Below are 72,089 nucleotides of genomic sequence, written 5' to 3'. Positions count from 1 at the left end.
GTTTTATTCGATTTTCGGCATTTGTTTCAACCGAATTGGCAGCAATTTGGTATTTTGGGTTCTGTTTTTATAGCACATTCCATATTTCCGAATTTCAGGGTAGCTCCCATATAAGGGTACAACCCCCCCAATATTCGGTACTTTGGGGATTATGGACACGTTTTCCAACTGAATTGGCACATGTTTCCGGATAGCCTCCATACAATGGGATTTCGGGATTTTATGCATGTCGATTGGCATATTTTAGAGTAAACATATGACTGCATGAGACTACCTTGTATAAATATATACCATATTAATATTGAACCAAGTTTGAATGCTGTCCTCATATATAACATCTCATCTGTACTAAAAATTATTAATTTCACCCAAGACGGTATATTAGGAATTTTAGACACGTTTTTCAACATAATTGACTTTAATTTGTATTCACATCGTCTGTCAAATTTAAATACCAAAAATGATCAATATTGATCACCATTTTTAAATAGCCACATAAAAACCTCTTTTATCGGTATATACAAGGTCCTACGATAACATGCGTTTTCACCTAGGAGCCCGCCATTAAATTTACATATTTTGAATGTCATCCTCATTGTCAGTTTGCTTTACTTGATGTCGCTGACAATTTGCATGTGATATTCATGTAATGCAATATTTTTTGCTATCCAAATGGTAATTTGGCATCAGACCAAATCACATGTTCACATTTTTTTACAAAATTTAAGACGTTCTTTAATATGTTTGCTTTATAGGGCTGATTAATTTTCTTAACTACTGCAACTAACATATTTATTTATCGACTTGGATGTTATTTTTGGTGTTTTAGTGTCTATATTCCTCATTAAACGTTCAATATGTCGAGTATCTGCGTCAGTTAACAACCTCAGGCGACCTGATGTGATAAATTTCGATAATTCCTTATTGTAATTGACTATTATTACATATTTATCTATTTGTCTGCATGACTGTCCGATATCAGTCAGAACTACTAAATTTCAAAATTGGTTTTTGAAATAGCTAGCTAAATGTTTTAGTAGGAAATTGACGTTTTAGTAGGAAATATATCAACATTCGTATACTTTTACAGTCCACTGTATGTAGATTATCTTGTGTGGTAATGATAATATTAAACCATATAAGACTGTGTATTAAATCTCTTATATCTGTCCTCAATACCTGAATAGATTTGACATCAGATGACAGGTCAGCCGTCCATCTTTCAACCACCCGCAAATTTTATTTCGGATGGGATTCCCTATTGACGGATTATCTTCAAATATATATTCTTTGTCCAGATCCCCCTCTCCAAGTAAAATTTCAAGGCGTTCAAATCATAATTGTGACCTGTTGAACGCTCAGTAAAACATACAAAAATAATGTGTTTGCCCAATTCATTACCTTCATTTAGGGGTAGTCTATGGTCAGAAGCGAACATACATGAAAAATTTCTTGACGATTGGTCCAAAACTGCGAAAAAACATGGCTAGATCGATGCAGCTAGTCTAAATATGTTCGGTAGAATAAAAGGTGAGTCACACAAACGTATAATACCCCCACAACATAGTTGTCGGATATAGGACTAAATAAATCATTATAATTGACATCACAAAGTACATAGTACAAAGTACATAAAAGTATAAATTTCATATTCTGAGGCCTTCAACAGACAATGTCATCTCGGATTCCATTTCAATTGCCTCGTTAACATTGTTTGATTCACATTTTAAGTTCTATATTAAAGGTTTGTGAAATCTTGGCGAATATTAGGTTTTCAGAATAATATTTCAAAGTGGTAAAACGCAATAATATGCACCATAAATGTAGGAAATTCCGTAAACTGGCCGATTCGATAATAACCGGTATTTTGTGATAGTAACAGTTTCTACTTCAAAAAGAGAAACAATAATCATACCACTGAAAGTGATTCCATTGTGTCCGAAAATGTCTTACCATCACTATATCCATTCTAGCCGTATTTGATATTCCAAAGAAATATTTCCGTTATTTTCTATAAATTGAAAACATATGTTCCGTCTATCAAATTGAATCTCTGCAAAACGGAACAGCAAATAAACATTTTATTTACAGACATTTTAAATGATATCACGTACGTTCAATAAGTTCTGGAACCGACACATACAGCCGCAGACGGTATCCTTAAAAAAAGAATAAAACACACACACACAATAACACAAAGAAGACGGAAGAAAATTCGAATACGGCAACAACAACATGAAATAGTAGTTTTTCTCACGACCAACACGGAAGACTTTGTCTTGCCACATCATTGCACACATCGCTCACAGCAAGCGAAAGTCCCAAGAGATAGTTCATCATCCTTATTGTTATAGTCCATCATCATCATCATCGTCGTAGTCGTCGTCATCCTCATCCTCATGCTCACTCTCATTCAGGTTCATTTCTCTTGTACTGCTGCTTCCTTGTTGTCATCGTTACGAACATTATGAGCATAGTCATCATTACAAACATTTTCTTGAATGCCGAAACGACGTTTACATGGAAAAGACAATTTCCGCAAGTTTCCACCTTTGTGATTCTGTTTTGTAAACATTTTCGTGTGAATGTTGGTGCGTGTGTATGTATGTAGTTGTTGGTTATATCCCGAAGGATGGTACTAAAAGTATCCTCACCAAATCACAACCACAAACATTTCGTTTATTTTACTGCATTCTGCCTAATAAAATATTTAGTTGCTTTTATTGACATGTACGTCGTAGTCCTCGCCTTTGTCGTTGTTGTTGTTTTTCAGTTGAACAGTAGTTGGACTTCATCGGAAAAATTGCGTTGGATGGCCTTCTTTGGGTGTTTGAGTTTGTGTGTGTGTGTGCGATGTATCCTTTTCAGCATTTACATTAACATGTTTGGAATTTATAGCTGAATAGAAATCCATCACAAGTCCACAGACAGGAAAAGCGGTAGAATAAATGATGTTGAAATACATGGAATTGCTATGACGTACAAAAGATAAATAAAAACTTGGCAATATGAGCACACGTTTTCTTCACGTCACTAAGTGTACAAGTGTGCGTGCCATTAGCCTCTACCGACTTGCGAGTGTTACATTAATAATTTATGATGATGGCGGAAGAGTTTACATTCATTTAGAAAATATTACTGGCAATATTGTGCAAATGATTGCTTGATGTCTATAGTAAAATTGAGTAACAATAAAACTGCGGAGAAAATCCGATGTTTGGGATGGATAGAGTACGATTTTCCATAAATATCATCTCCATAGCATTTGCATGTGTAACACTTTGCCAACATGAGCAAATCATATGTAAAGGTTCCAGTCTAGCATAAACTTACATATGTGAAAAAGATATATTCAAGCTGTGACCACTGCGGGAAATTCCGGTTTGCGCATCAAAACTAGAAAATAAATTCAAAAATCACTCAAAATCGAACTTCAAAATGTCAGCTGCATTTAAAGGTAGATACAGATAAATTTTCGAAAAATTGTATATGAGGGACGTAATTCTCATTTTGTAGGCTTCCACTATTACTTTGGCACAAAGACCGTGAATTCAGTGACTCAGTTATAAATCGAGAAAAATACATAAACAAATCTAGGTTGCCGCACACTGTTTTAGCCGTTTTTATACCCTCCACCATAGTATAGGGGTATATTAATTTTGTTTTTCCGTTTGTAACTCTTCGAAATAATCATTTCCGGCCCCATAAGGTATATATATTCTTCATCTGCGTAAAATTTAGCCATGTCCGTCGGTCTGTTGTAATCACTCTAGCCTCTAAAGGAATTGTGATAGATCACCAAAATTTTGCATAGAGTCCTTTTTTGTCTGCAGGCAGGTCAAGTTCGAAGATGGGCTATATCGGTCCACGTTTAGGTATAGCTACCATATAACGGTGCCCCCTAATTTTCGGTATTTCCATACCAAAAATTATAAATATATAATTTTTGGTATGGAAATACGATACCCGGAATTAAGTATTTTGGTGGTTTTGAGTTTTTTTTCGACTGAGTTCGCTGTAATTTAGTACGTTGAGCTCATATGGGACATCAAATCCCTCCACAAAAAAATATAAATATAGGTCTATTTTTCGGGTAGCCCCTATATAAGCGTACCCTCTAATTTTCGGTATTTTGAGGTTCTTGAGCCCGATTGAACCCCCTTTTTATATTGAAATAAGTAGCTGATTTGTTCTGTGTGTTGGGGCTTTCTCCATACAGGCGTATTCTATCATAGCATGGGGGATATTCGTTACTCGAAAATGTCAGTTATTACCCTACAAAGTATTGAATTTAAAGGCGGTTTAGCCATCTGTTGTAATCGTTTCGCCTTATAAGGATATCGTGATAAAAACTCGAACCTGACGATGATGAAATATATCAGCTAGCATTTAGGCATCTCACCCATACAATTATACCTCCTGAAGGAAAATATTGAGATACAAAACTAAAATATGGGGTTTGAAATGGAGCTATATTGGTCATTAATTAGGCATAGCCCCTAATATAATGACAACCCCCAAATGTTCACTAATTCCTAGCTATGTAATCAATATTAGTCCCTCTTTGCAGTAGTTTAAGGATTTTATAAACATGCTCCACTCGATAATGTCGGTCCACGTTTTGTGGTTTTCAGATTTTAGGAAAAAAATCCATTAAAAATTGTTGAAATTTGTATTTGGTGTACATCGACTCGTATATCGATCGATTTGTAGAATTGTCAGTGTAGGTTCACTTTACGGTTTGTTCCCTATATTTTCAATTCCAATGTTCGGCCCGGCCGAACTTAACTCTTTTTACTTGTTTTACATAAAGTAGACACATCTTCCATGCAAATACACATTGGAGGTCAATATCACAAAAAGTTTGCAACGACAGATCAATAAATTTTAGTTATAAAGACGTGAACCTCGGCTTCAGCTACCTTAAAGAATTGACAATACTGTCAATATGTGTATAATGTTTAAATGTTAGAATGCCCCGATTTCATAATTTTTGGGAGTAACTGCAATTTGACCGTTCGAGGGACCATCAAAATGAGCGGGTGTTCAAACACTTCCAAAACGGGGATGTTCAATATACACATGAATATCTTTAATCTGATAATATTATTGTTAATTATTGCAAGACAAATATTTTAAACATTCAATATGGATGTTCTATTGTTATACTATAATGACAAAAATGGTTCTCAATTTATGATATTTCTATAAGTCTATTATCTAATCATTTTTACTATAAATCATATTTTAAAAACTATAAATTTTTAAATAATTCATACATCAACATTTATTATTAACAGAAGCTTTTTGACAACAGATTAACACATAATCTTAGAAATTGGTTTCCTCAATATATGCTCGTTAGAACGAGAACAAGAAATTTGTGTATTAAATTACGTATGACATAAAATGATCTGATCAATTCAGATACATTACCATAACAATGACAATTCGCATCATAGAGTCGGCATCGAGCCTAACAAGTCTACAATCAAGGTGTATAACTTTTAGAATTTTGTTTACATAATTTTAAGAATTTGTGAACAGAAAAACTTGTTTTCAAATGTTGTGTTGAACCGAAGTTTAAATTCCGCGATTGGTAAACATAAGAATATTTTCAATGAGAAACTGAATATTTTATTGTGAATTGATAAATATATATATATGTAAATAATATTATATTATTGGGCGAAATTCGGTACTAAAAATGTTTGGAAATTCACTCCGAAAATCTGGAATGGCAAATTACAGCTCATTCACATGGCCTAAACTTTCAAAATGATTGTTTTACGCGGTCCATACAAAACCAGATGTATCCCATTTGCAATACAAGACATCCTAGAAGTAGTTAAATTTCAAATCTCAATAACTAGTATACATACAGATTTAGTGATTATACGTCCATCTGTTGTAAGCACGCTGCCTTCCAAAGGAATTGTGATGCAAACTCAAATTTTGGACTTTTTTTACAGGTAAATTCTAAAATGGGTTGTATGAGGCAACGTCCTCTTTTACTCATTTTGGATGGCTTAGCCTTATTTTTTCTCATTTCTCCCCTTTGTAGGAAATTCCCAAATAATTATAACAAGAGTTTTGCGAAGGACATTAAAAATCTGAATTATGTCAAAAGTAAAAACCCAGAAGGAAATTATTAAAGTTGGACGGGGCCGACTACACCACTTTGAGTATGCAACAGATGCATAATAAAAGATGTCGCATTTGACAATCTGACACTGACGAGGTATTTGGAGCGCCATTTACTTATAATCTGAACCAATTCCAACAAAACTTGACACACGCTAGACTACACAACCTGCCGTACATTGAGTCTTTGGTTCCCTATTTACTTAAAAACGGACGAATATACATATGGGAGCTATATCTAAACTGGAGCTATATCAAAATCTGTACCGATTTTTCACTATTTCAATAGGGTTCGGCCTTAGGCCAAATAAATGAGCTGTGCCAAATCGGATCATAAATGCGACCTATACTTTGTTTACAATTTAACATGGTCAGTAGTTCCACGGAACTCTAACTTTCTGAGGATGTTTATTCCAAGCCTCGACAATATTTCTTGAACGATTAGAGGTCAACGGCGCCTTTACACTGGCGTATTTTCCGAATACTACTAAAATTCAGTACAGCCCTTCTAATTACTTGTCGGCTCGAAAAAAACATTAAAAAAATTAAGATTTCGGTCCATTTCATCCCAAAATGTGTCCTTCAGGGGTAAATATATACGCCATAGAATACAATTTTTTTTTAATTTTTTCACGCAAAAGTCAGCGTCTATTTGATCCGCTAAATATTGACCAATCTTTACCATAAAATGCTTCTTCTTTATCCAGATTCCCTTCCTTGTGTAAAATTTCGTGGTGTTTGGATTGTACTTGTGGTCTCAGAGCGACCAGAAAAAAAGACAAAAAATTAAATTTTTGGTACATTTGATCTCATTAAATTTATCTGTACCAAATGAATAGGGGTCTTCATTAGCCAGAACCCATCCTACATGCAAAATTTCGTGACGATTGGTCCACAACTGTAGCCTGCATCGTGTTTACAAATTATAATGGACAGACGGACGGACGGACACAAATGTCTAGATCGACTCAGCTGGACGAGATATATTTAAAGGTGGGTCTTGGACCAATATTTCGCGGCGTTACAAACTCTTGGAGCTGCACAAAGCTATAATAACCTGACAACAAAGCTATAATAACCTGACAACATGTCTGCATGAGACAACCTTGCTAAGGTAGATGTGCCCTGATTACTACAATTGAATTTGAACTAGTAATCAAACAATAAATATGAAAAATATTAATTTGATGGAGACAATATATCAGACCAAACAATTGTAAAAATGTATTAAAATCGAAAATACTATAACAGCCAATTATGTGAAATTTTGGTTTCGCAGATTCCGTTTGCTTTCAAAAAATGCCAACTGTGAATGGACTAAATCAAATATACCATAAGTGATTAAACCAAATTTTAAGGCCTCCGACCTTTTAAAATATTGAGGAAATTATTGGGATGTCAAAGTAGTGGATAACTGAAGTTTAATTCAAAATCAATCACGTAGTACGAAATTTAATTTAATGAATCATGATTTTACGTACGTTAACATGTAAGACATAATGGGTCTCATGCATAAAAACGAGCAAAAGCGATGAGTTGAGTCAAGTAAGCAATTGCTCGTAAGTTGAGTTAGATCGAACAGCAACTGCTTTTGCTCAATTTCGTATGCATAAAAATGAGTTCAAACCAATTGCAAATACTTGAGCAGAGTGAGATCAAACATCTAATTGTTATTAAAATGCAAGCAAGTGGAAGTGCATTTTTAGTACAACAAAAATTAAAGAAAATAAATATTTACTTGGAAAAAGTCAGTTAACAAGTGTCAAAGAAATGAATCAAACATTTGGAATAGAAATAACGGATTATATTATTATTATTATTATTAGGGTTTATATTATTATAATCCGCACCATAGGGCGAAATGCATATACGCCACACATCGAAATATTTATCGAAGACCTCGTAAAGTATATGTATTTTCCTGATCAAAATCAATTATATCCATACCCGTCTGTTGAAATCCGAATATTTGCAAATACTTGGCTAATATTACTCATTTTTTTTCATTCCATTTATAAATTCTCGAGACCCCATAAAATATATACACTGGTGGTCAAAACTAAAGCAATTGAAATTGCAAACTGAATTAACGACCCGAAACTTTTTTTTGAAAATAAAGTTATATAGAAAGTTTTTTTTAGAATATACACGTGACGTTTATTTCGAAAAAAAAAATAAATTCTATTGAAAACTACATTGACCCAATTTTGATTTTTTCTTTTTTGTATAAATAAGCAAATTTAGCTAGTAATCGACAGCAAAACCGTTATTATTGATTACACTTACAAGACATTGAACCTATGCGATCCAAAATTTGATCCTTTGATGCACTATTCCTCACATCCTGAACCTTTGGGAAGAGGTTATGTTTGTTAGTGAATCCCTTTGAATTTTGCTATCGATGATGATCCAAAGATTTTTCTATAGGGTGAAAATCTGATGATTGTGTTGGCCATCATAAAATCCGGATTTTAGACTCCCGCAACCAATCGTTGACATGTTTTGGTTTATATTTGGGGGTTATTGCGAAGCTTCAACACAAAATGTTCACAATTACTGACAATTATTCCTTTTAGTGTACGCGAGTCAACTAAGAGGCATGCTCAACAAAAGTTAAGCAAGAGCTCAAAAAATTAAGCAAAAGCTTGTTTTTATGCATACGAAAATGAGAACAATCTCATCCAATATCAGTTTCTAAGTTCAAACTGAGCAAGAAGAGATCAAACGTGAGCAGTGAGTAAAAGGAAATACATCAAATTTTATTATGCATACGACAAGCACCTTTTACTCAAAAAATCGAGTCCGAGCTCAAGCTCACTTTTTATGCATGAGACCCAATATCATTCAGCATGTTCAATTCTAAACTAGAGTAACGAAATCGCTTATAAATACGGATATGGATATATAAGTATAAGCGATTTCGTCTATATTACTGCAAATTTACCTCTCTTTAACACTAGAAAGACGGGAATTTTGTATATACCTATATTGCGTAAAATCGGTCAAAATGACTTCATTCTGAAAAATTTTTTATTGTGTAAAGAAATTTTTTTAAACTATTTTTTTAATATTTGTTACATTATTTACAATCATACAAAACGTTGTTATTATTTGTTTTCGGTGGTAGGGCTCTCGGGTTTCCCCTTTTGAAAAATAAGAGCGCGGACAAAACGTTCGAAAAAAGAGGAAGGCTTTACTCTAAGAGTGAAATCGACTGGAAATATAAAATTAATTTTTCCCGATTTGTGTGTTCGTATGTGTTTCTAGAGTAGCAAACGGGTTTCGATGTTGTTGTACCGATCTGGTCATATAAGAAATTTACTTTATACAGTAATAAAAGTAGTTTGATTATTTAATATAAAAAGGTCAAAATGACCGCTTTTAGGCTATTTAGGTATAGCACATGTGAGTACGGGGAATGAAAGAGGGGAGGAAGCAGCTACTATGATTAATAAACGTAGTTCTATGTGGTAGAAAAAGTCACCAAATTTTAAAAAGCTGAGTCATAATATACACAATTGTTTTTGTACTTGAAATTTAAAAACCGTCAAAATGACTGCCCTCGGCAATCTAGTGTTAAATATAAAGTTCTGACAAACTCCACAATGGTTTGCTTTGCGGAATGTAATGTCCTTTGCTGTTATTAGTGTTTTTTGTTTAGAAGAATGTCTACCTAGAAAGTATTGAAGGCATTATCACTTAATACCTACCCAAACCACACCAAACTCCAGCTATACAGCGTGAACAAAATTATTTATTTACCATAACAGCCTATTGACTTGGTTAAACATTAATGCTAATTATTTACGTTAATTGCCCATTAACTTTATGAAATACAAAGAAGTGTGGAAAGTCTTGGTTTTAATGTATTATAAACGCATGAAAAATAATGCCGAATAAATTAGGTATTTTGTTAAACCTTTTAAACACAAGAACGTGGATATACGAAATGCATTTACTGATTGATTAAACATCATGAAGTGAGTTGCCAGCGTTATTGAAGAGTCACAGTAGTCTGGACATAACCACAAAAACCACATAAAATTACTGTATTTTATGTGTCATAAAATATGTCTTTTTTATTCTTAATTGTGAAGAAATGCCGAACAAATTCTATGTTATATTGAATCTAACGCCGGACCCAATTTTTGTTCCTGTATTTTAGATCACCGATATATCCCAACCTTTTTACACAAGCACAATGTTTATGAGTAAACGCCCTCCACAGATTTTTAATACGTCGTTGAATTCTTAGTCCAAATTTTTCCTGAAAATTTATATATTTTAGTAGTGTTGGCGGGTTATTTGGGATACCATTTGTATTTTGTTTTTGCAAAATAGTCAGGCTTAATCCCAGTATAAAAAAACAACTATTTATTAGTGGGGAATGTATGGCATATTTTGCAAAAACGAAAATTTATATATTTTTATATAGTAATTTTTATTAAAATAAAACTAATTTAAATTAGTATTAATATAATTCGTAAGATTCCGTTCGCGGTCTTTATAAAAAATCAATCACTTTGTATTTTCTTGGATAAAATGTATTTGCTTAAAAATACTTTGGATAACACCACTGTGCACAATTCAAAAAGTTTTTAAAGAAGTTTATTCAACCGTCATAAAATTAAAAGCTTTGAGGAAAAAACAGAACGGAAACATTCTATTCTTTATCAGACTTTACCCAGTTCAGTTGGCAATCATCATCTGCACACACACGCACACACTTTTACAACTATTGATTTAATGTCAAACACATTGGGTGACGGGGGATGTCCTTTAGACGGGTTTTAAGTTATTTGTTTTTAACTGTGGAGTAAAATAAATCAGATTTTTGAAATTTCATTTGAAAAAAAAATAGGTGTAACAAATGGTAGTATTTTAGAATATACTTCGGGTGTTCGGTATTATAATTGAGAAATAAGTTTTAAAATATATCTATCTAATTTTAATAGTTTAAAGTTTCCCTAGGCCCTACGATTCTGAACTTTACTTTGAGTTCCGACTTCTTCACTTCCAGCACTTTTCACTTTTAATTAAAATCTATATTCCATTTGTAACTACTGTCATGTCCCGCTGTGGACTTCTATGTGAGCAGAGCATGGGTACCGTTCCTTTCTGTTTTCGCTATTAAATCTCTTTTAGATTCCTGACTGTTTTTATGTACGGGAGAGTAAAGTAAATTTTATTTTATGTCCTTGTGTCGGCGGCTGCTCCTGCTGCTGTCTATTGTCGTAAAGAAGGGAAACGACGAATCTGTTTACAGTCGATGGCGGTAGTCATGCGATTTTTTGGGTGAATTTTTATGACATTTTAAGTAGTCGTAAAATGGAACACTTGATGGGACATTAATCGACGTTTATACACTGTTCAAACACATTCGAAAGTGATGAAAAAGGAATAGGAATAAGCGCCGGTATTTGGCAAGCAACGCTGCACATAAATCCATATGTGTGAAAGTGTTGAAAGTTTCGATTGGGGCACGGGTTACATTACTTTGCAACATATGGTACGGACTTGATTTTCAATCAGTTCTGTTTTCGGCAACTTGGCCAAAACCATAAAAACTTTTATATTTTTATTTTGTTTGTATTGATGGAAGACCTTTTCACCCTCCGACTTATTGGACAAAACAAAATAGTTCGTTAAAAGTTTTCGTTCCATATGTGATTTGGCCAATATGTTTCTTCGTCAATTACGGACTTAAATACATAATGGGAAGATCTAATAAGGATTTGGAATTTGGGCTACCAAATGTGACATAATCAATAGAGATTGTAATGTTTGGGGAAGCAAATCCTCCTATATGAAATAAAATATTTACTTAAAAACTTATGCTGACGGATTAACGATTTTTTTATTTTGTTACGAAAATATGTTTTATGATACGAGCATGTGGGAACAACATAATAATATATCAAATGGGAAATATGACCTTTTACCCTATGAGGATATTTAAATCTGTTTGTGAGAACTAATTTATCTTTCGGGCTTCTTGGATGTTGAAAATATCTTTGCAGAAAATTATCGTAATAAGTCAACATTTGTATACAGTCCTCATGTAAGGTTCCGCATATTTTTTGTATCTTGAAGGTATTAGTAACATTGTTTTACACCAAAGGCTGTAATTTGGCATCCGAGTTCATTGTGGATATACAACTTTCCATGCTTTGATATAGTCCTCATATAAATGTATACGTGTTTTTTCGTGTATTTTGACTGCATTTTCCGACTAAAGAGGCTGTCATTTTCCATTACGTGTTCTCGGAGGGTGAAAACATTTTTGATGAATAGAAAAACATTTCTTCAGAAAAATGTTTCAATGTCATATTTTTACATGACCCACAAGCAATGACTCCACTTGATTAAACATGTTGTCCAATATGAATCTTTTAACTTTAGCTTTTATTTTCTATCTACATATATAAACAAATCGGGACGACCGAACTTTTCGCACTTGAAATTGATAAATGGACAGTAAATAGAACTACTAACCTAATCACAAAAGGCTCGTACCACTTATTAAAACTTCAGTTTCACATCTCTCTAACCCCCGTACACTTATTAGGTGTGGCATTCCATATTTCACTAATTTTTCTCCAGTTAGTTGAGGTTCATATTTTAACAGCCTTTCCATTATAGTTCATGCACTTTCAGTTAGATTAGTTATTGGATTAATAAGGATACTATTTTACTGAGAGCACAAATATCTATCTTTTGGGTGACGTAGTGGATGAAAGATGTCAAGCAATGGCTCTGATTGGCTTTAACATGGCAAAGCCCAGGCTTATTTTGCTCCTCTTTCATCTCAATTGTGGACACAGACCTCCCCGCAGAAGGCATTCCTCCTGTGTTTTATACGTTGAATCGGACCACTGCCTTGTAGTAATCAAGTTTCGCACTCGTCTTAATGTAGCAACAAAGGTGCGATCTAACATAACACGGAAATTCGACGTTAAAACGTGCAAAAAACAGCAAGCAGAAGCCTACTACGCTCAACCTACTCACCCGTGTCCTGTGTGAAGCCAATGGTCAATGACATTATTGAACTATACCAATGCGGCTTTGGACCTGACAAACCGGCCCGCCACATCGACACATTCTACCTATAAAGCCGCATTCGACAGCCCTATCCGTTCAGACGTGTTTAAAACCATGTTTGCTCTCGACAAATACGGCTCTGCAGGATAACTTTCACTGGCACAAGGTCAGCAGTTAAAATCAGAACGGACTTCTCGGAGCCCTTAAAAACCAAACGAATGTTCAGACAAGGTGACAGTTTATCGTGCGACCTCTTTAACATCCTGCTGGAAAAGGTCATACGAGAGCCAATGGCACTCTGTACACCAAACAGCACATGTTACTCGCCATAATAGACATAATGGGTCGAACATTGCGAGCTGTAACAGCCACCTTGAAGAAATTGAGAACAAATTGTGAGAATGGATGAATATGTCCCAGCTAAAAAGGCAAATAAAAGAAGACATTTCGAAACATTTTCTTTCAAATTAGAAGAGCTGTACACAAGACAGGCGCGACTGGAAATTTTTTTGAAGCTTAGCTTATGGAACAATCCACAAGCCATAGGTTCTCAATCCAAATAAGATCTATATAAAGACCAATTTGTTTGTATAGACCCCAAATGGTATAGACCAATGCACTATAGGTAATTTAGTCAGTGTTTTAGGCAAAAAGAAATTTTTCCAATTTTGAAAAAAATATCCTTTTTGATGGCAATATAAAAGGAAAACATGTAAAAATTTATGATTCTGTACGTTTTTTGCGTAAAAGTGTCTTAAAATCGGCGAAAATCGTAGCCAAACTCTAAGTTTTGAAAATTAAAGAAATAAACAAATTTAAGAAATTAAGGCGTATTTTAAAACTTCTGAAACCGCTAAATACAAAGCATAAATTTAAACATGGAGAATACACCGAATTTTGATTACAAAATAAATAACATGTTATGATGTTTATTTGTTTTGCAATAAAAATAGGAATCTTGGAAATGCTATCACTATTTACCCGGCTTTCCAGAAGTTAGAGATGTAGATATTATAAAAATGTTTTAGATACATTTTCTTTCCAATTTCCACCTAATTTTCCAGTTGGATCCAGATGTATATTTTGAATGTACAGATTAAAAACAAATTCATTTTACCCGTCTGTTCTAAAATATACAGTGAATTTCAAACTGTAAATTCAACCATATGATAACCAATTTGTTTACAAACAAATCACCTTCCAAATAAACGTCAATAGAAATTACCATTTCCGCCCTAACTTCTGTAAAAGTAAAATTCTTTCTTTCTCATCTGGAACTCGTGGTGTAAAGACTTAATCAGTAGTATATACTACCTATATAAATATTTAACTAAGCCTTTAATAATAGTGCAGATTTTTAAAAATCTCCTAACAGAGTTGCTAAAAGAACAATCATTGTTAAGATATTATTTAATAAAAACGGCAACATTTGTACTCCAAACATAAAACAGGTAAGAAAAGTGAATTTCAAGACTAATATATATTTTCGTCAGATAGGTCGAGTCAAAGTGTAAATTATATATATATATATATATATATATTTTACTCTAATTAAAGTGGTGGATGATTTGGATGGTGCCCAGAGAATTAAATTTGGAATCTCTCCTACTAGAGTTGTCCTGCCCAACCACAGGCTGAGTAGGCGCAACCCATAACTGATTCACCATCCATCTATCCTATACAAATGTCTACATATAGGTTTCCTTAGTGGAAATTTAACATCAAAGCAGGAAAGATACACAATCCACTCACCTTAACACTCCAATATATGGGAATACGAAGATAAAGCAAACAATCAGTAATTCTTCCATTTCCATATTCCATTCTATATTCCAGATATACAGGACGCATTAAATTCCCGAGAAATAGTTGGTAAAACACCCAAAGTTTGTAGCACAAAGAGCACATAACACTTTATTAATACGCTTTAACAACAACAACACAATACCGAAACAATTCCGTTTGAAGACACGTCGCTTCAATCATAAAAAAACAAACTGCGAATGATCAGACTTTTTATGTAAAAAGAAGAAGAAGATCATCGATTGGCAAAGAATATAGTAATCAAATCAAACCGATATAATAATTAAGAATCACCAATAAGTTGACCTATATTTGAAAGAAGGAGAGTTGTAAGAGAATTATAAATAACTCGCATGCGATATTTTTTTGTCTTGTGTTACATACATACAATTTTGATTATTCACCTTTATAATGTATTTTTTACAACTTATATTAAGCATTAGTTTATAGTCAAAATGAATTACTAAATTTATAACAATCAAAGGAATATATGATTAAATGAACTGCCAAATGCCTAAATAATGATAATTTCTCGAGGGAGTAATCTGTTCCATGGAGTAAAGAGATTACCAAGGAAAGGTGGGGAACACTCCGGTGACATGACATCTCGTCACCCTTGGTAAGTATTTGGATCCCAGGAATTGCTTAAATGGAAAATTGAATCTTTCTCTATCAAGAATTATATGGTGACATAATGGCATGATGATTCTTTAGCTATGTATATGTGCTCCAGGTAATTTACACCAAAGAACCTCACCTATCCGACAAGAGCTAGTCGAAGAAAATCTAGCATGACACCCCAGGTGTAAAGTACATGGTGATTCCGAAAACGCACGTAACAAACATGACTCGTAAACCACAAATAGGTTGTTGGATTATGAGAAAAAATCTAAAAAGTGGGGAAGAGGAAATGGCGGGTTGGGTTCCCCTTAGAATATAAACCACCAAAAATTTACTTTTTTTTAGCATTTATTAAAAATAAAAAAGAATACATATGAAAAAAATTTTGTTCAGTATATCCAGTGTTTACTGTAATCGTGTCCGATGCTTTTATCACACTTTTAGATATTAATAACTTTAAGGAGTATAAATGGGTACTGAATTAATCATTATTAATGCATTATACAATAATATACAACATTGTAATAATTATTCCTTTAAAAATCTAATCGCGGGGTCGAAATTTTTGTTAACTTACTGCTCTAATCGTTTTCAATCGTTTGCTGTGTATAAGAGAACTAATGAAAATATCTGAGAAAGAATTAGCTTTGTTCGTTATATGTGTAGTTGCTTATAACCGTTGTCCGTTATATCCGCTTTCTACTGTGGAAATCTGCGTTTTCTCTTTCTTGTACATATAAATCATTTAAAAATTCAAAAAATTGTTAAACACTGCTGTTATTAATTTTTGCCTCAAAAACAGGACAAATTACCTATAGTGCAATGGTATGAAAGTTTATAGAGACCAAAGAAAGTTTATAGAACAAAAGGCGCGTATTAATAAATCCCTATTTTTATCTTTAAATACTTATTGGTCTTTATACAGACCTATGCTCTCGAAGCAGACCTTTAACATGTATTCTCTTCCAATCACCTTCTTTAAAGATTAATTCATCTTTATAATGGCCTGTGGTTTCTATACAGTTCAATTCGACAGTATACAACTAATATGTGTTGTCCAGACTTGCAAGGACCCAAAAACACTATAGGTGAATGAATTAATAAATAAATAATAAATCGATCAGATATAACCCTCAGATTTTACCACAGATGCAGGGCATGCACTTGCATGCTGCTACATTTCTACAAGATTCTTTTGCGAAGGTGACAACGGAATGAGTGGGCAAATAGTCCTCAGCTTCTTTTGACTTAATTTTCTAAAAAATATAACTGTATTAAGAATACTACGCGTTTTCTTATATATTTTCATTATTATTTTATTAAAATTCTGACCATTCTGGCCGATACCCTTCATTATCTAATTTAATCGAAGTTGAAGAATTTTTCGACGAAACAATTAATATGACAACTTCAGCAGAATACTCGTCCCAGAAGAAATAAAACAATAATTTTCACAGTATATAACATATTTTCATAGATTTATATTTTATTTTTTATTTGTGTATACATATAATCCTTAAAATTATATCGATTTATGTATATATTTAGACTTCTTACGATAAGAGAAACCGAATAGAATGAAACAAAATATTGGACATCTAGTAATAGAAATTACAACAAATATAATGAACTATAGAAGTAATACGATAATTTAAAATAGATTAACGGAACGAATAGTCAAACGTGGCCATAACGAACTTTGCGACCATACATATTTGCTTAATAAATTAAATTGTTTGATTTCACTAACAGTTGAAACATTGAAGTTTTGAATTTAATTCGTTATGACCAAACAAGCAAATTCGTAATGACTATAATATTGTTGTTGAAAATAGGATTTAATTAAATAAATTGATGTATTTAAGTCTATAAACAAATGTATTTTTTTTACTATTGTTTTAATGGCAAAAATCTTCTTTGATTAGAAAGTCTTAAACGTGAACACAGTATTTTTTATTTACTTTTTTAAAACGAGATTTTTTATTAAATAAATTATAAGCTTCGCACACAATTTGTTTTGTTAATAATAGTAAAAGGTGTGAATTTAGGCAAAATATCAAAAAGTTTATAATAGAAATGCTACAACTGAGACAATAGAATATTTTACGCATCTTCACTTTTACTTCGCTGACAAAGGAATTCGCATGTTCAAATTTCGATTAATCACCACTGGTGGAAGCGCAAATATGAAACCATTCAACGTTCGATGATCGTTAATATCTCATCATTTATATGCATGATGAGTGTGTGCGTGAGTCTCCGAGTCTAAGTTCACAATAGACCCTAGGGGAATATTTGTATTTTTGTTGAAGATATTTTCGATTGTGATTCTCAGCAAAAGTAAAATTTTTGCATAATAGAACTTTCGATTTTATTATCAAAAAAATTATTGTTACTTTCGTTGTAAACAGAATTGAATTTCTATAGATTTCATTTTTTGTGGAAGTTTTATGGGTTTCTTTTAGTTAATTTTAAATTCATTTATTGTATTTTTGTTGTTGTTGTTTGGTTGTTTTTAACAAAGAACTAATAAACTATTCTTTTGATATTGTTTTTCGTTGTATATATGTATGTATTTGTTTTTTTGTATTTAACTGCCTATTGTATTATGTGTCATAAGTCAGTGTCTCTGTGAATTCAACTCTACAAGGTTGTTGGTTCATCTATTTTTATGTTAAATGTTAATCTCTTATAAAAATAAAAACAAGAAACAAAAATGCCTATCATCAGTATAAATATTTCTTAGTACATATGTAAATATATATAGGTGTGTGTATATGATATTACATAGATATTTAAGATTTGTACAGTGTTTAATTTTATGTTTATAATTATATAATGATGTAAACTATAAAATACGATATGGAAGTTTTTTTCTTTGATATTAGTATGTGTTAATGTCTATATCACTTACAGTATTTACAATTCGAATATATAATGATGTCATATTTATTTTTATTTTATTTATTGTTTTCGAATGTGTTCGGTTTTTTATTGTAATAATTATTGTAAAATATTGGCAGGATTTATTTTAACATTTTATTAAGGAGTTTCCAGTTTACAAATTATTTTAAGTCAATATATAATATATCTAGTATATGCTAGTACAGACATATGTGTCTTGCCTGACTATGTTATTTTGGCCAGACTAAATTATATCATTTCAAAATGCTAACATGCTATATCGAAATAGACATGCTATATTTCATAAAGAGGTTTGGCATTTAGCACATACTTTGCTATGAACGGTCCAAAATTTGATATAATCCCACACAAACGTATCTCCTAATTTAAGGCATTTTAATGGAAATCTGATAGTTCTATACGCATTTTCTATCCGAACTAGCGGTAAGTCGATAAGTATGTTTGAAACATATATTAGTTTTTTTATTTCAATTCCCAAAAAAGATATTGTGTGTGCCACAGGCGACGAAAAGATAAAAAATGGAAACCATTTAAAACGATGTTATTTTTGGCCCTGTCGAAATTTTTATATCCTCCACCATGAGGATGGGCTATAACTAATCGGGAATCAATATTGATAATTTTGGGTAGTAAAATCCTTTTTGGTACATAGATGTAGGGGTACCGTTATATGGGGGCTACACTCAAATTTTGTTCAATATTCATAATTATACCCTTCACCACACTGTAGTGCAGGGTATTATGTTTTTGTGCATATGTTTGTAACAGGCAAAAATAAAAACGAGATAGGTCCATGGTTCCTTTTGAGAATATGCATAGATTCACTTTCTGAGTCAATTTATGTCCGTCCGTTTGTTGATGTCATTTGGACCATGAACAAACCCTATTGAAATTGATGGAAATCGGTTTAGATTTAGATATATCTCCCATATATATTTTCGTCCGATTTTATGTAAATGGTGCATCAAAGTCCCTATATATATTTCGATTTGCACGAAAATTGGCATAGCGTACTGAATTATGTCTAGAGTGATGTGTGCTAATTTTCGTGAAAATCATTTCAGATTTAAATATAGCTCTCATATATATTTTCGTCCGATTTGATGCAAATTGAGTAAGACAAGACCCAAGACCCTTAAGTTCGTTTAACTTTAAGATCACATATTTACGTTTGTTGAATGTCATGTCAAGGTTCCTTCGAAAAGGCCGAAACGTGGGTCAATATTAATAGTTTTAGGTACGGACATGTGCTATACAATTAGAACTCAAAATGCGAAATTACAGTTAATTCGATTGAAAAGCGGGTCCAAAATCCTAAAAATACCGAGTGTTGGGGGGTACCGTTATATGGGAACTCCAAAACCTGGACCGATATATACCATATGCAATACCAAACATCCTAGGAATACTAGAAAAATTTATTCTGATCAAGAATATATAAACTTTATAGGGTCTCCGGTGAATATTTCGAGTTGTTGCAAATGGAATGACAAATTTACTGGGAAAGCGTTAAGTTCGGACAGGTCGGCATTTTTCGATATGGGTGAAGGAAACTAATATAGGAACTGAGTTTTGTTGAAAAGCATGGATAAAATTTGTATTGTAAAAAAACTTTCGGCAATGTTTGTACGAGTTGAGCTAAACAATTGACCTGTACTAACCATTGGACCAATTATATTTTTACCCACAAGGGATCAAAAACTATGACAGGTTTATCAATAACATTTCCCTCCCAGTATGAATTATAAGTATTAAATACCAGAAACTCCGAAAATTATAAGAGGGCTATACCAAAAATTATATTTATACGGATACGGTAAACGGATGATTTGATTTTTTTTTTCAAAATTCTGAAATTTTTAATTTTAAAATATATTTAATCCGAAGACAGCTACATTTGATCACGTTAAATAGAATGCGCTTCCTCAAAAAAAAAAAAAAAAAAAAAAAAAATTAAAAAATCTACAGTTTCCCTTCAATTTATCCAGCAAACACACCTTAAATAAATTTCTTTTAAATAAAAATATTTTTTTGTGTATTCAATTGTTATCATATCTCAAGTGATCATTTATTTTTTTATCTTCGTCACAATTATTTCGTGTAAAACAACTTAACTTGAAATAATTTGTAAACTGACTCTTCTGATATGATATAATGCGAAATAACTTAACAATTAAATTATACAATATTCCAATAAAGTTAATCAGATATGGTCTATTTGGTATTGTAAATCTACTTCTATATACAAATTACATTCAACTTTCTAGTGATTTGATTGAATACAGGGTAAATATGTATAAATTGTGTACGAAAGTTACACGACTTTACAGTCTCATTATAGGTGTGTTACATTTATATTTAAATTTATTTCTATTCACTATCCACGCTCTATGTCTACGGAATGCAATTTAGACATTTTGTAAATGTTTCGATTGCTGCTTAGTTTTACTTGAACTCAGTATATTCCAAAAACGTCTAAAACAACCAGGTTTCTTTTCTATGGCCACAAATCTCTCCTCCTCCAGTATGGTGTCCAGGATGTAATAACTGCTGAGATTGAATGGTGGTGGTGGCAAAATCGGAGGTTGTCATGATATTATACAATTTTTGCCATCGCCATTGCCAGCAGTCGAATTGGTACTGCTGACAGCCATGGGTCCACCAGCACCGTTGGCCGTTGTTACACCACCAATGCTGTTGTATGTATTCGCCTGTTCCATGGCCTGCTTCTTCTTTTTCTCGTAGGCAATGGCATCGTTGGGTACATAGGAGACACGCACACCGCCATAGTGTTTGCGTGCCGGCAAACGGTAAACATAATCGTCCATATCACTGGAGGAACTGGACGAACATGTCGAGCAAATGCTGGCTGCATCACAATTATCCGAATTTCTTACAGCACTTGAACCAGCCTGTGTCTGTGCGTTGTGCAATCGCAAATTGGTCTGATTGATTTGCATTTCGGAGTTGCTACGTGATTGGTTGCGTTTACGTCGTCGCCGTCTAGCGTTCGAGTTGTCTGTGTAGCTCTTCGAACGCGACATGGTGTCTTGAATACTGTGGAAACGTACCTCTTTAGTTGGGTGGCGATTATTTTCTTCGTCCTCATCGTCGTCATCATCATCGTCATCGTCTTTTATGCGTTCGTAATTATCTTGAGGTGAGCTATTAAACCCATTGTCGTTTTCATTATCCAAATCCAGTTCATTGGTAATTTCCTGGGTGGATTGGGTCATATCTGAGGCAGTGGGTGAGTTCAACATGATTTTATCAATACTCTGATAACTGTGAGAATCTTCACCCTTCGATACTAACATATCGGGAAGGGAGGCGGTTATGTTGGGATCTCCAAATATAGTCTTGTCACCATCACAAATATTATCTAAACTAATACCCAACTCGGTCAGATCGATAGGTGGTGGATGGGCCGGTCTAGGTATACCGGGCACTCCAACTGCTTCCATGTTGCGTGCAAGCATTAATCGGCCTAAATCTTCCCGTCTCTGCCTCTCTTGTCGTTCCAACAGATCTCCTGCACTGCCCGAACTTTTGCCACCATGACGATCTTTGCTATGTGAACCCTTACCGGGTCGTGGAGATCTGGCTATTTGGCTGGTAGTGCTGGCACGATGAGTTGGTCGTAATTGTGGACCTGAACTGGTGTCAGATGGTGTTGGCGGTTCACCTTTACTGCAGGCAATCGAACAATAGATTGTTCCACGACGTGGCAAGAAAGGTCGTCCCAACAGCGAACATCGACAGGTGCAGCACGAGAAGCACTGATCGGTGGCATGCCAATGTTGGCCATCGTGTGACATTTGTCCCTGATCGACACCGATAACTTCGCCGCAATAATCACAGTATTCGGCGAACATGGTATCGAAACAGCTGAGGCAGTACGGTTTGCCATCGCGCATTATGTAACGTTGACCTCCTAGCTGGTGATCGCACTCGAAGCATGCAAAATGTTTCATATGCCATGTGCGACCTTCTGCCTCGGTGCATTCGTCAGAGAAGATAATCTGGAAATAGAGAATTGTAATTTCTTTTAGATTTGTATATATCATGGAAAAAGTGGCTTTTGTTTAAATATTCAACATAAGGAATTATATCAATAGGATAAATACGTTTTCTTTTCATTAATTTATTTCCCAATCTCGTCGAACCTCTTTTTTGCAAATATAGAAGATTTCCCAAGAGTTATTGGAGACACTTATACTTTAGGATTTCATTTGAAACCCGATGGTAAATTTGTCAGTTTATTTATCGTAGACCGTTTATACAAATTTCCGTTATTCTAATAGATAACGATGAAATTTTAGATAAAAATGCTCGCAGCTATGTAATAATTTGTTTTTTTTTTTTTGATTTTAATTTTTTTAATATCTCAAAAAATTGTGGAATTTACAATATCAATAAATGTGCCCACAACTATGTGATATTTTCTGCAATCCCAAGCCATTTTTAATATCCCAAAATATCAGCATTTACGGCCTAGTGGCGTCCACAATTAGACTTGCAGTCATTTATGTTTGCCCGACTATGTCAGCATTCTTAAACATGTTTCCTTGTTTATTTTTTCTTGATTTTACTTTAAATGGATTTTATGAATTAAATTGCTAACTACCTAAGCTTGACGTCAGTATGTTCGTCGGACATCCCATCGTCTTTTTCGGTTCTTATTATTGCCTTCACTTTAAAGCAATCAAATTAAAGCCAAATCCCCCATAATAATATTAAATATAATAATGCATCGTAAAAAACTACTTAGCACCAGAATCATCTCGGTTTGCTTTTGAGATATGGAATCATTTCGCCCAACGAAGGATTGGCATGACATTCAAAAAATGCTTTGCCAATGGACAGACAAATTACTGCTGTCACCGACGAACAAGCTGCTTCGGTAGATGTATGCCTTCACCTTCCAGGGTAAAAAGAATAGCAAAGAAAAACGAACACATATTCATATTGTTGTGTTTAGCTTACCTCATCACATGCCGAGCAACGTGGCTTTTGGGTTTCAGCATGATGTCGTCCGCAATAGAGGTTACCATCACGATGGAAATATATTAAATCCACCAGTAATTCCTTGCAGACACAGCACACAAAACAGGCAGGATGCCAGCAGACTTGTGCGCCCAGACGTTGGGCAAAGACCACAATGTCACCGGAGGAAAGTTGTTCGTTGCACTAAAAAAGAAAAGAGAAAAAAAACAAATAAAATAAATATCATTGTGTTTACACAAGCCAATGCAAGGCAGGAAAAAAGTGTTTTACATGTTTACAAATGGATTTGTATTTTGCAGATATAAGCAAATTAAGAAGATGTAGTCTCGCAGTTGAGTACAAAATAAGATTCACTTTTTGATACGGTGATACAGTGGTTTAAGGTTATTGGTTAACTTGGCAAGAGGGGTGGTGGGCGACAGATGTTGATATATATTTAACACTTAGTTTTATATATTATGCAATTTGTTAGTGACAGATTTCGAAGATATTTTGAAGGAGATATTTTTCCTAGAAAATTGTATTTTTATAAAAAAAATGTTTAATTTCGGGATAATATAAAATAGCGGGGGCATTCTGTGAGGGAAAACCATCTAGAAGAATATAGAAATATAGCCTGTTAAATCTGTCTATAGTCGAGCCCAAAATTTCAAACAATTAGGAAGAGGTATTTGAGCTAAATTAAAGCAAGCTATACACATACAAATCTGAAATCTATGAGCAATTGCATGTCAATCACAGAGTGGCTTGGGTTCTTTGGTGTGTATGTAAATCTGGACGGAGAAACACTTATTATTTGGTGCATATTTTGCATGAAATCAGACGGAAATATAGAGCGGTTATATCTACATATTCATACATTTTATAAAATCCAATACACGTTATTCTGGTACGATGAGCTAACATTCATCCCAATCGGCCAAATTTTAGTTATTTGGTACACAATTTAGATAAAATCGGATGAAAATATGAATGGAAGTCATATATAAACCTGAACCGACTTCCCTCCAATATGCAATGCAATATTTCATGTAAAGCGAACAAACATAGGATCCTCGGTAGACCATTTGCATAAAATCGGACAAAAATATATGTAGCAGCTATATCTAAATCTAAACCGATTTTAACGAAACCTTCCACAGTTTAGGTTAAACTAACTTCAGTAAGTTGTGCAAGACGGTGTCTCAATCGGATAAAACTTGACAGTTTGGTGCACCATTTACGTAAAATCGGACGGAACTATATATGAGAGCTATATATTATATAAATCTGAACCGACTTTCTCCAATCTCAATAGGGTTCCTCCTTGCGCCAAATAAGTAAACTGTGCCAAATTTCATCCAATACAGATCATAAATGCGACCTGTACATTCATTAAAATTTAACATGGACACACAGACGGACGGATATGCATAAATCGACTCAGAAAGTGATTCTGTGTATATACTCTAAAAGAATCTATGAATAAAAGAAAATATGCGCATCGGCCATTTTTAATAAAGATAGAAATTTTTTCAAAAATTCTTTTTAAAAATTACTAGTTATTAAAATATTTTATAAAATTTCTAGTAACAATTTTTATTTAACGACACATAACAAAATAACACCATCCATTGGGTAAATACAAACAGTTTAAAGATGTTTTTTTTTTTATATTTTCAACATCTTTCGTGGTTATTAAAATAGGATTTGTGCCTTGAGGACACATTATTATGTTTCCAAAACGACGTTTCACAGCGAAAGGGGTTTCATGGCACTTAACTTTAACCATAAATACCATCTATACATCTGAAATGTGGCAGAGGTTTTTATTTCCATTTAGTGAAAGTGTTCCCTAGAGGTAAACGGGTATAAAAGGAGCACGACGAGCATACTCGTGTGTGTGTTTGTTTTACTTTTAGTTGGTGTGGGTGTCTATATCAATAAAATAACTGAGGCTATTCATTAGGTTTTTAAGTTCAAGGCTGGAGTTGTTTCCTTTGATTGCCTGTAGGGGTTATATGTATTGAATGTTGCGGTTGTAGATTAACACCGAAAATATGCTTGAAGGTTATTGGGAAGATAGAAGATAATGTTTTGGTTACTTTTAATATTTAAAAGTATTTTTATAACAAAATATTAGAACTAAGGACTGAAAACATTAGACCTAAAGGGTTTTAGAGCAGCTGCATTGTACAAATCTGAAGAATATGCAGAAAATATGTATTCATTGAAGTGATTGAGTTCTGCTTTCAAAGTCAATTTTCTCCGCGGAAAAAATTATTTAAATGTCAAAGACTGGACCGATGTCAAAGTATATCTGAATGGACCGATTTGATGGTATTCTGCGCATATTTCGACTCATAGTATATTCCAAATCTTGGGCTTAACAACAAGATTGCAGTATTTCATTACAAACATAACTACATAATAAACAATAATAAAAACGACTACACATAATAGAATAAAATTCTACTTTGATTCTTTTGCTTTCAATACAAAGTTCCACTTCACATAAAATCCTTGAGTGCGCACATATGAGCAGGTCATAGAGATGTGTCTGAAAGGCTTTAAGGATGTTTTACGCTTTGTTGCTTCTTCGTTTTTTTTTATTTTAGAAACTTAACGTCTTCTCTTTGAAAAGTGAAGAAAAAACACAAAGCTTAATTGTCACCACAAGCCAACGGAGCAGAGCAATTCAAGTGTTATCCAACTTATAGGAAATTATGTCATTACAACAAAGAAGGCAAAGAAGTAAAGAAAATTAACGTGGAAATAGAAATGTTGTCGGCACAAACGCACACACACACTCGAACACTCACCACGAAACACACAAAACAATAAAAGCAAAATAAGAAACATTAGCGAAAACCAATGTTGGTTGCATGGTTTCAATTTATGTATTTTATGGTTTTTTAGTGCCCCCTTTTTACACTGCTTCCCCTCGACAACATTACTAACTTAACTGTCGCGTTTTAATTTCAAAGCAACCGACACTTAACATTGTTTCATTAAAGGTCTCTCACTCTCATTCCATCTTTTTATTTCGCTCTGGGGTAATTGAAAAACCAACTATGTAAAAGTTTTACCATCACCCTCAATATCCTACAGTCAGGCTCGGCCCAAACCATCACACCCACCACCTTCAATCCAATGAAACATTTACTGCCAATGACTGCAAATGACATTAATTAGTTGGATCCATGCTGTGTGTCTTGGGGTTTTTGCAACATTTAGTTCTTGTTCTTGTTGTACGTATAATGTACTTGGTCTCATTTCGATTCTAATAAATAGTCCGGGTTATAATTAAACCGGAAAAAAGTTAAGATTTTGTTTAAATGTTGCGGAAAAACGGAAGTAAAACATGAAAATTTGACGAAGTTGAATGAAAGGACGATGAAGAAAAAAAACAAAGAACAAATTGTAAATTTTATATTTGTGTAGTTCGTACTAATATGATATAGGGAAAAAGTTCGGGAAGAAAGAAATAGAAGGAAAAATAACTCATTAACAACAACAATGGTAATTACCAAAGGAGGCTGGCAGGCTGGTGAATAATGTGAACAGTTTAGCAAAAATTGTTCTAAATGTTCTGTAGGGAATTAAGCAAGTTTGTGTTATAACATTTAAAGTATGAATTTTTTATGTTTGTATTTTATAGTTTGTTTATTTATGAAATTTTGTATGCTCAATAAAAAGAATGTCATAGTTAAAAAAAAATTGGTTGAGCATTTATATCTTGACCTTACCTTACAAAACAGCTTAGTCTTTTCAATTTCCAAAACTAATTTATATACACATATCTTTCATATATAAACCAGTAAGAAAAGCAGTAAAGTCGGACGGGGTCGACTATAAGATACCTGTTTAATTTAGATTTGTAGAAAAATAATACTTTTTATTGACCCCTGTTGAGATCTTCAATTATTAGTTAAAATGTATGCGCTACGGTTTATTGCAACCTTGGGTTAGCGCTTTTGACGTTTAACTAATAATTATCTATCACTTGCTTTGCCGCCTCCTTTAAGCATCAAGGAGTACCATACTGTCAGTTGGACAGACATCCACGCAATATCGTTTGCGCACAGCCATATCGTTGCCAAAGGTAATATTGTTACCACTACTCAACCACCTATCAATAAACCATTGAATATTATTACAAAACCTCAAACGGCTCTATTCGTACACCCCCTCCCCTACGGTCCGCTGCTCGACGCATTCGGCGTACCGACTCCCAACGGCGGAGCCCCTCTGAGCTAAACATACCCTTCACCACTTTGGGTATATTCAACAGATGGAATCCTAACAGACGTCGCATTTTTAAAGGACCATTAACATGAAATTAAACATGTCATTCTGCAATCTATACTAATCTTTGGTCAGATATAGAGTTGCTTCTTACAATGGGACAAAATTATGTAAATAAATTTGAAGCAAAATATCGAAATCTAAATCGATTTCATCGAAACTTGTCACATGTTAGTTTACATTTATTTCAGTATGTTTTGTGCATTCGGCTACATTTTGAGTTCATTTACTTATAAATCCAAATTTCGTGTAAATTGAAGGTTATATAGGGACTTTGGTGCACCATTTACCTAAAATCGGGCGAAACTATATATGGGAGCTATATCTAAATCTGAACCGATTTTTACGAAATTTAACACACATTTTTCTAGACTTAGTTCAGTACGCTATGCCAAATTTCGTGCAAATCAAAGCATTTTTTAGGGACTTTGGTGCACTATTTACCTAAAATCGGACGAAAATATATATGGTAGAGTGCAGGATTTAGGTACAAATATTGTACAATTTATTTTTGGGTGAACTGATAGGGCAGGAATTCCTAAATTTGGGATAAAATACCTCATGTTTCAGCAATGACCTGCTTTCTGAACAATTTCGATATACATCCATTGTGACAAAGTGATCCATCCATTGAAATATAATTGTATCACCCAATTTGGAATATTTTTAAAGATTTTCAGAATTTTTCACGACCCGAAGAACTTTACAATGTTTATACCATACTGTTTAAATGGAAAAAAGCTCCATAGTTACTTTGAGAATATTCTCAATCTTTTTATGCGTCTCCGTCTGTCTGTGGATGTAACATTTTTAACAAAGTACAGGTCGCATTTATAATCTGAATGAGATGATATTTGGCTCAACTCATTTATATGCGCTGAAGTTGAGTCCTTTGTGAAAATCGGTGCAGATTTAAATATATCTCCCGTATATAATTTCGTCCGATTTCCTTTATAATTTTTTATTTTTAAGATTTTAAATGGGCTGGTAAATCGCCAATGCTTGTTAAGGTTTGTAACTTGGCACATATATATGTTTTAAAGGAAGAAAAATAATTTACAAAAATTTGTTGTTGTTGTTTTGTTGTTGTTTTTTGGGTGCAAAGAAAAGTCCACATTTTCGATGGCGGGCATGATAACTCCTCATAACATATGTTGTTCATTTATAAATACTTCGCTCTAATAACAAAATATTTGAACATTTTTTTTTGGAAAATGCATTTTTTACCAAAAACCATGTTAAAAAATAAAGAAGATCTTCACCGATTGGCTTTATCCTAGTTCATACGAGAGCTATACACTCTCAGAGAAGCCTTGCAAAATTTGGAACCGATTGGATTATTAGTTTTTGAGTTATCGTGCCCGCCATTCGCAAAAAAATGTTTAGAGAAAAACTCGTTTAAAGTTTAAGAAGCCCTTCAGTCGTCACTTGATGTTGACACAATAAATCGGATATATCTTCAAGAGTTCTTGAGATTTTCACTTGAAATTTTGTAGGGACATTGTTTAATTAGTGTAGATTCGAATTATATCAACAACAATTTTGACCCCGAGAATGGGGGGGGTCCCCTTAAATGGTTCGAATTGAATTCATTTGATATTTAGATCTAAGTCCCATATATAGCTTCGTGCGACCTCCTGTAAACTCAAACTTTATGTGATAGAAATAAGTTACGTCGCACTAAGTTGAGTTATGATTTATCGAAATTATTTTTAGATTTAGATATAGCTCCCATATATGTTTTCATTTATTGCGATTGCGACAAAATAAGTTTCCATATAGCCGGCTTAGAATTAATTGTGTTTAGTATTGTCAAAATTGCAGATTAGTATATGCGCACTTCCGCAAAAGTAAACCAAAGTCAAAGAATGCGTTTCTTTAATTGTGCTTAAATACGTAAAGCAAAAAAATACAAAGAAATACCACATTTGTCATTTTTCTTTTTCTTGTTCTTAGTATAAATACTAATTTAAAGACTATATATGCAGACACTGCAGAAATAAAAACTGCAAAATCAACAATGTCGCGTGAGTGACCGAGAAAAATCCTTCGCAAATAGAGGATATGCCAAATTTTGAAATTTTGAAAGTGCAATTATAATGCTTGATATCTCTTATTCATGTAAAAAATATTAAAAGTTCAAAATATTCACGCAGTTCGCAGAGTTTTCCCATTTTCAGCAGTGATGTCTAAAGTCATGTATATTTGAAGTCGCGTGAGTGACCGCTCTTTTGTGGGTATTATCTCAAAAGTTAAAAACTGGAGGCTCTCAACTTTTTTACCAGTGATAGTACTCCTAAAGTTATACAAAAAAGTATTAAGGGAGAATTGTAAAAAATTTAATTGTTTTCGATTTATTAAAGATTTAAAATTTGATTTTGCCTCTGAAAGTCGTGTAAGTGACTGCGGAAGAGCCAATATGGTATCACATAGTCAGGCCGTAAAATTTGCCTTATTTCCTTTTTGGACAATTGGAGACAAAACCGAACGTGCAGCGTATGCCAACCTTAATCGTTAGGTGGGAAAATTAATATTTCCAGATATGAACAAGATTTTATGTCTTCTTTTATGTCTTTGGCCTGAGATTTTCAAATCATTGCAGTATCACCGTAATTATTGTAAAAAATTGGCAATAAATTTTGTTTTTATCCGAAAACAAGGAATTATAAAATAAACATTTAACATTTCCTCAATTATTCGCCTCCTTTTACTCCGTAGATTTTATCTTCTTAATCCCATAATCAATAATTAAGATGTTTTTTTTTCGAAGTAAATGTTGCTATATTTAACTCCATAATATTTTACTTTTTTTAATACCTTGTAAATAATTACAAACATTTCTCATTAATCTTATCGAAACCAATTAATTCTATATCCTTGTCATCCTGTTTCCCATTCACTCACATTTAACGCCCGTTTTTCCGTCCGTTTGGCCATCCGAAATGTCAACAAGTTCTGTTAGTTTAATTTCACGGCATTGACAGTAACAGAGGGTTGACAAAGGAGTCCGAGTCAAAAAAAGCCACCTACATTTGTCCTTTTCGAATTCGAACATTTTGTCTACAATAATTGTATTGACAAATTGTCACTCATTCGTTTGTGAAAGGTCGGTTTGTCTGTCTGTCCCTTTGTCGCTAAGTTTGATTGAAGTGCCCAACCTGAGGCTAATGTCAAGAAAAGGTCATTGGCTGATAATACAACTGTCGTTTCGTTTATATCCAAATGGTCGTTAGCATTGTTCATTTGTTTTTTTCTCTCCCACTTTCTCTCTCCTTTCTCGGTGGGTTATTTTTCGTTACGTGGAAAGCTGTGGGTTTATCCTTAATATTTGGAAAAGTATTTAGCAAACTAATACTTTGGATAATTTCATTCTTTTTTTCATGCACGAACGATGCCAAAGTTTGCCCGGAACCGGAATTATTAATGGTTCTTGTTATCATTTCTTTTGCAGTACATAAACATTGTCCTCTATCTTTTCATTTTCTTCAACTTTCTGTTTGGCCATTTGTCGACTTATTACAGATTGCTTGACAGAGATTGCAAGAATGTTTTTGGTTCATCCTTTGGCCTTTTTTATTCACTTTTTTCTTGGAATTTTTGTAATTTCTTACTTTTTTATCAGTTTGCTTTGATTATGTTTCTTTGCCAAAACCTGCAGCAATTGAAAGGAGTTCTTGTTCTCCTTCTACGGATGTTTGCATACACTTGAATGAGTTTTTTTTTCATTATTTGCATGGGGGTATTGGGTTCATTTCTCTTTTGTCCTGGCATTATCCTTTCACGAACCTTGTCAAATATGCCAACGTTATTGTTTGCGTTCTTCATTACGGAATGACATTTTCTCATTTCCTTTTTCGTGTGTTAATTTCACATTTTGCAAGAGACACGCGTTGACGTGTTCGTTAGCATGGATGGCTGGAATTCAATATTTGGTATTCCTTGTTTTTTTCATTTTGTTTTTTTTTTCTGGACCATTGACTATTTCCCTGATTTCTTTATAAAGTGTCGTTTTATGCAAAAGTTGTTATATCAGCATTAGAAATAAAGTGGGAGAAGGTTATTATTTTAACACTTTAAATTCTTTATTGAGATATTTTCGACTGTATATCTGTTTTGAATGTGGAATTATTTCAAGTGGAAAGGAGACATTTAAAACATATAAAAAGGGTCAAAATTTGTATAGCCTACATGAAGAGGAAAATCAAACAAATTTGAAATATGTTGTGGCCATTGAGAATAAAAAAATTAAACCAAATCGGAAATAGTTATTTCATTATTTGATGATTTATAATATGAAATTCTACTACTAGTTGGATGTTTTCATTTGTCGAATATACCTCATATTAGTTTGGGGAAAAAGAAATCACAACTGAATGCCCCATACCGAACTCACAACTGAATGACCCAAACACAAAAAACAGCATTTTATATAGTATATTTTTACTGCGAAATGTTACCCTTCCAACGAGCATAAAGCATTGTTTGATCGATACTTTACGAGAAATCTATACAGTCATCTGCCGAAAAAATAATCGATTTCTTTTTCCCCAACCTAATATAACGGTACACCCCATTATTCTGTATTTTGAGGAGTTTGGAAAAGTTTTTAAACGAATTGGCTGTAATTTGGTAGCTTGAGTTCACATTGGGATGCAAATCCCCCTGCCAAAAATTATCAATATCGGTCCACTTTTGAGGTACTCCCATTATCCAGTATTTTAGGGAGCTTGGGCAAGTTTTTCAACAGAATTGACTATAGGAGTATAAAAATTATCAATATTGGTTCGCTTTCCTCCATATAACTGTACCCTCATTATATTTGGTAGTTTGGGGATTTTGGGCACGTTTTTAAACGAATTGGCTCTAATTCGGTTGCCAAGGTGTGTCCTCAACTTTTAAGGCCCGATACAGTGTATATTTGTATTACCAAAAAGGATTTTATACATGGAAATATCGACGCCTCTGAACCATAGTATGCTAAGTCTGAAAAGTGAGTTTTTCAGTAGAAGCTTTCAAAGTATGGAAGTTTCTTTAATCGTATATGCCATGCTAAGTACATTTTTGCTTATAACTTTGGTTTGGATTGGCCGATGATTACCAAAATTTCAGTGAATTTAAATTAAGGACCGTAGTATCTTAAAAAGTAAAGAACTTTAGAACATGCTAAGTCGACTTAGCATACGGAGGCGTCGATATATGCAGGAATATGTCATATAAATGATAAACTTCTTTTAGAATAATGTAAAATTTTGCTATTGAATTGAACACTTTCTACAACGAATTCTCATCCTTCTGTTTTGTTATGTTTCATCACATTCTCCACTTTAAATATTCATTAAAAGTGATTGCTTTTTGAACATGTCTAAAATTAAGTTCATAACAAAAGATTCCTTAATAATAAATACTACCCACTACTACCTGTCATGGAAATGGAAGTGAAAATCTTTGTACGGCGACTTTTTAAACAATAGACTGCGCCGTTTTTTATGATTATAACAATAAGGACTAGTTGAAAGAAAATTGCCATAAATACCGTTTTTTTCACTTAACAACAAACAAAGCAAAATAAAAAATGGAACAACTTCAAAGTTTCAAAGTCTTCAAACAATAAGAAAAATCCTTGATAATACTAGAACGATGTTTAATTAAAAAGAAGCGAAATAAAATGAAAAAAAAAAACGAGAAGAAAGACGCTAACAAGACTCCTGTTTTTTCCTTTTTGTTGCGAAAATTCCTTTTCATAAAAGGGCTTTGCCGCCATGGCAAGCCAGGCAGACAACAATACCGAACAGTTTCCCTTTTTCCAAGGCGACACAATACTATGGCATACAAGAGTTCAGCAGAAAACTTCACAATTCATGGAGAAGCAGACAAACAAAATATGAAATGAAACGTTTCCGTTTGAAATATTCGTTAAAACACGGGGATGTGGAAAAATTGCTATTGACTGGATTCGAGTTTAAATTATCTCAGACATAATGGGGTGTACGTACTACTAGCCAGTCAGTCACTTGTACTTTTTTTCGTTGTTAGTCCTTTTTGCACATAACTTTTATGCAAATACAAAACAGTATAAAAAGAGAATAAAATATGAAATGAAAAGTGCATTGTTATGGCTAAGATTACTAGCTGGAGGACGAACATAAAAAAACGTTGCTTCTGGTAGTCGTCTAACAGGATAGATATTTATTTACACCATGGATAAAATGTTAATAATATAATATTAATAAAAAATCGATATACTATACTATGCTAAGAATTTGGTAGCTGCAGGGTAGCTGAACATAGAATAATATCTACAAGAGATATACTCAAAAAAAAAAAAAATTAATTAGAATGACAAGCTCGATTAGATTCCTTTTGAGGATATGCGTAAAATCACTGTTTATTTCGATTTGGATTGAAATTTGCCCAATGGACGAACAACATTGAAATTGGAGGAAATCGTTCAGATTTAGATATAGCTCCCATATATATTGTCATCCAAACCACCACCACCAAACCACCAATGTTTATCCGATTGAGATAAAATTGTAAACAGTGTACTGAATTGGGAACAGATTTATTTTTGTTGAAATTGGTTCGGATTTAGATATAGCTCCCATATATTTTCGTCATATTTATTGTAAATGGTGCACCTAAGTCTATATATCCTTCGATTTCCACGAAATTTAGCACAGCGTACTGAATAAAGTTTAGAATTATGTGTGTTGAGTTTCGAGAAAATCGTTTCAGATTTAGCTATATCGCCCGATTTAACGTAAATTGTGCACCTAAGTCCCTATATATTTTTCGATTTGCTCAAATTTTGGCATATGATACCGAATTAAGACGAAAATTATGTGTGTCAAGTTTCAAGAAAATCGGTTCAGATTTAGATATAGCTCCCATATATATTTTCGTCCGATTAATTGTAAATAGTGCACCTAATACCCTATATATCCTTCGATTTGCATGAATTTTGGCATAGCGTACTGAATTGAGTCCGGTTCCGATTTAAATATAGATTCTACATATATTCGCCCCATTTTAGGTAAATGGTGCAACAAACTCCTAACATTTGCCCAATTGACGGGAAATTTTTCACAACGTATCAAATAGAGACTAGAATGTCGTTATTCCGTTTTGTTGAAATTGGTGCAGATGAAGACATAGCTTCCATATACATGTGGAACGGGTGTCTGATTGAGATTCAATTTTTAACAGTGCCGCATAATGAAAATAAATTCCACAAATTTGTCCCATTGTACGCAAACGTCTCTAAATCTGTCCTAATGAAATGCAATTTAGTATAGGTTGCAGAACGGCATGTGTATGTTTCTTCGAGGGAACCCAAAGTGGTGAAAGGTATTATATAGTCGTCCCGTCCGACTTTCGAACTTTCCTTACTGGTTTTTGTTATAAGGTTTTGTATTCATCATATATTCGATCAATTCATTTCAAACATGGTTTTAACATGCGATGAAATTACAATTCTAATTTTCTGAACCTGAGCTCGTAGATATATATATATATATATAAAGATTGATTTTTCTTACAAGTCCTAAATAACCACGCTTTGCTGTCATTTGTAAACGTAGTGTCCCTGTTATATGTGTGTAGATTGTAAAATTAACTAAATATGTTCTTACAGAACTTCTAAGGCGACAGCAAAGTATGCAACTTACTGTGTTAAAGTTTCATTTACTTTGCAACAGTAGCTGTTTTGGACACATTTTTTTTTGTCAAATTGTTTTGTTTTTCTCGTTCCAAGATTTTTTACTACTTTTGTTATTGGACCATTATTGTTTTCAATCTATTGTTTTTCTAGACAAATAACAAAATATACATACACACTCACACAAAATACTTCAGTCGTCTTTTACAATTTTTTTCGGACTATTTCTCCCACTTTCGTCCCCCTTTTAGTTTATGTGCATTTAATGAAATCTTTTTGTCGTCTTTCACAACGAAAAAACAACAACAAAGTTTTTTGTCAAATAAATGGATCTCTTTAGTGTGTCCCGCAAAAGACCAACTTTTGTCTTAACACCAACTCCCAGCATCCAACACTACACAATGCATGTGTAAGTCTGGACGCCAGAGCTGTCATACACCAAGTGAACCAAGTTGTAATGTTAGTGGCAACAATTGCCGTTTCGTTTTTTTAATCACTGAAAATGGCAGTTGGATGACAAACAGCAGCTCAAAAAACAAAAAACAACTAACAAAAAATTTGTAACAGAAAACAAACAAAAAAGCTCTGCGAAAACTCAAACTCCAATTGAAACTGAAAATGAAACGTTTTTAATATTTCGCAGATAAACAAACTCGCCAAACAAAAAATGTCACAAAAACTCACTAAACAAACCAAAAAATGGAGTGGCAAAATTGTTGCATTTTATGATTTCCTTTAGTTGCACTGGCAAAGTGTTTCCTTTCAGCGAGTGAATGAATACACAAGAAAAAAAAAAACGAAAGGGAAAACTTTTGCGAAAACTTTGCATATTTTGGCGAGAAGATGTCTGTCTAAGTTTATGAAAAGTTTGACAGCAATTTTAAGAGATATGTATATTTGATGCAGAAATTCAAATATCCATATATTTTTAGTTTTATTTCTTATTGTTTGTTTTGCAAAACAGCGCCCAAGCATTTTCAAAGAAAATAAGTTATGTAAAAAAATATTGAATGTGAAAATGGTAGGATTTCCAAAATTAGATACGATTGGAATTTAAGCGGTTATAATGAACAGAGACAATTCAACCTATTTACCTACTCTCTTTTAAACCAGAAAGTAATAAGTCGGACGGGGCTATATGATACCCTTAACCATTTGGGTATATTTAGAAAATGCATCCTAACAGACGTTGCATTTTTGAAGGACTTTAGACATGAAATTATACTAAATTAAATTAGAGATCTGTATAACTATACAAAATTCCATTTCATTAGGTCATTTCATTTTTGTACAATGAAACAAAATTATATAAATCGAAAGAGCATGAACATGCGATAAATCTTGATCGTTATGTCTATGCGGAATAAAATGTGTTTTTGAAAATTTAATTGTGTACAATAACTTAATGAGTCCATTTTATTTGTCAACTAACATACCAATTGAATTAAAGGTGCGTCTCTAGTTATGATACGCAGTGTAGACCTATGTCTGAACCGATTTTACCAAAACTTGACACATATTAGCCTATAAAAACATCAGTACTCTTTGGTGCACCATTTACTAAAAATCGGACGAAAATATATATGGGAACTATATATAAAACTGAACCGATTTTTTCAAAACTTCACATAAATCAATCTGTACTTGATTAATATATAGAACTATATCTAAAACTATATATGCAAGATTTTTTTGGTCCTTGGGAAAGCAAAAAGTCTTCACATATATCACTCTGTACTTTGATTAATTTAACATGGACAGACGGACGGACATACATAAATAGTCTGTTACAAACATATGCACAAAGACACAATACCCGGTACGCTAGTGTGGTATAGGGTACAAAAATATATATTTTTTTAATTGTATAGAAAATCGAAGACATATTATGGGCCTCCTTTCATATACACAATCTAATTTGTGACTCGTAATTTAAAGCGGGACCTAGGAAATTCGGCTAAAAAGTTTAAAATCCCATCGAGTAAAAACTTCGTTATGGGGACCCCCACCCCCATTCTCGGGGTCAACATTTTTTATATTCAATTCGATTCTACACTAATTCAAGAATGTCTCTACAAAATTTCAAGTGAAAATCTCAAGAATTCTTGAAGATATAGCCGATTTATTGTGTCAGCATCAAGTGACGGCTAAAGGGCTTCTCAAACTTTAAACGCGTTTTTCTCTTTTGCGAATGGCGGGCACGATAACTCAAAAACTAATAACCCAATCGATTTCAAATTTTTACACGTTTCTCTGTAAGTGTATAGCTATCGTATGAACTAGGATAAAGCCAATCGGTGAAGATCTTCCTTATTTTTTAACTTTGTTTTTGGTCAAAATTCGGCGATTTTTCAAAAATATTTTTTCAAAGGTCCGCCATTTTGTTAATTTTAAGACATAATACCCGGTACGCTAGTGTGGTAAAGGGTATAAATAAATATAATTTTTTTTTAATTACAAAAAACAACAACAAAACATATAAAAAATTTTTTTGTGACTTGTAAATCTTTAAATATATATGTGCAAAGTTACAAACCTTAACAGGCATAAAAAGTTTAAAATCCCATTGAAAATCTTGAAAAAAAACTTTTTCATAACCTCTAAAATGAATTTCTGATTCAACATTCCTAAAATGAAAACGAAATTCCAAGCTGTGGACACTCAGGTTCGAAAATTGGTCTAGGATGATATATTCCAATACCAAACATGCTGAGAGTAGTATTTGAGAAGCTTTATCGTCGCTGTTTGATGCTTCCACCCAGAATCGGGGATATATTTTGTATAAAATTTTTAATTCGCTTGGGCAAATGTATATACAAATATATTTGATATCATCTAACCACTGTAAGAGTATGTCCAAAAAGACGATTACCATTTAAGTTATACAAATGTTTAATTAAATAACACACACACACACATACATTTAAGACTTAATTAATGATCATGTTTTTGAATGTTTTCGTTTTTGAAAAATATGTGTGGAAATTGCATCGTTTACTTACATTTTGGCAGGGACGTTCATCAGACAGTAGACGTACTGCACCACGACCCAAAGCTTCACGTTTTCGTTGTGCCGAAAATATACGCAATTCCTTGCGTTCTTCGTCGCTTAAGGAGTGGCAATAGCGGACCTGTCGGAAAAGAGAAAAACAAACCAAAAAAAAGTGTAAACAATTTAAGTCAATTAAAATAGACAGAGTTTTCTTCTTCTTAATTGGCAGCTAAATACCAGTAAGCAGAGAGAAAGAAAATTGCATTTAAATCCTTTTTCCCACGTCACCTCATTAATGGCAAATCTATAGTACCGCTCCTATATTCACTTTATTGGATTCTAATCATAAATTCTACAACATTGTCACATTTCCTGAGGTGTATTCTCTTAACAAGACATTGGTGTTTAACTGAAAACATAATTTAGATGCTGCGCTGAAAAATTGAAAAAAATAAATTTTTCTCAAATACATGACCCACTTTTTATAGATTTCCTGTATTACCAGTACCAGCAAATGGCTGGCTGACTGATTAGTTGGTGGTAAACATGCAATTTACAGTCTAGGTGTGCGCTCATGAATACTGACGTAAATGCGTAAATCATTAACGTTTATGAGATGTTGATCAATATTCTTTTTTTCATCATTTACATACATTGCAAACATAGGAGAATTTTTCAAACAAATTATTAAATATATTAAAAAACCTTCCGAAATTCATATAATTTTTTTAATTCAGCCACTGTGACTTTCTTCTATAATTTTTTTTTTTAAATTACCTAAACGTTTTATTATAATTTCAAAATCAATTGATAACATTACTCACCTCATTGTCCTGTGGTGGCAGCTGATGCAGCAATTGTTTAATGCGATATTTTTCACCTGGACTATTTACGTACGGCACCTTGTCGTCGGGCAATTGCGAGAAATACAAACGGACCTGGAAGTAAATTAACAAGAAAACAATCGGTTAACGAAATTGCAACGACACGCTAGGCAATGGTCGTCGTATTAAAAATAAATTGTTTCATAATGTTGCCATTTTAGGTGGCCTTTGATTCAACCCCAAAAAAAGAAATATTGCCAATTTTTCAAATTTATCATTGACAATTCGTTCGGTTCAATGGAATAACTTTTGCTGTTACATTGTCGATGTCGTTGGTTTTGTATTATTTTTCTCATGTTGCTGCACAGCTCGATTTGGTCACAATAAACTGGCCATTTATTTTACTGATTTTGGTCTACATCAGCTTAGATATCAGTTTGTCTGTCTCAGTGTCTAGCGGTTTGTCTCGGCCTGTAATGTAGTTTTGTTTTTGTTTTATTATTTTTTCGGGGGGACTTTGCACTGGAAAACGAAAATGTTGTACTTTCACTCTCCTTAGAGTCATGACAATTTGGTCAATTTCGATTAAAAGCTAATGACGAGCCATGCATCATCCGGTATCACTTGTGGCAATGCACCCAAATGACTCGTTTGGCGTGTGTGTGTGTATGTATGTGAAGTGTTATCAACAAAACTCTAATACAGCCGTTAGAAATGGCTATAGTTTCTTTAGTGCCCTGCAGGCAGTTGGTCTCCAGATTAGTCGATTTATTTATGTATGTGTGTGTTTTTGTCTATCCTTTTTTGCCATAACAAGTATTTTTATATATGTCCCTCCTCTTCATTCCCGTAAACCATATTTTAAGGCAGTCGTTCATGGCAGCCAATAGTTTATTGTCGCGGCCCTCATGCTGTGTACATCAGTTCAAGTGGTGTTCAATTAGTTACCATCACCAGCGCCACGACCAGAGCCCATCATTAATATTGAAGAACAGTGTGGGATATCAATAAAAATGTGAAAACAAAAAACATTATTCACTGGAGACCTCACAAAGTGAGTCTGTGTATTGAAAGACTTCGCAAAATTTAAAATACAGTATTGACATTTTGAATGTACCTTACGTTTATTTATTTTGGAAGTGGTTTAAGTCTGTTTGTGGCCTTACTCAAAATAAACCACTAAACCACTTTCAAAATAAACGACTCATACATTGGTCCACGTTTTGGTATAGCCCGCCCTTTTTATACTCTTCACCACACTGTGGTACAGTGTGGTGTTTGTAACAGGCAAAAAGAATCGAGATATACCCATGATTCCTTTTGTGAATATGCATAGAATCACTTTTTGAGTCGATTTATGCATGTCCGTCCATGTACTTTTGTGAGCAAAGTACAGGTCGCATTTATGATCCGATTTGGATGAATTTTGGCACAGGTCACTTATTTGGCCCGAGGACGAACCCTACTGAAATTGGAGAAAATCTGTTTTAGATATAGCTCACATATATAGTTTCGTACGATTTTATGTAAATAGAGTAGTACATCCGTCAACTTTTGTTGAAATAGGTTTAGATTTAGATATAGATCCCACAGATATTTTGGTCTGATTTTATACAAATTGGAGAAAAAGGTTCAGATTTAGATATAGCTCCAATATATAGATTCGACCGATTTTATGTAAATGGTGCAACAAACTCCCAATATTGGTCCGATTGAAACAAAATTTTGCACAAAGTACTGAATTAAGTCCTGATTGACGTCCTTGAAGTTTTGTTGAAATTGGTTCTGATTTATATATAGCTCAAATATATATTTCCGCACGATTTTATGTGAATGAAACGTCATATTGCCTATGTTTGTCCGATTGAGACAAAACTTAATTGAAGTTACTACAAGTTGACATCCGTGAAGTCCTTATTTACGTGTCCATTCCAATTTTAGGCGGTTTGATGACCTAGTCACATTTCCAACTGAAATGGTTGTAATGACATTTTTAAAAAAGGCTTTTTTAGGGTCCCCGATCAATTTAATGTATTTGAAATGCGCAACCTATGGTGGAAGGTATAAAACCGTAACTAGCTAACATTTCTCAATTATTTGTTCAAAATATTGACACTAACACGAAATTTTGCCAAAATACATCTCAAAATCTTATTTAAGTTTTTGCCTTTAAGCGTTTTATTTTTCTACCACATTCTCGCCCATTGTGCCAAGTCGAACTGTTCGCACATTACGTTGCGACTTGACCATAGATTTGAGATTTACTACACATTTTTCGCCAATTTTTTCGTTTTTGTCATCCCTCGCACCAACACCACAGACGACTTACAGATTGTGTTGTATATCGGGAAAATTTATTGCAGTTCTTTTTTCTACTGTGGTAATTGTGTAGATGGAGTTGCGATGTGTGGTGGCTGGTTGAACGGTGGTGCTTTTGGTCTGCGACGCCAAATTCAAACTGGCTCAAAAATTATTTGTGGGTGGTGGTGTTCATATGTATACCCATGCGTATGTACATGAATGTGTTAGAGGCTACGGTACTGGTGATAGGGGGAGTCCTAGAGTCAGTCACATTATTAATTGCACTTGCCGTTGCAAGTTACGGTTAGAAAATATGTGCAAACTGTTTCAGTTAGCCTGTTTTTGGATGGGAGGGGAACTAAACTATATTCCCACATACGTCGATGGCATCCACACACATACCAACCACCGACGACTACATAACTGTTGTTGGCCAAAAATTGTATATGCGAATCGCCAAAGCTCTTTCCAACCGAACAAGCTGTGTTCATTTCATTGCCCATACATGGCTCGACATAGGATTATTATTGGGTGGGTCTGGTGATTAATAGAAAACTATAAGATTTAAAAAGGCATTCAGGATACTTATGTTACGAGCTGATACGCCCGCTATCTGCGCCATGATTAATTCAGCAAACACACAGTGCAAGATATCTATACAATGTTCGAAATCTAAATCGTCTAGGTTTCCTTGTGTATAAATGTATAATTGCTAATTTGAAATTTTTCCATCTGAAGTAATGTCTATGCAATTATAGTATATCAAATGAGCAGATTTTCTACACATTATAGGTGTGTCCTTGTAATTATTTATTGAGTAACTGATATGATTAATTTCGATAATAAATCGTATATAGTTTGGTGTCTTTTTAAAATTTCGAAAGAAGGAGATGCTTTCATCGTCCTGAACCACAAACTTGTAGATTTTGTTCGTTAGATTAAATTGATTGCTAAAGAAAGTATTTTTTTTTTTACTTTAGATTTTTCAGAAAGCACGCTCCTGTATGGTTTTGAGTTCTTAGCAACATTTAATATTTTCGGTATTTTAAAGGTACCGAAGTCGTACCTTTGGTATACAGGTAGGTATATGATATTCACGCTTTATAATAGTTTTATAAAAATGTTTAAACAAATTTAATCAAATGACTGCTTTATGAGACTATTGTGAATTTGATGCCCACATATTAATTAAAATCAGTTTAACTACGCATTCATATCAAATTTATAAGTTCTGAAAATTTTACGGGTGATATACCCGAAAATGTGGAACTTTGTCACTCTCAGCATTGGATCCCACAGTTGGGAGTGACATAGTTTTAATTATCCTTTTCGACCTGCAAATAGCTCAATAAGCTAAATTTTCAAAATTTGTTGGATTTCAAATCCCACAAAGTGTTGGCATATCTTTTAACTTGACACAGTTTTGGAAATTGCAATGTCCAGAAAAGTCGGATATTTCTAAACCGAATCCAAATTGTCTCAAAAAAAGATGGGGTAAGAATAGATTGAAAAGAGGGGTGGTTAAAATACCAGATGTCCAATAGTAGGGCATACACTTAAGCCAGTGATAAGGCCTGTTGAGCGTTCTAAAACAGAATATACATTAAAAGATATAATTTAAAGATTTTGTCTCCCTAAGCCTATAAGAATTCTTTGTTCTTAGTGAAATTCTTTAGTCTTTTCCATTTATAACCCCTTGGATCGATTAGTTCGAGAATAGTATCATTTCCCAAGAAATGGGTTCGAAGTGGGCAGTGACATAGAAAATGTTCCAACGTTTCGCTGTCTTCCCCACACGCTCTACACTAGAGATACGTAGTCGAGCGCAAAAGTCGACTTTTAGACCTTTCAATTTTTGCATCTGACCAAAAAGTCGACTTTTAGACTTTTCGATTTTGTCAAATCTGTTCGAAATCGATTTTCGACATTTACGGACTAAAGCAAAATCGACTTAAAATTTGATTTTTTAGAAATATTGTTGTCAACAGATCAAATAAAGTTTTGGAATGTGTAATTTTTGGTCAATTTTGGCTTTGTGATAATAAAACACGTATTTATAAAGAAAATCGAAAGTCGATCTTGAAAAGTCGACTTTGCGATTTTCTCACAGATCAAAAGTCGACTTCGACTTTTAGACTTTTCAATAAAGAAAGTCGATTAATCGATTAGTCGAAAGTCGATTTACTTATCCCTACTCTACACCTGCTGCTTGTTTCAATCTTATGTAAATATGAAGAAGGCTGAGATATACAGTGTGTATACCAATCAGTCTTCTGATTTATTTTTTGTTTAGTATTAAAAGTAGCTTAGTCTTACCTTAATTTGGGTCTACCCATAAAATTTAGGAGTTCTTTCCAGTCTATATCGCTATATCTACAAATTTTGTGATTCGTGGCCTCATTTCTTGACATTTTGCGCTAAAATAACCTTATCAACCTTAAGTGTTTTGGAGGGTAGAATTCGAAATGTTTCAAACCATCTGCTGCTAAATCCTTTCTTGGGAACAATGTAAATGACCCTGGTCATAACCATATTATGAGACCAATATTTAGGTATTCAGTTGTTTTGAACCTATTTTCTTAGTAGACAAGAAAGTATTACATAAATTTGCGTCTGAGATCTTCTTCCAACTTTGTTTCATAATTTTTAAATTATTTCTTGCTTTAAAAAAAATGTATTGACCATATTCAAACATCACACATTTGTAATTGGCTACAGAAAAGAAAAGTTTTTTCCTGACGTATTCTTTGCTACATGTCTTGTATAAGCATCACTCGATTATATTCAATAAATTTCTGTTAGATTTACATAGGCTGTATAGGTCATAAATTATAAGTTTCACTTGAGTTAAGCCAATGGGCATAATGTTAAAAGCTTTGGCAATTGATCATTAATATTTGGTCAAAATCGCTGGCCAATAACTCAGAGTGATGTTTATTGCCCATTAAACTCCACACCACCTTAACTTTGTTCACCCAGGCATTAAATCAGCAGCCGCATCATCGATGACTACAAACGAACTAACCAACAAACACTGCCATTTGACCACTCGCTCATTCACTCACTCACTCTATTGATTCCGCAAGCCAACCATTCAAGCGCAACTTTAAAATTCACTCTACCACAAAACAGCTGCTTCCGTATTTCGTATTTTTTCTTCCAATTCAATTCAGTGGTACATTGTTTTCCAGGGAATTTCATGGTTTTTGGATTTGGCTGTGGACGTGTAAAAATGCCTGTTCATTAGAGAGACAAATTAAAATTGTAACTATTTTGTCCATTCGCATGTTTCGGTTGATGTTGTTGTAATGTCTCAAAACCGCATACATCAAACTGCATTTCGATGTCGATTGGTTTTGTTTCGTGTTTCTTTTTTTCAACAATTTCCCAACATAGATTTTGATCTGTCCGCTGTGGTTGTCTAAAGGCGAAAGCATTTTTAATTGCATTTCTTACCGTTTACGGTAATTTCAATCAATCAATAATTACTAATGGTTGTGTGGGGGCTAGGAGAAAGAAGGTGGTACCACATTAACAAATATTGTTTCCACAATCCATTCGGTGTTTGTTTTTTTCTGTTTGCACCTGTTTAGGTGCATTTGTAGTAGCATGTTGCATTGGCTCTATGGCAATTAGCCATATTCGAGCAAATTATAGGTCGTCGTTACATCGGAACATTTGTTTAATGTTATTAGGTGTGTATGATACATTAATATTTTCTTAAGTACATAATATACTTAAATTTGATATATGGGAAATTAATTGTAATAATCAAAAACAGTATGAGACCGATCTTTCACGAACTAAAAAGTAAAAGGTTAAAAAATGTTGCGCAATCAAGTGGTATGTGGAATATACAAATTCAGTTGATATATGCAATACAAATAAAAACATCAATCCCCAAGATTTTGTAGCACCACATAGCCCTAGACCGTATTATAACTTGTTCTACATCCCAAATTTGTAATGCAAATGCACTGAAATTGTACGCGTGTTGGCACGGAACATTTTACACGATAAACACTTAGCGGGTCGAATGGATCAAACATTTGGTCCGGATACTTTACGTGGTATTTATTTATATATTGATATACAAAATATGTAAAGGAGTCTGCATGTTCTTATCTAAAAGTTGCCAACAAATTGAGTTTGGTATCGGGATGAGGTGCTTATTGTATGGGGTATCATATAACCGACGTCCACACTACACAGCTTTTCTTAAAGGTTTTTATATGTTATCAGGGTATTATAGCTTTGTGTGTCCGCAAGAGTTTGTAACGCCGCAAAATATTTATGGGATGAAATTATGTTTTTGTTCTTTTTCTGGTCGCTTTAGAGGTCACAATTATGGCACGAACACCACGAAATTTTACGCCAGAAAGGAAATCTGGCAAAGGAACAAGCATGGCTATTTATAAAGATCGGTCAATATTTAGTGGGTCAAATGGACTTAGACTTTTGTGAGAAAACGACAAAATATTTATTCTGGGGTATATATATTTACTCCTGAAGGACATAAATCCAAGAAGTTGATAGTATATCCAAGAGGAGTTATTGACCTTTAAATTGATACCAATTATATTATTGTATGTACTCGGATGTGGGAGTTATACTTTAACATTTAAATGTGTCTGTGTGTTTTGATATTGTTTAGTATTACTATTAACTTCCTAGAGGGCGGAAAGGTCGCGCTGATCGCTTTGAAATTTTACATGAAGTTCCGGTTATGGTCAAGGACGACGCCTATAATTTTCAATGACATTGAAATATTTAGGGGGTGTAATGAACCGAAAACTTTTTTTCAGATATTATAGTTGCTCTAGAGGCCATTATAAGCAGAACATATTACATATTTTACACGGTGAAGAGGATCTGACCATATACATAGAACGACTGTTTAGGGTTAAAACCACCAAAACCCAAAAAAACAAATTACAGCAAATTGTCTAAATTCCCCAAAATAACAAATGGGGAGTAGCGCTATATTGGGCTACCCTGAAACTTGGGTCAATATTAATAATTTTTGTATGGTGATGTGCTATAAAATAGGAACCCAAAATAACAAATTACAGCCAATTCGGTTGGAAAGCATGCCCAAAATCCCAAAGATGCCAAATATTGATGGTTGCTGTTATATGGGAGCTACACCAATGTGTGGACCTATATATGCCATTTGCAATACCAAACTTCCTAGGAGTACAATGTGTGTGCAAAATTTTAGAGCTATATCTTTAATCTATCGTGGGGTATCCGGTGAATATTTCGAGGTTTTGCAAACGGAATGACTAATTCAATACACACTCCACCTTATGGCAGAAGGTATAACTATAAAATCAATATTTCAATATTTTTATAAATCCCTGTCGTTTTCACGTGAAAACAACGTCGATTATCGAAACAACACCTGTGCTGATGTTTGTTTGCTAAAAAATTCCTACTACCAACTCTCATGCAGTGACAAAGTGAAATTTCCTAAATATGTTCAGTCATTTATTGCCCACTTTTCCCAAAGTCACATTAATTATTATGACATGTTCCTTGAACTTACCTGATCAGGCCTAAGACCCGGTGGCACCCATGTATACTCTTCCAACGCACAGCCACTGTCATCGTCCGACTGTGAATTACGCTGAAATTCTAATTGCTGATGATGACTGTGTAAATAGGCTGCCGTTTTGTAGTTGGCACGCAGTGGCGATGTGATCGAACTGAGCGGCAAATTATTTGGTGGCTGGCAGTGGCGACGCTGTGGGGGCCCCATAAAATGTGTTGATGCGGCTGTGTGACTGCTGCCACCATTGCTGCTGCTTGACGCTGGATCAATGTGACTTGTGCTACTGGGTGTGGGTGTGGCATTCGATGATGAGGTGGGCGTAGAGCGATCATTATTGTTCAAATTCGGCGCTGGAAGACTATGCAGATGCGAATGCTGATGATGATGCTGGTGCTGCTGTTGCGTCTGTTGTTGTACAGGTTGTTGTGCGAGCTGTGTTTGCAACGCCGAATCGACGGCTTGCAATTGATAGGCTGGCAAATGCACGCCGGCTGCCTCCAATTGTAAGAGTTCACTTTCGGTTTGTGTGTAGTAATCACTTGGCTGTTGCATAATGACCTCGGCCAGCAACTCGTGATGAGGTTTCTTCGGTGCAGACCGCTGCGGCAATGATGTTGTTGCAGCTTGGCTAGCTGTGGCACACGAATCCTTTGCTAATGTGTTTGACGTAGCACTGCAATGATGGGCGAAACAAGAAGAAGAAGAAACAGAACAAAAACATCATTTAAATGGATTATAATTCGTTGGTGGAGATTAAAATGATTAAGGGGAGGGAAATCATAACAACAGCATGAATTCGGAATCTAAAACCTTCCCACATAAATTTCAATAAGTATTCGAGACAAAACCTATATTTAACTAAATCTGTTTCACCTCCCAACTGACCATATACCCCTTCGTCGTATCGCCATTCTCTGTGGCAATGACGTTAAAAGTTAAGGCAATTGCAGTTTGAGTTGGACTTGGACTGGATGGCGGAATAAATTACATCAATTTAATTCAGTTTTTAATGCATTGTACAAAGTTTCAGAATTTATGAATGTGTGTGTGTGCGAGCGTGTGTGTAAATTGTATTTTAACGATCCTTGTTGCAATGGCCGGGCTGACGGACTGACCAATAGTAGGCCGGCTGTTGCTTTTGTAGTGTTAAGGAAATATTCAACAATCGCATAGTTTCCACGAATGGTTTGACCGACCACAACAAGTTGCAATGGATCGCAGCATTATGGTCTCGCTTAAATATAGCAGTCCACTAATTACTTAAATATGATTCGGGTTGCAATTGCTATAGTTGGGGCTGCAGATGATGTGGTGGCCACAATGTGGTTGGTGTGCCATGAAACATGTCTGAATGTTGCATGAGTAGGCACAAGGTTTACAGTATAATCATGCAAATGAAAATTTCTGGTTTTATGATTTTTTGATTACCATTACAATCGTATACACATATTTACATGTGTATGAACATATATAGACAATTTCATTTCTAATGTAGCCAGGATAATTTCATTTTGGAAAGGAATTGTTGCATTAAGTGCCTAAGAAGAACAATTTTCAAGGCGCAAATCAGAATCTGATGAGAGAAACAAGTTTCCCGGTTATAAAGGGTGGGAACGGTAGTATAGTGAAATTCAAAATTAAGAATTGTAGATTGTTTTTTTTAGCCGAAGATTTAGAAAAAAAATTAGATTATATTATTTAATTTTTTTTTTTAATTTTAATAAAAATGTTGATTCCAAAATTTTCAATTTGTGTAATGGTATTATAGTGACTAATGGCTTTACTTCAGGCTTGAGGACATAGATAAAATATGTAAATATTAAATCTTTGAGCCACCTTTACATTTCTTTCATTGTTTGGCCAAGTGAAAACTTAGATTACACACATAGTTTCATAGTCTCCATTACAATTTTGGTTGGTTGTTCGGTCGGTCGGTTGGATATTTGTTAATTAAATTTTAAGTTTAGTATTAAATTCTAATAAGTTAAATATTTCAATCTATGATAATGTCATATGTGAAGTCTCTTTCGGTTTCTTAATTGGTACTTAAAGTGAGTAATAGTTTTACTTCAGTCTTGAGGATATATATATATATATATAATATGTGAATATTCACCACCTTTAGTTTTATATTCATATATATTGTATATGTCCTGATATATGTATTTCTCACTATAATTGTTAAAAAAACAGTTTCCTATAATTTGCTTAGTTCCGTAAGCTTAAAGGCATTCCGTTTCATTCATAGTTTGGCCAAGTGCAACCTTAGATTACACACATTGTTTTCTTCATTACAATTTAGGTTGGTTGTTCGGTCGGATATTTGTTAATTAAATTTTAAGTTTAAGCCATGCAAAACGGACAGTGGAGAGTGCAGGCAAAAAAAAATGACTTTCACCACTCTCAGTATTTTAATAGGCGTAAAAAGAAAATTACATACATCTACTTATAAGTATTTGCATATTATTTCAAAAATTTTAGATAGTAGTTTTTACTGCACAAGCAAAGCCATTAGTCTGCATAAAAAGAAAAACACACACGCTCATACTGCAACATTTACTTTACATAGAAATCTTTAATTTAAGAAATTATTTTGCAATCAAAACAAAAAACGAAATGCAAAACTACAAACACTCCACATGGAGTGGAAAAGTAAAAGCCCACAGAAATGATTCAAAGCTTTCCCATGCTCATACTAATTATGATGATGTGCTGCCCATTTACATATGAACACTTCTTTAATATGGAAATCTTCTTTCAGAAATCATTGTAACATGAACATGAAAATCTCCTCTCAAATTAATTGATGGTCATGTCAGATTACGAAGCTATCTATCAATCAATCAGAAATATTTTTTTTCTGTACAAATAATATGAAATGAATGAGGCTCTCGTTCCGTATGGTCACACCTCAATCGGCTACCTAGTATTTTTCATTCAGTTGACTGTTGGTGTGTGTGTGAAAATTATGAATGAATGAGTGAAAGAAACGCCTTTCATATTCGTCTAATGACATGCTAAAGTAGAACAATATCTGTGAATTATGAAAGCAGGTTAATAAGCGATTTTGATTCAATATCAAATCAGACTCTCACTGATATCAACAGGTGTATTACAATAATGATTCAAATGGAATGCAGGGGATTGCCGAATAATATGAAGTGATTTAGAGTTTTCAAGATCGCGAAAATATTATTTTAAGAGATGTTTCTTTTTTAAGAGGTGTTTTTCTGGCCTGCAGTGACCTTTTACTAAAATCACTAAAGTATAACGTTTGGCGGGGCCGAACTTGTATTCAAAACATTTCCTGCCCACAAAAAATAATGGTGGAATTAGGAACGGAGAATTCCTTCTTGTTTTGAGATTTGATTTGTTTCCTTCAAATTTGATAAATGAACTGAAGAAATTACAGACCTATTTCCATTAGCAAGAGCTTCAACGACTCACAGAGATAAAGATGACCCATTCTTTAGGTTATTATACGAGATGTAACAATATTAATAGTTCAATTAGGGAGTATCATTTAGGTATAAAGCTTTGCGTGATGAAAGGTGCAAATTTTAGCTCTGTCATTTAGTATAACCCGACCTTAAACCAGTCCCAAACTAGTTGAATTTATTAAGCAATTTTAGAGTATACGCTTTCAGATTAACATCTTTTTGTATGGTGTTGAAATTAATTTATAGAAAGCTTAATTAATTGTAATTAAAAATCGGAAATTTCTTTGGAAGATAAGACAAACCTCTTAAACATTCTTCCAAAATTGGACTATTAGATGGTTATTTATACGCTGTAGCTCCATACATGGATATGTTTTGATAGTTCTTCGTCACTTTGCATTGTTATTTTATTGACATTTGAACAATACCATCCAATAAAAACAACACCTTTCACTTTCCAAATAAAGCCGAAGAATGGATAGATGAATGAATGGATGGATCGATGGCTTCCAAAATAATACAAAACCATCTGTGGCATATTGCCGGGTGATTAGTATTGATATGGACATTAACACAGATATTTTGCTTTTATGAACAAGCTGCATGGCCTTTCCATTAATTTTTTCTATTTTTTCGTTTTGTTGAATTCTTGTATTTCGAAAATATGACAAATCTTTTAATTGTTGTTCACAACGGCATTCACCAGCAAAGCATGAACTGTGCGCGATTTTATGATACAAATGCCCACTGGACATTAAAGTATTTTTCGGTGCGAAACAATTTCAATTTTTGTAAAACAAGTCTGTCAATCATGACTGTTGCGACCGAGTGACCGACCATTGGCCGGTCGTATGCAATACAATCTGCATAGATTTATGGAAACATTTTTAATGTTCTTGTAGTTGGAGGGGAGGTGGTGAGAAACACCATCATCAATATATTTTTGGTTTACTAAAGTTAATGTTAAAAAAAAAAAACTATTAAAAAATTTAATAAAACTGCAAAAATGTTTAAACATTTTGTTGTTGTTTTTCAACTGTCGAGCAAAAAACGTAATAATTGTTGGTATTTATTTGTTGGCGGGCGCCATAAATTATTGTATTTTGTATTTGTTTGACGTCGATTTGTATTAGGCTGTGTATTTAACACCCAGATCCAAAACAAAACTCAAATATATATTTGAAATTATTTTTTCATGTACAAATATCAGTTTTTTTGCAACTAAAATGAATTAACGACAATTTGAAAGAAGGGGGAATTTAATAAAAATATTAATTAATTGTAACAGCTTTACGATAAATCATGCTGGTGGCTACTATTGGTTACACATATTGCAATACAACTGCCAAACAACAACAACTACTGCTGCTGCTGTATTCCGGCAATAAAGTATTGAATTTCAAATGCAGTTTTTATTAGATAGAATAATCGATGGATGCAATTCATACATACACACACATATATCTTTATGAGACAGATAAGTAATGTGAGACATTTATTAACCAGTCTTGCGTATTAAATTGCTTATTCAATTAGTCAATTTTTTGGCATTTCGGTTGGAATGCTTTTGTGGGATATTTATTGCCAGAGTTATGGATATGTCTAGCAAAGTGAAGTTAGTTAAAGTGTTAAGTTATAAATAGATGAAGTATACATACGAATGTATAAATATAAATGTATATTTTCAACTGTTAAATGTAATATATAATACAAGTGTTGACAAATGTAAATACTTTTGACAGAAACGAAGTTAACGAATTATTCACTTAATTAAAAATATTGTCAAACAATTGTTGATTTATTAATTTTACCTTCATCAATACGGTAATTCTTTTTATGAAATCATTTTTTAAATTATGAGCTAGAAAATGTAATATTTGGAATAAGGATCACTGATGGAGAGTGGGATAGATGTATTAAAGCTTTTTTTAATTCGAACTATATGTAGCCGAAAGTACTAATATGTATTAAATTTGGTACAATTTCGTAGTATGTGAATGGATAGAGCTAAAAACTTGAAATATGGGATGCGAATAAAGGTTAAGAAGTAGGGCCAATTTAAGGAGGTGTTTTTGTATACAAAAATAACTATATGATTTTAATTTGGAGATACGGATGCAGCTGGAATCCTGAAATTTGAAATTAACATTATTGTCGGAGTGTAGGATTGGGATATTTACGTATTTTTGGAAATTTGTCACTTATGTGTACGAAAAATAATAAATCGTACAAATTGAATTTGGGTGACCCTAAAATCGGGAAATAATATTTCTATTGGTTGTATATATATATATATATATATATTGGTCAATATTGGCGTGTAGGCTAATTAGCGGGAATATGCTAGTCATTTATCAATTGAATTTTAGTACTTTTGTACGAATAAAGGTTGAAATGGCAGATTGTTATGTTAGGTACAAATTTTAATTTGGATGAATTTAATGTATGGAATCTGAGGACAATTAATTAATTTATTAATCTATCGATAAATGTTATATGTAGAAGTTTTAGAAATTCTTCTATGTATACAAAATGGTAAAATTTTCTGGAAAAAGTACAATTTGTAATTTGGGTGAATTTCTAAAAAGTTGAAAGTCATTTGCATACAAAAAATAAACAAAAATCCTGACAATTGGAATAAAAAATCGCAGTGTATTCATTGGGATATGTAAAGTTTTGTACATTCATACTGTTTTATATAGTACTAAATTTCAGGGTGGATGAACTAGAATCCTGAAACTTAGAAATATGATTTTTATTGTATATTTGAGGTAGGTATGTTATATTAATGTGTACAAAATTTGATAAAACTTGGATTTTGGTAAACCTATAAATACTACAGTAGTACAGAAAGTATTAAATGGTACCAAATTTAGTGTGTAGTGTTGAAATATGGAGGCAGTTAGAGAAATACAAAGATAATAAATGATATTAAAATTGTCGATATTGGTGTGTAGGTTAATTAGCGGAAATATTCTAGTTATTTATAAATTGTATTTTAGTACTTTTGTACGAATAAAGGTTGAAATGACAGATTGTTAGTTATGTTAGGGACAAATGTGAATTTCAGTATGAGCCTTAGGAGAATTAACTTAAAGAGGCTTTACTTTCCGTCAAATAAACAAACTACCTTACGACATCTTCTATGAATATGGAAAATACAAAATCATGTCTTCTGCGAAAAAGTGACGCTGTTAGTGATCCTTATGCAAACATGTGACTAAAATATCCATTCTGAATTTTAAAGATTTTAATAATTACTTTTTCTCTTATTGAAATAGTTTTCTATTTAATAATCTACTAATATTTTGTTTAGATAATAATTTATATTTTGAAAAATATTTAAAAAACCATAAAATCAATTCAATATATATAATTAACTTTATGTTACTTTTTAAAGGTTTATATTACTTTTTATAGGTTTTATCATACAAAATATGTCCGATTCTATCACAATGTTTTTATTACTTTTTTTAAAAAATTATTAAATTAACATAAATCACTTGTGTATCGTAAACAATTTTGGTAATATGCTGGTATAAAAACAATTCTTCAAGGAGATGCTTAACTTCGTATTGTTTCAAGACTTTGTTAATTTTTTATAACTTTTATATAGCTGGAACACCCGCATGTAAAATGATAAATCACTAGATATCGGTATGTCATAAGACATTTTAAAGTTGTCGCTGCATGTCGCCTTCACAAGTAGTATTTGTCATGGGATCATTTTACTGTTTAACACTTTTTTTTAGTCATAAAATTTAAGAAGTTTAATTGTATATAAATTATATTAAAATAGGCACATTCAATTTTTGATAATCGCGTAAACATGTCGTATATATAAAATCTCCCTCTCTACCCTGTATTAATTGTATTCAAATGTTTCACTTTGTTATGCATGACCTATGCCAACATTTGTGTCATCTATTTCTTCTTTTTTAAATATCATCAAATTTTACTAAATATTCCAATTCAAAACCAAATCCATAGAAACCATATTGTTTGGAGAAAATATAAACTATTAAAATCCTATTAAAATTTAGTCGCCACGGTTCTAGAATCTCGCAGGTAAATCGAATTGTATTTGTGTCAATGTGGTGAGGTCAGTTGGGGTTAAATGGCTGCACTTAAGAATGCTGTGTCACCAAATTGTTGTTTAAACCTGTTTTCAGATATATTATAACAACAGAATAAAACAACTTTCATACTGAGCATGTAAAATGAGTTTTTTCTTGTTTATTTGATATTTCTATTGGTTGTGGGAAACCCATTATTAGATAATAATATATTATTATTGTCTTTCAGTTTGTTATTCATAATTAACAAGGGTGTAGAAAAAAGGTATTCTAATGAACTTTGATAACACCTTATTTAATTTTATTGAAAATAGAAATGTTGGAAAAATGGAAAAATGTATAAATGCTCATATGCACGTCAGTGGCTGCTACGGCAGTAAATCGGCTACTAAGATAACAATGATCAGGTAATGACCCCGCGTTGCTTCTAAGAAGATCTTAAATTCAAACGTAGCACAACCAAATGGTTTTTGAACTGAGCCACGCTTTGATAAATACATCACACTTCTACACGTACTAAACTGTGATGAGATTGGTGCACGGCATGAGTCGAGGTGCGTAAATGTTTAGGGTGATGTTATTAAATTTATCGGTGTGTCTAGTCGAATATATTTTTAACTATTTTATAGCATACCGGCAGATTAGGATTTCTCCGAAACTCAGTAGAAGATTTCTGTTTTTTCCTCATAAATTCTTTGATCATCCTAACGAGATGTTTTCTTTTTAACTCCATAATATTTGCAATTTATGTGTATTCCATACATCAATCGTCTTCATTTCTACACATAATTAAAATCATTTTCGATTAAGATATAACCATGTTTATAGTTGTCATAAATCTAGCAAACTCTATACTTATATCATAAAAAATGGAGAATTTAATTTTAATAAAATCGCCTTTCATCCCTATGACCACAAAATGGTCTCAATTTGAACAAGTTGAACATGCTTGATTTTGAGTTAATGCTAAATGAGAAAGGGGGAAATGCACCAAAACGAAAGAAAAATCGATATTTTCCAAAGAAAAAACATTTATAAGGAAATAGAGCAACAACACCAGTCAGGAGCAAAATATCCAAATCGCAAAGAGACCCTGTCTGTTAACAACAGCAGACAACACTAAAATATAATGAAGACAACATTGGCCTATGATTAAACTCATGACGATAATGATGATGACTCTGGCCATGACCATGGTCATCATCAATGGATAGCCCCAGCCATAGGTGTATTGACCATGATGAAATGCAGAATGAATTGTTGTCGAGGAATATAATATCGAAGATAGACAGACCCTCATTGCTCTCGTTGCCGTTTTTGCGGCCTCTGCTGCAGCAGTAGAGTTTCTAAGGTGAATTAATTTGGTGTTTGGCCTGTTGGATGAGTGTCGTTTTGAGAAGATTGGTTGTATTTGTTGCCAACAAATATTTAACATAGACATAAAATCGACACAGCTTTAGCAGATTGGAAGTATTATTTATTGTAATACAGTGGTTTTTGTAACATGTAAACATAATTGAAATTGTGAGTTCATTTCTTGGAGAAAATCTGAATCTGAAATCAAAAAAAATCAAGTTTGATCTGGGCTTTGTAAAGATAATAGAATCGCCTAATATTGGATTTATAAATTTTGAAATTGTTGACCCTTTGAGAGGACGGTACCAGAAGGAATGGACACATTGGTCTGTGTCCAATTGGATAGTCTGTTAGCGTGATATTATAAAATTAAATTTTTGCACAATTTTGACCATTTTGTTGGGAAGGTACCAGGAGGAGTGGAGCGATATTCCGCATCTTCGAACATAAACTATGCTTGGAAGAAATATTAAGACTGCAAAGTTTGGATGAAATCGATTACTCCCTTCGACAATTATCGTGCACACGCCGGCCAGACAGACGAACGGACATTTGTAAATCGACTCCAAATTTTCTGAAACAGATTTGGTTCAAAGAAACATGGGGTTTAAAACCAATATTTCTATGAGGCAAGTCTTCTCAATATCTCATTAGCCATTAGGCTGAGGGTATAATAATCTCTTGATATTAAAGTACAATTCAGGATTCCCAATTCCCAGGATGAAAAGCAAATAAAATACTAAATTATTTAGTTTTGTATATTTATCAAGTCGTTAACTCTGAGTGAATACGAACACGAAAAAAAATTCACGTACAGTTGAAATTTCTAACTCTAAGGCAGTGAACGCTGGGAACTTCCGACGTAATGAAAAACGGGTGAGACTATGCACCAACTATGCACCAGATATCCAAAATCGTAGTCATTTTTAATGAAAAATATTCCTTCAATCTGGGCTTTGTAAAGATAATAGAATCGCCTAATATTGGATTTATAAATTTTGAAATTGTTGACCCTTTGAGAGGACGGTACCAGAAGGAGTGGACACATTGGTCTGTGTCCACTCCTTCTGGTACCGTTTTGTTTGGTTCCCATCGGATAGTCTGTTAGCGTGATATTATAAAATTAAATTTTTGCACAATTTTGACCATTTTGTTGGGAAGGTACCAGGAGGAGTGGAGCGATATTCCTCATCTTCGAACATGAACTATGCTTGGAAGAAATATTAAGACTGCAAAGTTTGGATGAAATCGATTACTCTCTTCGAGAATTATCGTGCACACGCCGGCCAGACAGACAGACAGACGGACATTTGTAAATCAACTCCAAATTTTCTGAAACAGATTTGGTTCAAAGAAACATGGGGTTTAAAACCAATATTTCTATGAGGCAAGTCTTCTCAATATCTCATTAGCCATTAGGCTGAGGGTATAATAATCTCTTGATATTAAAGTACAATTCAGGATTCCCAATTCCCAGGATGAAAAGCAAATAAAATACTAAATTATTTAGTTTTGTATATTTATCAAGTCGTTAACTCTGAGTGAATACGAACACGAAAAAAAATTCACGTACAGTTGAAATTTCTAACTCTAAGGCAGTGAACGCTGGGAACTTCCGACGTAATGAAAAACGGGTGAGACTATGCACCAACTATGCACCAGATATCCAAAATCGTAGTCATTTTTAATGAAAAATATTCCTTCAATCTCAAACTACCGATAATTGAAAGTACTGTTTTATGGGTAGCAAAGACTCAATATGGGTCTTACAAGAAAGACTTTCTACCCAATGTGAATAAAATATATAAAATTGCATATATTTCTGTTGGAATTGAGTTGTATCGGTTTTTATACCTAAATGAGGACCAATATTGATCATTTGCTTTAGGGAAATTTGTCTCCCAATTACAACTCAACATGTCAAATGGCAATCAATTGTAAATCAATTGCAAATCGATGCATTGGGATACCTAAAACTTGACGTATATCGATTGTTTTTTGAAAGGACACAGATAAAACCCCGAAAACAAGACATGCCACCCAATGGTGACGAAAGCTGCGACCTATGAAACTCCATGTGATGTTCAAGAGGACTTAATCTGAAAAGGCCTTCTCTCGACAAATTCGGGAGATTTAAAATGGTAACAAATGAAAACTTCTGTTTTAATAGATTTCCCCGTTTAAACATGTTTTCTAGATTTTTCTTTTACTGTTGCAATTATTCCGACAAAAATCAAATATTTCTATGCATATTTCTCATTTACAAACACCTGTGCAACGAAGAAGACCCCCAGAATGCAGACGGACAGACAATTGGTAATAGGTTTGACTTGAAACGAATAGAAAACATTTTGTTGTTGTTGTTGTTTTGGTTTAGAAAAATAAGTAGCAATGAATATGAATAAACGGCATTGGCAATTACAACAACATCACGTTTGTGGCAGTCCATGTTGCAAGATCAAAAACACACATTCACTAAATGGAGAAACCAAAACGACGACGACGAAGAAGTTAGTTTTCTTCGTCATCAATGTCGAATGGTGGTATCGGGTGAATCTTGTTGCCTCCTCTTGCCATAGCCACAGCCAGAGTTATTGTGTATGTGGCATATTGTACGTGGCTCATCATAGTCCGTGTCTAAACTATTAATTATGCATTTTTGTTTATGATGTTCTACCATGATTTCTTTTTTAATGGAATATCTCGAGCAAAAACTTTGAGACGTTTGGGTTAGAACTAAAAGCCAAGGAGAGAAAAAAACTCCCGAACTAAAATGCAAGAGTTAAGTTGGTAGTTGATCTACATGTTTAACCGTGCAACTTGAACAGCGATGGATGGGATGAGCTACCACTACTAGTCGTACTCAAGGAGGTTGGTCATACTATACCCGTTGCTGCTTATCAGTCAACTAACGGTGTATGAGTACTAAATCACTTGTTGTCTGGTTTTGTGGTAAGCAACTGCTTTTTTTCTTTTTTTTTCGCTGGCAATTGGTTTGGACTTTGTCAGTGGCAAAGGGGATCTTGCCAAGGAATATTTTGTCTTTGCAAAGGGGATCTTGCCAAGGAATATTTTGTCTTTAGGAGGTTGGTCGGTTGGTTGTTAAAGTCAGGTGGTACTTGAATGCTTTCAGCTAAATTATTATTGGATTTAAAAGAAATACTCTTGCGGATTATTCGATAAAAGCTAAGCCTTTAATAGGATATTTCTATTAAAATAGGATTTCATTGTTTTAGATTAATAAGCTGGTGTATATAAGCTTATGATTTTAAAGCTGCGAGTAGTTTAAATGACATTGCTGTGCAAATATTGTGCGTTAATAAATTTAATTAATGTTGTTCAGTATTGGAAACTTGTTCGACTTTTTATTTGTTCTTGTTCTTTTTTCAAAGGAAAATTCCGTATAAATGATCGAAAAAATTTATTAGGCTCATGTTTTCGGAATATAAAAATCCCTCATATTCAACCCAATATTACTGTAATTTGTTATTTATTGACTTATATTTATATGACTTATAAATACGCTATATGTTAGAAAAATCTAACTTAATTTAATATACCACCGTCGTTTTATCCCCCTTTCCCAAAAAGAAAAGATCACAATTCAACAGTTTAGAGATAATTCATTCATACAACATTTGGTACTTTCAACACGTTTCGGCTTGCCTGTGGGATTTTCTTTCTAACTGCCGAATAAAAAAAAAAAAAAACAGAAGAAAAAAATAATTTCATTTAATGTCGGTTGAATTCTTTAAAGATGAGAAACACAGCAGTAGCAGCAGCAACAGATGCATTCCAAATGACTACTTCCCGAATTGCAACAAACTTTATGATGGCCACACAAAATATGATTTTTCACTTTGATTTGTAATTGCAAATGCATTTGCAGTAGTTAAGTTAAACCGCATTTAAACTGCAATTAAATTCGTCGTCGTCGTCATTTCTCAAGAAACAGTTATGTCTGCAGATGTGAAAAAAAGAAGCAAAAATTGAAAAACAAGAAAAGCATTTCCTTATATTAACGGCTTTTGATGCCTTTGCCATCGATGATGAATGGCTTAATTCAGTAGAACGGACACATTTTATTAAAATCCTCTTAATTATTGTTCACCGACCTTTTTGGAAACGAAACGAGAATTTTCGCATTTCTAATGAAAGCCAAACTTTTTTTGGTTTTACTGCGGAGGGAAATTAGTCAAACAAGTTTTCAATGATTCGAACACACACAGCCACCGCAGATACACCCGTTCGTTGCACCTAAACGTTTTGTCGAAATGTTTGCAGACTGTTTCTTCCACAAACCAGCAGTTTTGTGGGCTGTTACCAACTTTCTTGATCCTATCTTCTAATGATTGTCGAAATATTTTATAGACGAGTTTTAGACATGCAATGTTCGTTTTTGCCAAATTAATTGAAATCTCTCTATCGCCTTGACACCGCTCATTTTGTTAAAGTAAACACTTGGTGACTATGGTAAACTACATATTTCCGTCTTGTTACATATCTGTCTATACACACACACACACACGGACACAAACAGAAGACATTTGTAATTTGCCGTTAATAGAGCTGTGTCCAGAACATCCAGTTTTATCCTATGATTTCAAGGTGTTGAAGCTGTGATTTATGTCCGATGACACGAACTTTGTTGCTGCAACTGTAAAAATAATGTCTTCTAAACTCCAAAAAAAAAAAAAGAACAACCAACTAGTTTTCACTTGATCACAGTAATGTGTGACAGACATGATATATTTGCGACAAGAACATGCTCTTGTCGAACGATGGTTGTTTTATAAAAATTGTCATAGAAATATATTTTGGACGCAACAATTGTTGTCAGTCTTCAATCACACATTTTCAATGATTTTTTATTAACAAAAAACTTTTGAATGCATAAACTCCGTTTGTAAATTCGAAATTTCTTAATCAAATGTTAAATTCCCCCTTTACATCCTCGATAGTTGTCATTATTTAACATTTTATGAATATTTACATGGATTCCAATAGGCTCTGGCCAGTAGGTAACATGAAAAATGTAGAGAGAGATGTTGAAATGTGTCAGTGATCGAGAGTCGTTTAAAATTTATCTTAGTGAACTACACACCATTTAAATGACTGCCCCATGCCATGTGATTGACATTTAGATACAGAGCAGAATCCGCAAACTTTGACTAGTTCAACTCGTGGTTGATTTGTCTTTTTATATGAGAAAAACAAAAAACTGCTCAATTTGGAGAGTCCCATAAATTTTCCCAATATCTGATTAGAAAAAAGGTTAAATAAATTTATTGATGTTTATTTAAGGACAATAAATATGCGTTTCGTCGGCTTCGTCGATTTGCCTTGTTTTCGAAGACCCACACAGTGGACTTGTTATAAAAGCATAAAACCATAATTAATTTAAGACGTCTTTTAAAATACTGCGATCATATTTTAAGAGTGTTCTTTGACCAATCGAATTTAATGAGCCATTGCCAAATTGTATGGAGTCCAACAAGAAAAATCTGAATATCTGTTCATCGAAAAAAAATTTTTTGAGGTATTTGGCATTACTATATAATCTGCAAAATCTAATTCCGACGAAACCGACAGTTCTACATAATAAGGAATGTATAAAGAATTTACTGAAATAAACACATATAGGCTTTTAGTGGCAAGAAACGAGTTAAATTAAAACTTTTAAATATCGATTTCTTATCTTTTTGTATCCCACCTAAAATCTTATGAGCAACATTTTTGTAAAACCTTGCGAGTATGAAAAATCACATCTTGTGATAATTGAAGTCCGCTTCAATAAATTAAGGACCAAAATGCCAAACCCTTGTATGTCCATTTTGTATAGTTAGAAGGGCCAAATATTCTACAAACAGTTCCTTAATCTTGAAACCTTACACAACTACCACAAAATTCTAACCTTATATATAAAATCTACTTATATATAAAATTCTACTATAAAATCTGACTAAAATAAAGTTTTCGGTTCATTGCATTATTTCAAGATCACCGAAAATGATGGGCGTCATAACAGGAACTTCATGTAAAATTTCAAAGGGATCAGCGCGACATCTAGTGAGATAATAGTAATATTAAGCAATATCATAACACATAGACACCTACGAATATTTACGTATACATCCAACATCCGAGGTCAACCACTTCTCCTGGATATACTATCAACTTCAGGAGTTAATATATACGCCAACGATTACACATTTCGTAATTTTTCACACGATAGTCTGGATCTATTTTATCCGCTAAATATTGACCGATCTGTATGAAAACAATCTTCCTTATTCTTTGCCCAGATTTCCATCCTAGTCCTTCGTAGTGCTCGGGTCATGATTGACCAGAATAAACAGACAAAAATAAAGTTTTGGTCCATTTAATCACCTAAATATTAACCGATCGTTACCAAAAACAAGAGGGATCTTCTTTGGGCAGAACCCATCATACATCCAGCTGTGGTCTGTATCGTGTTCACAAATAATGACGGACAGACAGTCGGACGAACACACATGACTAGATCGATTGAGCTAGTCGATATATGGCGATCGGTATACTTAAAGATGGGCCTACACCAATATTTCGCGGCGTTACAAACTCTTGCGGCTGCACAAAGCTATAATACAACATAGTTGTGTAGGATATAAAAACATACAATAGCTAAAAATGAAGATATGAAGCTAACATCAAGTATATATCTTCGAACTTTGTCCTATGGCGAATTTTTCCTTTTGGCGTTTTCATATACTCACCATGGGTTTCATCCTCAATAGGAAATTTCCACCACCTAGAATATGACCCCGATTTTGTCGCAAAGTGATATCGAATGTGTTCAGATGGAAGAAATATCCAAGGAGGGCTTTTTACCTTGCACGGACTCCTTGCAACACCTTCGCGTATTAGCGAGCATCGGGCACGATTGATCTAATAAACCATTTTTCCACATTGTGTCGTTAGGGTTCATCATCGAGGTAATGCCATTTTTATGGAAAATTGATTTTCTTAAGTTACTCTAAACAACACATGGTGGTACTACAAAAAATAGATTTATACTAAAAATGTCAAACGTTCCAGTGGAGTTGTTAGACGGGACAAACAACGCTTAGTGTATATAGTAGCCTTACTAAATATTTGTTAATGAATTTACTTCTACTTTCTCCTATTATTTTTATTTATTTCTCATCACTATATTTTCAAGGGCCGAAACTGCCACCATTTAAATCAAATATATGTATAAGAAAACCTATTATATTTTAAACAAATTTAACTACATTTAAACTAGTTTAAAATAAACTAAATATCTGATTTAAGACTATAAATGTCATCGATACGTGTCAATATTGGAAAAGGGGAGACGCTTATCTCAATACAAGTTTTGGTTTCCATACAACATTTCCCCATCGATGAAATTCAAAAGTTGTTACACTTAATTGAAATCGATGGAATTAAGCATTAGCTAAGATTCTAATGCCGAAACATGGTCGGCTGCATTTAATGTCACTTTACATTTCCCGGAGACCTGTTCATTAAAATAGTTTTGGTAAAATGTTGCAAATAAAAAAGTAAATGCAATGTTAGCATACATTTTAACAAACTCCGTGAGATTAAGGCACTTTATTAATAAGAAGAAATTCTTGTCGCAATAATTCCAAATATTGCTTCATCATTATGGGATTGGCAAAAAAAATAATCAGCAAAAAATGCATATAGATCTGCTTTATCTTTTTTCCTCAGCACTCACTCGCCAGACAGACAGACAACTAACTAATCAACATTAAGTGATGGTCTCAAAGCTTTTTATTTTATGATTTGCAAAAAGGCAAATACCTTCAACCGCTTGATGTCATCTCAACAGCATTGCTGCTCTGAATGTATACTTTTCTTCGATTTAATCAATCGCTCGTAAATCGTTCTTCAGAAGTGCTTTTTAAAAAGATGCAGCAGATGCAATGATATTTGATGCCGGACATTCTTTTTTGATATCTCAAAAGGACTCATAATGAAGTATTCTGGTTGGTAGTGGTGGTAAACCCTTCTTGTGGTTGGTCGGTAGGTCGGTCGTTCGTTCGGTCATTGATTTGATATGCAAGAAATGCCACCATTAAGAAGAAATTGAAAGAAAACTAATTAAAACTGGCATCGAAGCTTGAAATATACATCGAGTGACTTGGGTGGTCGCGCATCTTTTGTCTGAATGTCTCTGGGATGCTCTTTAACTTTATCATTGCCCTGACGCACAAAAACACACACAAGTACACATATAACTAGAGAATAAAGTAACCCAAAAGTTTACGCATCCCAAAGTCATCCAGTATCTACCAATGCCACGCCACCACCATCATCATTACTAGTGGCAAGAGCTTACGAGTATATTGGCAAGGAATTAAGTCGCCTGCTAGCTATTGTGGCCACTTCAATTTGACTTGGTCGGTTTGGTTCGTTTGGCTTTGGCTTTTGCTCTTTCTGCGATTTTAATTTAAGCTGAAAACGCACTCAAATGTGTATGATTTTAATTAAAATTGAAATGACATCAAAAAACCAATGTACCGAACTGTAGTGCATGCCAACCGGGCAATGCAAACCCACAATAACAAAAAAGTGGAAGCCATCACAAAAATGAAAATAGCTTTTACGACGAATACTTTTCATTTCAATTGGGAGTTGAGTGAAATATTTGATATTGCTGAAATAAATGCGGCAACATCGAAATTTGAGTTGAGCAGGCAAGTCCGATTCTAGAAAGAAGCTATGAACACTAATACTTGCAGAAGTATGAAAGAGAAGATTGAAGACATAAGACAACTCGTCAAAATTCTTAAGAAAGCGAAAATTGGGGGCACCGTTATATGGGCGCTATACAAGGATCGACATTGATAAGTTTTGTTAGGGGAATAGCTTTCCAATTTGTCGGGAACCATGCCTAAACGTGGTAAATAAAAAATCTTCTTCCCTTAAAATCTTCAATATACTTTGTTTAATTTTAAAGAGTTCCTCTGCAATGGTTCTACCTAATTTTCTAGCCCAGTTTTACAACCTAAAATTCGACCTGACAAAATCTAAAGTTTCTCGACAATGTATAAATTTATATAATCTCAAAATTATCTTCCAATCTCATAAATAAATTTAGCTCTTCAGCCCTGCTCGTATTGTCTTAAAACTGCCAGAAAATTTTTGAATGTGGGTTAAGTCCATTTTGTGTTCTGATACAAATATTGGGTTTCTAGAAAAGTTTACAAAACATATTACGATATATGTCCTATCATGTTTAAGGGAACAAAGCCACAAACTTAATACCACTTAAATTTTTTTTGAAATAAATCAAACCCAAACCTTAAATATCTCAATACAAGAAAAATTGATTTAAACCACTTTCAAAATAAGCGACTTATTTTCCCCAGATTTTGTCGGTGTAACAAAAAAAGATTTCCCTAAAAAGTTTCTGTAATAAAAAAAATATGACAAATTAGACTCAGTTTCCGGTCTTCCCTTTCAGAAGGCGAATTGAACGAACATGACACCGATTGCCATATAATTAATAACTTCTAGTATACAAATATAATTATTTTGATGTGTTATAAATGAAATGTCAAACACAATATACCTACAGCACCTAGTATAGGGCTGGGCACCACCAACAACAACAACAGCAACTGAAAATATTTCATTTAAAGATAATTGTTTAGAAAATCGTTATACAAAGACTCGCATACATTGCGCCGACCAATTTGAAAAGAAATATTAATGTATTTTGACTTCTTAAGAGTACTAAGGAAACTGCTGAATAAGGGAACACACATACATACATATGTACATTTATAACAAATGAACAGACAAACACCACAAATGCCGACAACAAATAACCACAAAAATATAATTGAAAAAATTCTCTGTTAATAATTTTCAATTATTTCAATTTTTTCTTTCATTCCATTTTGTTTTTGTTTGTGGTCACTTGGTCAGCTAGCTAGCTGACAGACAGACAGGCAGACAGACAGAGAGTACAACAACGCTGCCGCTTGACTAAACAATTTATGGAGGAGGAAATTATTTTGTCGGCTTATGATACACACCGAAAATATAGGAAGAAACCTCACGCTTCATTCTCAGGTCAGAAGAAGGGCTGAAATTAAAAAAAGAAAAACGAAAAAAACTAAAACACACTCATGATGCTGAATTCGAAAAGAGTGAGAATAAAGTTAATTGGTTACGCCTTTTGACTTTCAAAATAAATATTATTGCAGACAATTTGACCATGTTCTGCTGTGTATTTGTACGTATGTATGTCCGTTGAGGATGTTACTTTTTGTAGGGAATGGTGTAAACACTTCGTACATATCGTGACTGTGGCAAAGATCATGATAACATGACCTCGCTCACTGTACCATAAATATACAACTATGCCATGAATTTATGATGTAGCAAAATCAGATTGTGACCATATTGAAATATGTATGTGTAATGTGATAATATAATTTATAATTAACGAAAATAATAGAATAATCATAAATATTATTTTGTAAAATATTGGAATTAGGATAAGATTTTTCTAAGTGGTTAATTGCTCAAGAACTGCTTAAATACTTTTTGCCATAAAATTCGAATATGTTTGAAGATCAGAAACAGTTATGCTGGTTAATCAGAGCGACTGATTACAGATATATTAGGTTTTTTGGATTTTGGATCATTTGTAATTTTTCTGAGATCATAGAAGATAAAAATATATTATCAGACAATTTTCTATATTTCTCCATGTTTTGATATAAACCTCGTATGAAGATCTCTCCACATGTTCGATATTTTCAAGGTTTAGCCGCAATTTATAACAGAAGTCGCTGAAATGTAACATTTCGGATTCCTGTACCGTTATTATTTAATTTTCATTTGTTAGTGTAACAAAAACAAGTGAAAAAGTGTCAGTCGGTGTTGCCGACAGATATATACCCTCAGCCTATGGCTTGCGGAGGTGTTCAGTATTACACGCTGGTTTTATTATTACTTTTATATAAGGTATAAGTTTTTATCAAATAGTTTTTGGATTTAATGTTCATTCAATTCGCTTCAAATTTGTGGGAGGTACCAGAAGAGAGGGTATACGGGTCCCATCTTCAGACTTGATCTAGGCTTTATAAAGATAATAGGTAGGGCAAATTTTAAATATTAAAATTTTTGATCATTTTTGTAGGAGCTACCAGAAGGAGTGCACAAATGGGTCTAAACTTCGGACTTGATCTAGGCTTGGTAAATAAAAAGTCTTGGGCAAAGTTTGGTTGGCATGATATTATAAAAATAATTGTTACCCCAATTTTGACCATTTTGAGGAGGAGGTACCAGAAGGAGTGGACCGATATTCCTTTGAACTTGAACTAAGTTTGGTAGAAATATTACGATGTGCAAAGTTTCGATGAAATCGGTTACTTCCTTCAAGATCGTGCGAACCAGCCAGCAAAACAGACAGACGTGCGGTCATTTAAAATCGATTCCAAATTGTCTGGAACAAATTTGGTCCAAAGAAACAACGGAATATGCAATACTCTTATGAATGGAAATTGTTCATTATTTATGCGAAGTTTAAAATTCAAATTTATAATTTGGACGGTTTTTTTAATTTTCTAGATAAACGATTTATCGACGCTTATAAATTAAAATAAGTAAAAAGTTGTAAGGTCGGCCGGGCCGCTCTTTTGATACCCTCCACCATGGGGTGTTTATTCAAAATTCCTTAAATCAGTAGATACCTTTATACATGCTCTATAATACTAATGTTCATTACTGAAAATGGAGCGGAATCTTCACGTGGGGGTTTTATCAAAATTTAGACTTATATTTGCGCAAACATCTAGTTTGCCTCCAATATTCCGGAATGCCGGACTATAGCCACTACAATGGAGAAATGTGGCTAAAACCTTAAAATCATGGCCAATGATGCGCTACCCTTATATGAGGCTATGTCAAAACATGGACATATATTTATTTATCCTTTTCTAAATATATGTATATCGGTTTCAAAAACCACATTACAGTCACATCGCTAGAAAATGCGTCCAAACCCTTCAAAATATCGAAATGTGGGTGGTACTGTTGTATGCGAGCTTTACCATAACGTAAACCGATATTATTATTTTCTGATAGGAAGTTTTGACACCTCATGAAAAATCAAATTAGAGCCAATTCGGTAGAATTGCATTTCCAACTCCAAAAGATCCATTATATGGGGGCTACCCGGAAACTTGGACCAATATTGATTGTAGGAAGATTTTCTACACAATGAGAATTTTTAACATAAAACTAGAAACAATTCTGTTTAAAAAAGTACCCAATAGCTTCAAAGCACCGAATATTGGGCCACCCTAAATGTTGGAAGATATTCAAATTACAACTATTTAGGCAATTTCAATACCATGCAAAGAGTAATATCAATGTAGTGCAAAACTTATAATCACTTCTTTAATATTTCGAGCTATATCGCAATTTTAATCGACTATTCTCTTCCTATACGATATAATTTCTTAATCACTAAATTCTTTAGCTCACCAACAACTAATTTCACGGAAATAATAGATTACCACCAATATCTACCAAGAATAAATATATCATAATATCATTCCATTTAATTTCCTTTTCTAAAAGCTTCAAACTACAACAAACCATTCGCCAATTTGAGAATTTCAAATAAAAAACCTCACGCTGATAATTACATCACAATCAATTTTTGTTCATAAAACACCAAAATTGGCTATTTCCTTGGGGGCAAATTAGTTTCGGTTGTTATTCCATCAAAACATTTGGACAATAGATAAATGATTTGCCATTACAGCAAATGCCGGCTGAAGAGATCGGCAGAGAAATAAAATCGATGTTTTTTCAGAACAAAATTTACTAAATTGTTTTGTGGGCAGGTAATTTATAAGAATAATAATAGAGGTCCAATGACCAAACAATTAATAAACACAATATGAACATAAATCGAAAACAGCAGCATCAGCAAGAACAACAACAACAACAGTAATTTGTTGTGGCATAGAACGCCAAGTCATCTGCATTATACCATGATTTGCTAAAGAAGGATTAGTTGTTGTAGTATTATTTTATTTTGATTTCTTTTTTTTGTATACCTCATGGCTTAAAGTATGTTAATTTATGTTCGTTCGTATAAAACAAGAATCTGAGCAGATTAACTTTCATTTTTTGGTTTTTGTTTGTGTGCTGAGCAGATTGGCAACGTATCTGGTAGTGAGAAAAACAAAAACAAGCTTCTTTGATAAAAATCAAATTATAAGAAATTGAATTTTTTTAATAAGGGGTTTATCTCGCCTCATCGTTGTATTTTAATGTCCGGGTATATTCGGGAGTTGTTCTTGGCATTTTGTTTTTAACAAATTATGATAAGTTGGAGAGAGAACAACAACAAAAAATGTGTCACAAACATTAAAGCCACCAAGTGTGGTGTATGAAAGGAACCCACAACAACGTCGTCGCCACCATCAACATCATCAAATTGTAAACACATCAAGGCAAATAAGAAAAAAATAGCATTTGAATGTGGCGAATGAAATTGTGAAAGTGTAAACGTCTTACAAAATACAATTTCTGATCTGACCAAAGTCGCCTTAAAAAGCTAAGCGTTGACCATGTATGTACATGCAGATTTGTATTGTTTTGTAGGCCCACCATCATCACCACCGTCGCCACTTAAAACAACTTCAGTACATAGTTTTCTATGGAGCTACATAGTTGAGTCAGAGCAGAGCATGGTAGCAGGTACCCAACCACCAACTCATCTGTTTCCCATCCATACCATTAATATTGTATGCTACATGACCATGGCACTTGGAATCCGCTAGCTTTTTTTTTTTGCTTTCTGCTCAATTGTTTGCATTCGTTACTTACTGATCGAGATTTGTCACGATTTCCGCCAAGTCTTTTGTGTGACCATATGTGGTGGCAGTGATCGTATTTTCACCAAACCAAACAAAAATTAAGGTCAATTTCAACTTGTTGATGAGTGTCTAAAAACCATTTTCAATTGGCAAAGAAGATGCATGCCAATATCTTCACGAATGGCGTAAAATGGGTGAACAGCGGAAAAAAAGAATTTTCCCATAGAAGCCAATGTCGAACAACATTTTAACTTCCCTCCCAATAATTCGAAAAATGCAATGCTTTTTAGAATGGAAAATGTAAATTATTTATGTAGAGTTTCAAATTCAAATTTATAATTTTGACAGTTGTTCCATTGTCTAGATAAGCGATTTATCGACGCTTATAAATATCTACATATATATGTTCATACATATACGTGTATTCCTTATTCGTTTTTATGATAAACATCGTCTAGACCCAACCAAATTGCTTCTATCACGTTGAGTACGTGCGTGAATTAAATGGAGTAGCCATGAAAGGATGGACGTTTGCAATGGAAGTTCAAGGTTTAAACCACATACGGATGATAGTTTATGATATAATTGCAAATTATTGTTGTTTGGAACATTGTTGTTCAGGCAATGTTATGCGAGAAGCCAATACTTATGTATACGTGACGCAGAGAAAGAGGAGTAGGTTTTATATACATCGTAAAGAACACTAAGACCGAATTTTCCAATAATGATAAGATGAGATGTGTGACTTGGGGTTCCTTAGGCGAGTTTACTTGCATTAATTGTAAGTAAGAACAATGTTGCAATTGATAACAATTTAAAGGGTTCCCCAAAAGGATTAGCCAACATTTTCTTGAGGTAATTCCAACAAGTAAACCTCACATATAGAGAAACTCGGGCGAAAATCTGGTAAGAAGTATTTTATTCACCAGCACTTCGGTTAAAAATGTATTAACGGACTTTTATGAGGAGGTTGTATCAAAACATGGACAAATGTAAACAAGTAAAAACGACTTAAGTTCGGCCGAACTTTTTATACCCTCCACCATGAGAATGGCAATCAAAATATCTAAAGTAAATGGGGGCTACTAGGACCTTGAACATATTGAAAAATACATGAGAAAAATATGAATGATATTGTCAAAATATTTAATAGTGGGTATTCCGTTAAATGAAATGATAGCCAATGAGAATAAATAAATAAATTTGATAGCCAATGAGAATAAAAAATCGGTTAAAAACTGAAACTTGGGTCAATATTAATAATTTTTGGTACGTCGACGTACTATACAATTAGGATCCAAATTAGCAAATTGCAACCCATTCGGGTGGAAAGCATGTCCAAAATCCTCAAAATATCAAATATTGGTAGAACCTTATATGGGGGCTACACTGAAACTTTTTTCAATATCAATCATTTTTAGTACTAATAAGAGTTATTCAATGATAAACCATAATACCAAGTTACAGCCAATTCGGTTGGAAAACCTGCTCAAAATACCGAGTATTGGGGATTACCGTTATGTGGTGGCTACCCTGAAACTTGGGTCAATACTAATAATTTTTGGTACGAATATACCAAAACGTGGACCCATACCAAGGTCCAATACCAAGCATCCTGGAGTACTTGCAATGTCTGTGCAATATTTCAGAGCTCTATCTTTAATATTGCTATCTCTATCGTGATTTTAATAAACGAATAGACAGACGGATAAGCATAACACGAAAAAGAAATCCATTTTTTTATATGAACTATAGGACTTTATTTAACATGCTTCGGAATGTCCGATTTGGAGCTTTGTGTAAATGGTTAACATGCCGGTCAACTTCGATCATTTCTCCAATTTTATCGACATTTTCATAATGGATTTCTTTTAAAACAACCAATATTTTGGAAATCATATATAAACTCTTTAAAATACACACAAATATCTAATTTAAATATTTGTCCAAAACTTAATAAAATATAACGATAAATTATAAATTGACATTTGCAAAGTAACGTTAATATTTTAGCCAGAACAATTTTTTTTTTTTGAAGTTTTAGTAGAAAATGTACAAACATTTGGACACTTTTGCTCGCCACTGTATATGGTTTTATTACTTCAAATTCTTGAACTCATAAATAGCCATATATTGGAGAAAAGTATGTTGGTCTACTATACATCATACAAAATTCTTCAA

General features: G+C 33.5%; 1 protein-coding gene across 1 annotated transcript; it reads right to left on the bottom strand.

Annotated features, from left to right (window-relative positions):
* Window positions 1-20,941: 20,941 nt before the first annotated feature.
* Window positions 20,942-48,327, bottom strand: LOC133331402 (protein espinas). The gene is given in 7 exon segments (XM_061539796.1): window positions 20,942-22,556; window positions 23,521-23,724; window positions 38,488-38,616; window positions 39,302-39,415; window positions 47,151-47,829; window positions 48,049-48,123; window positions 48,272-48,327. Coding segments are annotated over 7 exon segments (2,871 nt in total). The 3' UTR covers window position 20,942.
* Window positions 48,328-72,089: the final 23,762 nt, after the last annotated feature.

The sequence above is a fragment of the Musca vetustissima genome, unplaced genomic scaffold (genome assembly GCF_032173495.1).
Source record: "Musca vetustissima isolate MV318-11 ecotype Yass unplaced genomic scaffold, APGP_CSIRO_Mvet_v1 utg2694, whole genome shotgun sequence".
NCBI classification, from domain to species: domain Eukaryota; kingdom Metazoa; phylum Arthropoda; class Insecta; order Diptera; family Muscidae; genus Musca; species Musca vetustissima.
This window is presented reverse-complemented; position numbering and strand designations above follow the sequence as displayed.